The sequence below is a fragment of the Lactuca serriola genome, chromosome 1, assembly GCF_051521515.1.
Source record: "Lactuca serriola cultivar US96UC23 chromosome 1, Lser_US96UC23_V15, whole genome shotgun sequence".
In the NCBI taxonomy this organism is placed as follows: Eukaryota; Viridiplantae; Streptophyta; class Magnoliopsida; order Asterales; family Asteraceae; genus Lactuca; species Lactuca serriola.
The window spans coordinates 147,330,103-147,402,191 of NC_136408.1; the positions used below are offsets into that span (position 1 = coordinate 147,330,103).

At 38.2% G+C, this 72,089-nt stretch overlaps 1 protein-coding gene across 1 annotated transcript; it reads right to left on the reverse strand.

The window, feature by feature from the left end:
* Nucleotides 1-26,716: 26,716 nt before the first annotated feature.
* On the reverse strand, nucleotides 26,717-27,781 carry LOC145062687 (uncharacterized). Its single transcript, XM_079010279.1, has 2 exons — nucleotides 27,361-27,781; nucleotides 26,717-27,264 (listed from the first exon to the last, which is right to left on the reverse strand). The coding sequence occupies exons 1-2, from the start codon at nucleotides 27,779-27,781 to the stop codon at nucleotides 26,717-26,719; spliced, it is 969 nt and encodes a 322-aa protein (XP_078866405.1).
* Nucleotides 27,782-72,089: the final 44,308 nt, after the last annotated feature.

A 72,089-nucleotide genomic window follows, 5' to 3' on the forward strand; every position in this document is an offset into this window, starting at 1 on the left:
AGCTTGGGTTATCTGTTCAGTCGGCAGTTTCGAGGTGAGTTATCCTCACTATATCAACAGGGTCTAAGGCACCAAGGCCGGTCCTTTATCGGATTAAGATCCGGGTATTTGTTGCTATGTTATTGCTTTGATATGTTTGCATCTTGGTAGCTAGGATGGTATATGATATAGACCTGGTTGAGATCGGTATCCTGAGATGTAGGATGATGCTATGCTAGTGACCGGTTAGGTCGGTATCCTGGTTAGGATGATGATATGTTATGTGATCTGTTTGATCGGATTGTTGACTGTGAATTGTTATATGATTGTATGTTTATGTGCACATGGTTGTTTGGACTGGAGTTAGGTTGAGGCGGATCCTGCTTTGTGCTGTAGGCCAAGATACCCAGGACAGACCGGTTGTCCCGAAGGCCCAGCAAGCAGTCCAGATAGGCTGTAGGCCCCAAGAGGGCGGACCAGACGTGCCGAGGCTCGGAGAGTGGACCAGACCGACTGAAGGCCCGATGCGGGCGGACCAGTTATACTGGAGACTCAGAGAGTGGACCAGGTGGATTGAAGGCCCGGTACGGGCGGACTAATCACACTGCAGACTCGATGTATGTGGTTAGATTCAGAGAGTGGACCAGGTGGATTGAAGGCCCGGTGCGGGCGGACCAATCACACTGCAGACTCGAGGTATATGGCTAGACTCGGAGGGTGGACCAAGTGGACTGTTGGCCGGTGCGGCGGACCAGTCACATAGTAGACCCGAAGTGCATGGCTGTTCTGTGATCGGATATGTTATGGCATGTTATGCGTGTATGGTATATGTGGTTGGTATTTTGGGGATATCTCACTAAGCTTTCGGGCATACAGTTGTGGTTTTATGTTTTTCAGGTTCTTCAGGAGACCGTGGCAAGGCGAAGGCGTGATCATACCGCTCCTCGTGTTTATGTTGTGATGAGATTCTGGGAATACTTAAACTAAATTGTATTGAAAAACTTTTTGTAATAACTTTAATGGAATCGGGTTGTTTTCGAAAATTTTAAATTGGTTGAAATTTTTGGTCGTTACACAATCTCTAGCAAAAGGGAGCTGATTTACGAATTCAAAAAGGTGTCAAAAGCCACCCACCTAACTTCCACAAATAGAGTCAAGAAGTGAAACCCTGGGATCAACTCAGCACAATTCACACGGACCGCGTATGGGTCCACACGGACCGTGTGGGTCACGTTGAATGTGAGAGTTGGGCCATTCAACATGCAATCTAGCCTAATCTTCAATTCTTCAACTTCAGCCCACATGCATAACTCTTTAGAGCCCATTTTTGCCATTCCAAAGCCTTCTAATTATTGATCCAACACTTCTTCAATTTTCTTGTAGCTCGATTCCGTGTCGCCTCATCATCATCCTTGCTCACAAATTAAGTCCAAATTGATTTCTTTTTTATGCAAGCACCTAGCCCAATCACACCACTCTATATCCACAAGCAAACCGCAAGCCTCCATATGTCCCGCACCCTTCTAAGACACCAATCACAAAAAGTCTTCGATAAATCCTGCAAATAAGCTCAAATAACTGGAAAGCATACGGTGAAGGAGAAAAATAACAAAAAGAGAAAATATGCATGAATATTAACTAAAACGAGATGGTTTCAACTAAAAATAAACTACGGAAAGAAGTAATAAAATGAAGCTATCAAAAGACCCCAAGCTTGATCCTTTCTTGTCCTCAAGTAAGAAAAGAATAAAATGAACTTGGGACGAACTACCCTAAAAATAAAAAGAATGGATAGAACCATGAAACCTGTTCAACGTTAGTCAACATGGTAAGAATTGATCTCGCTGCTATCTCACAACTTTTTCATCCGATGACAACGGGACCATAAACCATAGCCAGGACAACTCCTCTAGGTGAGCAAGGAGGGATGGTCAGTCGTAGCCTCGATGGAACATGCATACAATGAAGAACATCTGTAGTAGGGAGAAAGCAGCTGGATGGGCTCAGGTGGAGCTCTTCTTTAAGTGTACACTCTGATCTCACGTCTTCTGGTTTCTCTCATGTGTAGTTAGGTTTAATCGCTCGGGCGCCATTGTAGGAATTGACTCACTTGGTGTTTGCCCAAAACTCCAGTAGTTCGGACTCGACAGTCTCCCTAACATCACCAATTTTGCGAAAAACAACTCGCTCTAAATACAATAAATCAAACCTATACAAACGAATATCAAATGTCGGGTGACCAAAATGTTGGAAAATTTTGTTCCATAATTGAACCGGTCACCCTTCTCAGATTTCTACAGTTGGGAATTTTCCTGCTCTTTTTTTTCACATTTTTTTAACTAGAAAACCCCTTTGACTCAAAATTTGGTTCCCGAAAGTATGTAAGTGGAACCGAATGGGTAGAAATAATAATCCGAATGATCAAAGTGTGAAAATGACCATGTGTGGAGCGTAAATATGCGAGCTCCTTTTAAAACTTTTGATTTTCCATAAATAAAGAAAATGTCCTAATGTGGGCTAAAAGACTCTAAAAACCTAAAAAAATCGCGAAAAAGATATGGTGATGTAAAGAGACCGGATATGGATTCTACTCGGGGACAAGCACCAGTGCTTCATCCTAATGGTTCAAACATGATCTAGTGTGATCCTCTCGGCAGTAGTGACCGCAAGGCTAAGACATCCATTGCTATAGTATATCCTACAGTCGTTAGTATTGTATGCATAATTCTTCATGAAAACTACCTGGCCATGATCACTTACCCCTTTAAGCTACTAGCATCTGATCCCAAGTATGAAATCCCAAACTGCAGCTAGTGGTCCCGGTTCGATGGGTGAGATAGTAACAAGATCCTGGACCAATAATGAGACACTAACTATGAACCTGTTCCATGGCATCCAAGATGTGACAACCCAAAAATTTCCATTCAGTGAAACCATCCACTTCAATAGAAGCCAATCCTGTTGCTGCTAACTTACAAAGTTTTGGGATAAGTTTGAGCAATTCAGGATTTACACTTAAGAAGATATCAGGAGAGAGGTTGCACTTGGGTTTTGTACAACTCTGTTATTCCAAAACTCTATGATATTAGAGTTCATTCCGGGAATAAAGTATTTTCTGCCAAAAATCCTAGGACTATATATAGGATTCTGAACCATATTATTCATTAGTTACATTTCCAACTAGAGAAAAGCCGAATTCTCTCTCAAGGATCTTCAGACTTTTGTTCCGGAAAGTGAGTACTTCTATCTAGTGTTGTTTTAAAGCTTCATATATGATTAATACACTAGAAATCATAGGAAAACATCAAGATCTGTGAGTTTACCGCCCAAGAACACCTTGGGGAGTAAACTCCATTTTAAGGGCCAAAGTGTGCCCAATGCCCCCCCCCCCCCCCCCAAACCTTGGAAACCAAACATGGGACAAACCTTGACATGTTTAGGCATCAAAATCATTAAAAATCAAGGACCAAAAGTGAGTTCACGGCCAAGGAAGTTCTTGGGCCGTGAACTCCATTTTAGGGTGCCAAAATGCCCTAAATGCCTTCCATAAGCCAAGAGACAAGCATAGCCCTTCACCATGATGTGTCTAGGACCCAAAACAATCAAAATATCATCACCCATAAGTGTTTACGGCCGCAAACACATGACCAAATGGTCCATGGGCCGTAAACTCAAGATAGAGGTGTTTTGATGCCACAAACACTTCCAAGGGCTTAGGCATGAAATTAGAATGCTTCTTTATGACCTTTAGGACCCTCATAAGTATATTTGGCCATGCGTTTACAGTAGTAAACTCATTTGGGTCGTGAACACCCAAAAAGTGCCAAAAGAAGTGGTCTTTCTCACCCTAGGCTAGAGCTAATATCCCTAAATAATTCCCTAGCTTTAATACTTGCACTAACCCACGAGTAACCATGAGTTTACGGCCGTAAACTCCCTTGGGCCGTGAACTCATGGTAGTAAACTCACATAAGTGCCTTTATACCTTCCTATGTTGAATCATATGTGATTCCAACACTTGGTTAAGGTGTTTCCTAGTCCCGGAAGGTGTTTCCTTTCATATAGTTGTTGTAAACACTGTATTTATGTCAAAATGTGTCCTTATATGACATTTAGGACTTATTGTGTCTCGGGACTTCATTCGTGGAACTTCTCATCCTTACACGCATACCCGTTTGAATCACCCACATCAGGTGAGTTCATACCCCGTAATGAATCTTTTAACTATTTTAATTGTTTTAAGGGGGGGAATACAAGTTGAACACAATGATAATTGTGTAAATGTTTGTTTTAAACATCTTTCAAAATGTTACTTATGTTAATTATAAGTTGTTAAAACATTTCAAAACACTTATAAAGGTTATGTTACTTTATAGTTATACAAAACTCCATTATTAAAGTATAAGCATAACTTTGTAGATAAATGAGTCTTTTCAGTAATAGTCCAGTTAGAGCATTAGTAAGCTATTATAGGTATAGTTTAAGAGAATGCTATTCATTATTTCTAGTACAATGAAGCACACACAGAACATAACATAATAGAACAGAACAGAACAGAACAAAACAAAACAAAACAAAACAAACAGTGAAGAAAATCAAACAATACCAGAACAGAACATAACAAACAAGTAAATTTGCTATAGCATGATAACACGTAGACAGGATCTAACTTTAATGTGAAATACACGGCTTGCATGCATTTGCTCGGGTCGCGTATGGTTCCCTCAATCTCCATACATAAGAGCGGTTAGTAGGGGTTCCAGCTTTTACATTATGACCTTAATAAAACACACATATGTTTTTAGGTTGATAGTACCTCCGTATATCATTATAAACGACATTAGGGTACTCATTTCTCCCATTACTTTCATAAAGTGTCGGTAACACTTGAAGGTTAATCTATTCTCTATTTGAGATAGGTTATAAACTAGGGAGAATGTACTTTACAGTTGACAAAGGAATAGTAGAGTCTTGGTAGAAGACTGCTTTCATAACAATAGAGTCTTGGTAGAAGACTGCTTTCATAACAGTAGAGTCTTGGTAGAAGACTGCTTTCAAAACATTAGGGTCTTGGTAGAAGACTGCTTTCAAAACAGTAGGGTCTTGGTAGAAGACTGCTTTCAAAACAACTGAGTCTTGGTAGATGTAGATTCCAACAACTAATAGGATGTGTGTTCTTCGTTGTACGTTCTGTTCCCGTTGGATGTGGGTTTACACCGAGGTCACCCAATCTATTATCTACCCGAATTGTAGGGTTTCAAAGCACTCCATGGATGATGGAAATGGGCCCCTTTGATGAATTATAGGTTAAAAGCCCAAGACTTGTCTTTTCCCTATAAATAGTCATGTATTATTCACAATTAGGGTTAAGAGTGAGGCAAAATGTAGCCGCCATGTTATGAGTTTTCTTGTAGAGTTAGATTCTTTTTCCTTAAGTGTAATTTGTTCCTCATAATTCAATAAATCGAGTGATCATTCGACCTAATCTTCATATTTGTGTTTGTTCTTATTTTCCGCATCTTGTTCATCAAATCTCAATTAGGGTTTTAATCCAAACAAGTGGTATCAGAGCGGGTCTTTGAAGATCTATTGATTTTTGAAGTATCGGTTCTTGATTTGATGATTTTCTACACAAGATTTTGAAGATTTTTGGTATTTTGGTGGTTTGCAATCAAGATTTTTGGTCGAATTATTGTTCATGGAGACTTATGTATTCATTTACTGTTCATCTGGGTAAATTTCTTTTAATCCGTTTTAATCTTGATTCGTTTTTATGTTCGTACTTTTTGGTTGGATCTGTTTGTTAAGTCAATCCAATATCAATTTCGATACCATTCTGTTGATCTAGCCCAAACTTGAGGTTGTTCACTGTTCATGAATCAATTATTTTGAACCCAATTTTGTGGGACTGTTCATGACCGATCAAAATTGATCGATAACATTTTTGTTGTTCAAATCCTCGTTATTATTTCAAATCATTTTCTAGATTGAAACTAATCTCCTTGGTTGTTTAGTTTGAAGAAACATAGCTCTTGATCTATTCCATCTACAGTTTGCGTTTCACTTTCACGCTCATCTTTGATAATGCCATCTTTAAATCATAGATTCTTATTCTTGGATTCATTCGTTTAATTTATGCTTGAAAATCGGTTATATGTTAAGATCCGGCTGTTTCCTTCAATCTTTGATTTGGTTCATGTTTGATGACGGGATCTGGGTTATTCAAATTTCTTATCGCGTCGTTTTTTTGTTTTTCTTTTGAGCCCTCAGATTCATCCTTTATTCAATTAATTTTGAGCTTAATTTATTAACCATTAGAAATTGATGATTATTTCGATTTTGTCACTGTGAGAGTGATGATTCCGGTTTGGTGTTCATAATTGAACTGATGAAGAATATGGTGATTGTTGATCTGAAATTTATTCTTTGTTTTGAGGTTCGTTCTTTGTTGTCTTCTGTACTGGTGATGGGCTTTGCAACTTGAATGGGAACTTAATGGAATGAAATCGTGTTTGGAATTTAACTAGATTGAATTAAGGATGTTCTTGGTGGTCAAACGAAAAGTCAAAATTGACTGTGAAACCGCGTGAACTATGGACGAACGACGAACTTGCAAACTCTTTGCTGCGAGCGAACTCACTGTAATCAAATGAAATCGGAGTCGGAACCAATGAAATCAGGATTTGGAATAAGGGTGTGTACCCGTACGCAATTGAATGTCGATGTTGAAAGTCAAAATTGAGACTTTGCAAATCGATTCACCTACGAAAGCTCTCAATGTCTTAAAAACCACACATGTTGACTCGATTCGCATCTCACAAACGATCTCTGTGTTCAGAACGAAAAGTGAACTTTCGGACTATGGATTTGAGTCACAGCGAACCTGAGATTAAATTCGGATTTACCTGTGGTTTGAAGCGAATCTGTGCTTGGATTCGTTGTTGCTGGTGATTCACATTGGGTCGGTGATTGATTGATTCGGAGCGAGAGGTCGATGATTCGGGGTTATCTTGATTCGCATTTTCTAATTTGGAGCGAACTTTCTCTCGATTGAAGTTGCAAAACTGATTCTTGGTTCACACTCACTTCCTATACAAATATCAAAATTGATTTGTGCTCGCGTTGGGATTGGACTCAGATTCACATTTTTTTTGCTTGGAACGAATGGTATAATCGGTGGAATCAGAGTTTTGGTCCCTGTTGTTTTCACAGCTTGGCTATTATGGACCAATTTCAGAAAATGTTGCAAATAAGGGGAATATGATGCAGAATTATTAATTTTGTACTCGAAATTTCAGCAAAGTGACAGTTTCAGCCCATTTTTTGAAAAGTTTGCAAATTTGAGGGCTGGTGAACAATTTTGAATTCTTTAATGCATACATTTTTTCGTGAACAAAAAACTATGGATTCCATCAAGTCTTGGCAGTTCAGAAGTTGTTTTTCGTGATAACGTCAAATTTTCATGACTTTTTTCGGATTTTATACTTTATTGTGTATATCATTTTGTCACGGGGGAGCATAGTAAATTTTTATCCATTCAAGATCATTCTCATGACCATTTGAAGGCTTTATAATCATGTTTTTATTATAAATCGGGGGAGAATTTGGTATGGCCATTCAAAATTGGATATGTAACTTTTCAAAGTTGAAGATTTATTAGCTTGTGGTAGAATTATGAAGGTAGCTTTTATAGTGGAAGTTCTTCATCGAGCTCTGCTAAAGCTTTTATAGAGAAGTATCCTTTATAGCGGAAGTTCTTTATCGAGCTCTGCTAAGGACTTGTTATATCTCCGACTTCTAGTACTTTCTCGATCAAGTGGCATTACGAATCTTAAAGTTTGGGTTGTTACATGATATTTTTTGATGGCTTATATCATTAGCTTATTTGAAGATCATTGTGACTTGGAGGGGGAGCTCTTCAAAGACAAAAAGTGATTCGGTTTCTTTGTTCTAAAATGGGTTTTTATGGCGGGTTTGGTTTTCATGAAGATTTTTGGGATTACATTCGAAAATGAAGTTTAAAGACATTACTTCAGTGCTTAGTTTATATATCCTAGAGCCCGTGTTTGAAGACTATTGAAGAATCAAGATTCGTGGATTGCTTCATATGTTCCTCCTTGCAGATCTTCTTATTTGCTAGATGCTTGTTTTGGAAGTTAAAGCATTGTCATCCATTCCATACTTTGAGGGGGAGATTGTAGGGTTTCAAAGCACTCCATGGATGATGGCAATGGGCCCCTTTGATGAATTCTAGGTTAAAATCCCAAGACTTGTCTTTTCCATATAAATAGTCATGTATTATTCACAATTAGGGTTAAGAGTGAGGCAAAATGTAGCCGCCACGTTATGAGGTTTCTTGTAGAGTTAGATTCTTATTCCTTAAGTGTAATTTGTTCCTCATAATTCATTAAATCGAGTGATCATTCGACCTAATCTTCATATTTGTGTTTGTTCTTATTTTCCGCATCTTGTTCATCAAATCTCAATTAGGGTTTTAATCCCAACACGAATGTATATATATTTATGCTTAGTATACATTAAGTCATCATAAGGGTACCAGGTATGGATCAGGTCATAGGACGCAGGGTCAATGCACAGTTTTTCTAGTACAAAACTTTCGTTTGAAAGTCAGTACTTTTGATATACAAAACTAGCAATTTCCCAGTTAAGGGCTTAATCCATTTTATTAAGCCAGTACATGTTTAAAGACTTTAAGTGAGTTAACTCTATAATACCTTAGTTTATACACCATGTTTATATATAAGACTAGTATCCGACAGCTAGTAGGATGTGTGCTCTTCGCTGTACGTCCTGTTCCCGTTGGATGTGGGCTTACACCATGGTCACCCAATCTAATATCTACCCGATATCAAATTATATATAGCAGTATAAACAAAGCTATTATAAAAGTAATCACCATAGTCAATATTTTATTATAAGAAATATAGGTTTTCTTAAAAGGAACTCTCCATTAGATTTAAAGGAACCATTACAAATAACTCCATGAGCAACAAGTGAATACACCAAGGTTATATATGACAACAAACTAATAACCAATGGAATGTGTGCTATCCGCCCTACTTACTGTTCCCCGTTGGGTTGTGAGTTAGGGCAGATGCGCACAATCGATTGTTTATTTACTCTGAGTATATATAACTTGTACCCACTTAGTACGCATAGAAAGGCTTGTAGTGTCATTTTACTTAACTTCCATTAAAGTAGGAAATATAGGACTTTCTAGAGGTACAGGCGACCTTTTCAAAACAGAACTTACAGCTTACAATACTTTTACATGTACATTTTCAAACAATGCTTTACAGCGTACTCACATCACTAAAATCTTATGAACTCACCAACTTAATTGCTGATCAACTCTTTCAAATAACTTGTATTCTCAGGAGACTATTAGACAGGTGCTCGTGCTCGGACTTCAGAAGATGGAACATTATAGCTTCAAGTCTTGTTTTGTTATTTGTTTATGACTTCTATGTTTTGTGAACACATACATTGTAAACACTTTCTTTCTAAATGAAGTGGTTGTTCATTACTTGCTTACCATATACATATCTCGTGATACTTGACATGACGTCCTCCACCCCCGAACATTTCCGCCGTTCCGGTTTTCGGGTATGACACAAGAGATGTGAGAATAAACAGAAAACAAAAATGCATGATTGCTAATGCCCTAAGCTAAATGCCATGCAAAAATAAAAGATGAAAAAGAAGAAAATAAAATCTTTTTGGGGTTTTATATATATAAAAAAATGAATGCAATTTATACTAAAATGCTATGCAACCAAATTAAAATGCATGATAAATTAAAAAGAAAAAGGAATACCCCATGCAATTTACACTAAAATGCTATGCAACCTAATTAAAATGCATGATAAATTAAAAAGAAAAAGGAATACCCCACCCCAAGCTTAGAAATAAGCATTGTCCTCAATGCTTGGGACGAGGCGAAAGTACCTAAACCGGGGATCGGGAGGAGGATACGGGTATTGGGGGTAGGGGTAAGGGTAAGGTGGAGGGGGATAACGATGGGTGGGTGGAGGGTATGGATAGGGAGGCGGAAGTGGCACATTCTCAAAATGGTTTTGGGATTGGTGCCACCCCAACATATGGTGCATTTGTGGCTGGGCATGTTGTGGACCATGGGTGGGCTCATCGTTGGGCTCATCATTCACATGCATCTCGTCATCATTGTGACATACCAATTTCACGGCCAGAAAAGACCGATTTGTTTATACTTTCTTTTATAAATCAGAGTAATCGTTTAAAGAAAACGGTTGTGGAAGTTGTTCCCAAAACAAGATATGATAATAACTTATCAAAACATTTCTCAAAGAGAATGTATTTTTTTATTTAATAATAAAACCTCGGGATGTCATGTTCCGATACAGAAAAAAGCATAAACAATATAAAATAGACCTTACAACAGTTATTCATAACTACTGATCTATAATCCAAAATCTCTAGTCAAGTCCACCAACTTATACCCTTGTGCCATTACCTGTAATGTAAAGAAAACTGAGTGGGTCAGGCTTGGGAGCCTGGTGAGCATATAGGGTTTTCAACCCATAACAATACATTTATTATATTCAATTATCAAAAAATCAACCCAAATACTCATCCCCATATCTACTTTATTTTCTCAAGGGTTTACCCTAAGAATCCACTATCCTTCATTCATTTATTCCTAACGATTTTGTAACAACCCGAAGTTGTTCATCGCCGAAAACCCGTTCTGCCCAAATAACTCGTCGGAAATCGAAATGTCCCGATGTCGTTTTCGGGTTTAGTTAACTAAAATTATATGTTTAATATCATTCAATGAGGGTCCAAATCATTTAGGAACTCATGAACTTAGCCCAAAACATTTATTTCATAAATTTTAGAAATATCCTCGTCGGCTGACGGAAACTCAATCGGGTGCGACCCAAAGCTTCGTTTAAGGCCGGTATCGGGTAAAATTCCACCGTGTCCAAGTTTTAGGAAATATATAAACATGTTTAAGCACTCATTTGAAGCTTTTTCCTTCTCTCTCTACTCTCTCTCTAACCTCTCTCCTAAATCCAAAGATTAAGTGTCCAAAACTCAATTTTAAGGCCTCAAATCCTTAAGGTACCTTCCTAGCCTTAATCTATAGCACGTTTAGCTTCCAAATTTGACATTTAATCATGAAATTGGACAATATATGTGAGTTTACGGCCCAGGAGGTTGCCTAGGCCGTAAACACCATTTTGAAGGGTTTTTAGCCCTTAAACTCCTTCCTAGACTCAATTGGACTTGAGATATGGCTAAGGGACTTCAAGATATGGACTTAGAACATTTGAAACTTTGATTTTGAGGACTTTGAAGGAGTTTACGGCCAAGGCATAAGCTTGGGCCGTAAACTCATGATAATGGGGTTTTTCATGCCTTTAAACCCTTCCAAATCACTTCTATGGCTTAGATATCAATTATAGGACCTTGGTTCTAGCATTTGGACACTTGAAACATGAATTTTGTGGGACTTAGATGAGTTTACGGCCAAGGAGAGTGCTTGGGCCATAAACTCCCCAAAACGTGACATAAATCCAATTCTAAGGTGTTAGAAAGCCATCCAACACCACCAAAACCCTTGGAATAAATCAAGGGACCAACCAAAAATACTTTAAAGGCCTAAAACACATCATTTGTGGGATTTCTAAGAGTTTACGGCCAAGGCTTGTTCTTGGGCCGTAAACCTCAAAATTTTTGGTGTTAGAATGCAAACTAAACACCCCTAAGGCCCTTAGATGAATTTTAGAAGTCCTTTCATGCAAGTTTTAGACCTTGAAACACCTTGGATCACCATATATTAGAGTTTACGGCCATGAAGGGGGTTTCATGGGCCGTAATCTCCATAAAACCCTCATATGTTCCATACAAACTCATTTCTAGGCTTGTGGGAATTTTTAGAATCACATGTGATTGATTTTAACACCCTAAAAACACTAAATCTTGGAGAATTGAGAGTTTACGGCCAAAGACCCCATGCCTAGGCCGTAAACTCCCTTATGTATTGTAAATGATGTTTTTAATTCAATCCAAGCCTTAAGAAAAATTAATCCAAGTATTTCCAAGTGTCCATATCCATTTATGACCCAAATTTGCACCATAAACCACCCTACCATGAGTTTACGGCCATAAACTCATGGGGAATGGGTGTTTTGGACCAAAAACTCTTGTATAAGTTTATTCATGGGGAGTAAACTCAAGTCCCAAGTCCCTAGTGTCAATTCACGTCCTTAAACGCCACCCGGGTCCTTCCAAACACTCGTATCAGAGTGTTTTCGCGACTAGAAGCAAGTGTCCCTAGCATATACATAAACTAAGTCCTAATTAGATACAAATGTGTATCTTTACATTATAATTAGGAACCTCGTGTATATACAAGCCCCGGATCAACTCTTAGCATCCAAACCGTCTCATATCTCGTCCGGTGAGTTCATACCCCTACGCCTTTTTCACTGTTTTTTAATTGTTTTTAGGGGGGGGGGGAATACAAGCAAACCAAAACTATTTTCAAATCATAACATTTATGTGTTTCAAATAATATCTGGCAAACTTATAAACTCATATATTCCTTATGTATTATGTTGAGCATAAGGAATGATTTATCAATTACAACTAAATGGATTTTAGTTAAGAAAATAATCAAGCTAATCAAATTATTATGGGAATAATTTGGGGTTCTATGTTTCTCATTATATCACTTACTGATATCTGTATTAAGTTATTAGATAAACTATGTCTGATTCAGTTTATCTCCGTATAATTCAAATGTTTTGCCAGATAGTTTCGTTGTATGTATCTATTTTCATTGTATCATGTCTTAAAATCTTTGTATGTTTGTTATCGTATGAGAATCCTGTGAATAGTTTAATACTAGCTTGTGAGATAGTCACTACCCTTTATGGATGATCAAGTAAATCCTCTCCGGAAGTGTAACCAGAGTCTCCTGGAGGGAGAGCGAGGAATTTGTGAATAGATCTATTCGGGACTAACAATCCCACACCTTAACTGCTAGCTACAGTTAGGCGGGCACGCCTGGGGTGACAAATTCTGTATATCATTCGACGTCTGACTAACGTCAAGGAGGTCTCGTTGTCGTATCAGCATGGTTACCCGACTCACAATACGTATTAATATAAACTTATTCACAGCTAAGATTTGTTTAGAATCTAAATCTTGTTCGGGATGATAATCCCATGGTTTTATATCTATATCTCGTTCGGGATGGTAATCCCATGGTTTTATGTCTATATCTCATTCGGGATCATAATCCCATGATCTTGTGTCTATATCTCGTTCGGGATGGTAATCCCATGGTTTTGAAACTAAATCTTATACGGGATGATAATCCCATGATTTTATCAATCTATCATATATCTAGTTTCGGGATAGTGATCCCATGGTTTATCAAGCTATCTTATATCTATTTTCGGGATAGTGATCCCACGGTCTTTATCGAATTATCTTATAACTGGTTTGGGATGTTAGTCCCAAGGTTTTCAAAATAATTTCTATCTAGAGTTCGTCAAAATTATAGTTTTGTATATTAAACTATACTATGTGTTATTATATCAATCTTGCATTTAGGAAAATATGGGATTTTCCTGGGGTTAACTTATATCTTGTAACAGAACTGTAACGAAAGATAACTTAACTACTTTACATAAGAAAATATCGGATTTTCTTGGATATCAAATCTTTTCAGAAAACTAAAGGAAACCGATACATTTTCACAAAACAAAACTGCTTATGAACTCACCAGCTTTATGCTGATTTTCAAACTGCTTGTATTCTCAGGTCCAAGTTAGACAGCTACCCGACGATATCTTTTGGTGAAGACGGACTGCTCTGAAGACTCGTCTCTTTTGTTCATATGATATATGTATAACTTTTGTACAATTTACTTTTGAACCAAATGTAAACTTTCATATATATGTAATGTAATGGTTGTTTACTGTGATTACTATGTACATTGGATTTGATACTCAACGTGGAGTCAACCCCGGGAACGTTTCCGCCTTTGGTTTTCGGGGTGTGACAGATTTACCTAAGGAATTGGCACGAAGTGCATTGGTGTCAAAGCTTATCTATCAGATACTAAATGCATAGCTATCAGGCGCTAACTACATAGTCACCAAGGTTTATACAGTAGGCACGAAGTCACATCGTCACCAAGGTTTATCAATATGCACTAAGTCACATAGTCGCCAGGGTTTACTCAATAGGAACGAAGTCACATCGTCACCAAGGTTTATCAAATAGGCACGAAGTCGCATCGTCACCAAAGCTTACTCAATAGGCACGAAGTCGCATCGTCACCAAGGCTTTAATCAATAGGCACTACGTCTCATAGTCGTCGCTATTTCATCTACCCATGTTCTACCTGACACATTTGTAGATATAAAATACATATACAGTTTAAATCATTTAACACCCGTATAAAAACATCAATTCCAAGCCCATCTCAAATAGACAAATAATACATAACACATAGCACGTATTTCATATCTAATACTTTATATTTATGTATTAGAAGAAAGTAACCACACACTCACACCAAACATATAATTCATACATACAAACAATACTTGTATTAATATCGTGTTTATGAAAGGGACCATACACTCACCTGATTAGACGATGCTCAGACAACACTACGGCTTGTAAAAGTAGTATTGTTTGGTAGATCTGGAAGATCTTCACAAAAACCGGGCTCCTCGCGAGTTGAGCTTCGGCTCGGGATGTTATCGGGGCTTCGGGGGGTTAAAATCAGGCTTAGAGGGTGTATCGGGAGTGGGAGAGAAGGGATGGGGCAACCATAATCGGCTGGCCCTTCAAATCTATTTATAGGGCAAATTTTGCTCTTACCACGTCGTGGCACCTTTTTCCACGTCGTAGGCTTGGTCATCAACGCATGCGTCATCGTCCACTTGCTCTGTGAGGCTCCAGAATGCGACATAAGTCATGCCACATCGTGGTCTCTGAGACAACTTAGGGTTCGCGCCCCAAATTTCAAAAATTCGTAACTTTCGCATACAAACTCCGTTTTCGACGTTCTTTATATCGACGCGTAGGTGAGATTATGATCTACAACTATCGTTTAGACTCTGTTGGATAATTTTAAATTTATTTTTAATATATTATAATTATATTACCTATATATTATTTTTAGTAGGCCGGGAGAGGAAATGTCCGTTATAAATTCATAACATCTTCATCCGAGGTCCGTTTTCGCCTATCTTTTTATCGTTGGACTACTATCAACGAGATCTTCGACTCTCGTTTAGATTGTTTCGGCTAAAAATCACTCGATCTTATATTTGAGTATTCGGGCTGCATACCGCTAAGTCGAAACTTCGGAAAATCATAACTTCCATATACGAAGTCAGATTTGGGCGTTCTTTTTATGCACGCTCTCGGTTTAACTAACTCTTCAACTTTTGATTAGATTACTAAGGCTAGATGTTGTTCTATCTTAAATTTGTATTTTACGTCATTCGGCGTCGTGCTGGTTCTGTCGCGAAACTTCAACAAGTCATAAGTTCTTCGTTGTAACTCGGATTTCGGCATTCTTTATATATACGAAATCCTTGTAACATATACTAACACTTAGTTAAGATTACTCCTTCTAAATAATATTTCATCAAAAAGTCATTTTTGACGCTTATCGTCTCTAAATTGACTAGCCCGGATCTACGGGCGTTACAATTATCTTCCCCTTAGGATGATTACGTCCTGGAATCATCAACGAAATAGGACTTTTATAATGATTTCATATGTTATCCCTTCATCCTAGGTAATAACTGTAAGTTCTATGTTTCCTCAAAAGAGTATCTAACTCTTGGACTTCTCGATAGCAGGTAGTGCTCAATCCTGCATCTGCTTTTGATACTATGTTGTACTTTTCTATTGTAACCTTCGAGTTACAAAATAAATCCTTACTGAGGACTCCTTCTTTTTCTTAGAATAAATACTTTACTTTATCTAGTGTAACAAACCGATGGGTCGGGTTCTAATGAACTCTCATCGTATGATGCAACGCTTAGACTTAAGTCTCTTAGAGTTAAATTCCAGAATGCAATACACCTTCCTTCATATTCTAATGTGATATAATCACATTTTTACATGTAGAATTTCTAGCTACAAGCTTCCTTAAGTACGAGCGTGATGCCATTGATCGCATTGATTTCAATCTTCTGACTCAAGTCAAATGCTGTATCGAAATCGGTTCTCTGAACCACGTAACAAACTCATTGTAGTCGGACTGAATTTTGATATGACCACTAGGGTGGGAATAACAATCATCTCATCACTCATTACCGAAACAATGGAAACGACATACTTGAATAAAATAAGACCAATCACTAGCTTCTTGGTAACCTTGTGACTTTCCCTGATCCAAGCGTGAGTCATGTGCTTCCAGTAGTATAGATCTCTACTACTATTCACACATACTCATACTCGTCCCAAGTACTGTCTCACAGTCCCCAAGTCCTAAAATCACAAAACAATTTAACAGATACGAATGTGTCCAATTAATCATATAAATTTTCCTAGACTCTACTAGGACTTCTTCCATGCGTATCTTTAATCATCAATCATGCTTCAACTCGATTGGTGATGGAAATTCCTGCTAATCGAAGGTGTACTTTAGACGTACCGTACTCCTCTAAACATTTCGTTATTTTATCAAACATATTCTAATGGCAAGATACCACTCTTACAATATCTTCTGATAGGTTTCATTCACTATCATAAGCCTTTCATTTCCTCCATTTACTCAATTCTCTACGAGTCTTCACCATAAAGTTCTATACACCAAAGCAAATGTTCGGTGTATCGAGACGAGAATATAGATAGAGGAAGGTTTAGACGTGTAATCCTCCTTATTACTCCAAAAAATTACATGTCAGTTCTAATATCGTAATTAAACGTTTAGAACCCTGAGAACATAAAATTTCTAGATCCGGTCGGCAACAGACCGTAGATCCAAACAAATAATAGCATATAAGGCAAACATATAGCATTTAGCACATAAAAGCATTTTAGGCACCTTTCCTAAAATATACTAGTGCTCGTGCCTAAAATATGGTAGACACTCATCTCACAATTATCGCATAGCATTCTAAGTTTAAGTCTACAAATCCTACAAATTCCTAGTCCGCTTAAACTAATGCTCTGATACCAATTGTGACATCCCCAATTTCACGGCCATAAAATACCGATTTGTTTATGCTTTGTTTTATAAATCAGAGTAATCGTTTAAAGAAAACGGTTGCAGAAGTTGTTCCCAAAACAAGATATGATAATAACTTATCAAAACATTTCTCAAAGAGAATTTATTTTTTTTATTTAATAATAAAACCTCGGGATGTCATGTTCCAATACAGACCAAATGCATAAACAATATAAAAAAGACCTTACAACAGTTATTTATAACTATTGATCTATAATCCAAAATCTCTCGTCACATAGCCGCCAGGGTTTGCTCAATAGGCACGAAGTCACATCGTCACCAAGGTTTATCAAATAGGCAGGAAGTCGCATCGTCACCAAAGCTTACTGAATAGGCATGACTTCGCATTGTTATCAAGGCTTTACTCAATAGGCACTACGTCTCATAGTCGCCGCTATTTCATCTACCCATGTTCTACCTGAGACATTTGTAGATAAAGAATACATATACAGTTTAAATCATTTAACACCCATATAAAAACATCATTTCCAAGCCCATCGCAAATAGACAAATAATACATAACACATAGCACGTATTTCATAGCTAATACTTTATATTTATGTGTTAGAAGAAAGTAACTGCACACTCACACCAAACATATACTTAATACATTCAAACAATACTTGTATTAATATCTTGTTTATGAAAGGGACTATACACTCACCTGATTAGATGATGCTCGGACAACACTACGGCTTGTAGAAGTAGTATTCTTCGGTAGATCTGGAAGATCTTCACAAAACCAGGCTCCTCGCGGGAAGAGCTTCGGCTCGGGATGTTATCGGGGCTTCAGGGGGTTAAAACAGGGCTTAAAGGGTGTATCGGGAGTGGAAGAGAAGGGATGGAGCAACCATAATCGCCTGGCCCTTCAAATCTATTTATAGGGCATATTTTGCCCTTGCCATGTCATGGCACCTTTTTCCATGTCATGGGCTTGGTCGTCACTGCATGCGTCATCGTTCACTTGCTCTGTCAGGCTTCGAGTATTCGGGCTGCGTACCGTTAAGTCGAAACTTCGGAAAATCATAACTTCCTCAAACAAAGTCAGATTTGGGCGTTCTTTTATGCATGCTCTCGGTTTAACAAACTCTTCAACCTTCGTGTAGATTATTAAGGCTAGATATCGTTCTATCTTAAATTCGTATTTTATGTCATTCGGCGTCGTGTCGGTTCTGTCGCGAAACTTCGACAGGTCATAACTTCTTCGTTATAACTCGGATTTCAGAGTTCTTTATATATACAGAATCCTTGTAACATATACTACAACTTAGTTAATATTACTCCTTCTAAATAATCTTTCATCAAAAAGTCATTTTGATACTTACCGTCTCTAAATTGATTAGCCCGGATCTGCAGGCGTTACAATCATCTTGTTCCTGGAGCACATCCTCATTGACTGACTGAGTGATGGTCCTCGCGAGTCTCCGCTGAGTGCGATCATGGAAGGTGAAGTTGTTGACCCAAGGGTCGGGAAGAATGAGATATTTGACCCTTTAAGGACAATACCATGTGAAACTGCTCCTGTTCCTGTGACGGATGTGGTGCATATTTATGAGAGCGTGCTCATCCAAAAGATTTTTGCTATCAACAGGCTGGTATTCATCTGGGAGCTTGATGTCAAGACCGGGAGCCAAACGTGTGACAAATCCCCCAATGCACATATCACTATAAGTTTTGGATCTCATGTGTGCGTATTTGTGGAAAAATGTAACAACCCGAAATTTCATGTCACTTCTTGTACCATAACTTGTAATCCGATCCGATCAACCAAACGTTATTTTCAATTTCGTTTCCAATTTCACCATTTTATTAAGTCATTAGTTTATATTGACCTAAAATGACTTAATGGGTGTCTTAATACATTTAGAAATCATTTTAAACACCCAACTTTAGCGATCGGAATATTTCTAAAAATTACCGTATCGGGTTACGGTAACTCAATCGGGTACGTCCAAAAACCCCACTTAACGTCGGTATCGGGTAGAATTCGATCGTGTCCAATTCCCGAACACTATATAAACATGATTTAGACTCCATTTGAAGCCTTTGGCCAAATTCACACTAAACTCTTACAACCTCTCTCCTCCAAGCTAGAATTAAGGTCCAAATCACAAGTTTAAGGCTTCAAATCTTTAAGGTAACCTCTCTAGCATGTTATTCAACATCTTTAGCCTTCAAATTGATGACTTAATTGAGTTTTGGGGTCAAGAACATGAGTTTACGGCCAAGGAGCAAGCTTGGGCCGTAAACTCCATTTTATGGGGTTTTAAGCTCTTAAACTCCTTCCAAAACTCAATTGGACTTTAGATATGACTAAGAGACTTCAAGTTATGGACTTAGAACATGTAAATCTTTAATTTTGAGGACTTTGAAGGAGTTTACGGCCAAGGCATAAGCTTAGGCCGTAAACTCATGTTAATGGGGTTTTTCATGCCCTTAAACCCTTCCAAATCACCTCTATGGCTTAGATATGAATTATAGGACCTTGGTATTAGCATTTGGACAATTGAAACATGATTTTTAGGGGACCTAGATGAGTTTACGGCCAAGGATAGTGCTTGGGCCGTAAACTCCCCAAAACTTGACATAAAACCAATTCTAAGGTGTTAGAAAGCCATCCAACACCACCAAAAGCTTTGGAATAAGTCAAGGGACCAACCAAAAATACTTTGAAGGCCTTAAACACATCTTTTATGGGGTTTCTAAAAGTTTACGGCCAAGACCTATTCTTGGGCCGTAAACTCCAAAATCTTTGGTGTTAGAATGCAAACTAAACACCCCTACAGCCTTTAGATGAATTTTAGAAGCCATTATATGCTAGTTTCAGGCCTTGAAACACATTGTAGCTTGTTATATTAGAGTTTACGGCCATGAAGGGGGTTTCATGGGCCGTAAACTCCATAAATCCCTTATATATCACTTGCAAACTCATTTCTAGGCTACTGGGAATTTTTAGAATCACATGTGATTGGTTTTAACAACATTTAACATCATTTTCATAAGGATAAAGGAGTTTACGGCCAGGAGCCTATGCTAGGCCGTAAACTCCCATAAATTAATCATTTTGGTGATTTTAATCCATTCCATGCATTTAGATCAAAGCCTAGAATCATTTCCCATGTCCAAGTAAGCCATTTAAGCAATTTAAACACCCAAAACCACACCCACATGAGTTTACGGCCGTAAACTCATGTATGTGTGTGTTTTGTGGTTGTAAACTCATTTAAATGTTTACTTATGGAGAGTAAACTCATGTCCCAAGTCCCTAGTGCCTTTACAAGTCCTTAACCGCCACCCGGGTCACTCCAAACGCTCATTTTAAGGTGTTTAATCACATTGGAGTGCAATGTTCCATATGATTAGTGAATGTATCCCTAATTGTATATATATGGACATTATTTCATTTTACATAGGGTCATCACGAGTAATCAAACCCCGAACCAACGACTAGCATTCAAAACCGACACGTTTCCGAGTCCGGTGAGTTCATACCCCTCCCTTTTTCACTGTTTTTCACTGTTTTCAGGGGGGAACACAAGCAAAGTACAAGGGTTTTCTTATACTCAAAACTTATTTTTCGTGTGTGTGTTTCACATTTCTTATGCTTTTAATACGGATATACGTAACTGATAACCAGTAGATCATACAATTCACTTAAAACATTTATTTGTGAAATGGATTTTATAAACGGTTATGTTTTATATATATTTCACAAATGGTTTCCACATTTTATCAGTTAAAAGCATGACATTGTAACACATAAACAATATAATTCGTACACTGTCTTGGCCTCAGTAACATTCCACAGAGATACGCGAATGGAGGATTATACTATTATTACTAGTAAATTTGTTATTCCGTATGATTGGAGACACGTCCTCGGCGAACACTCCACAGAGATACGCGAGTGGAGGACTACACCCGTAACCAGAATCTCTGGGATTTAGAGAGCGTGACTTGAGTGTATAGATCTATACGGGGCTGACTACCCCACACCTGGCTGCTAGCTACAGCCGAACCAAAATGGTTCAAGGGTGACGAAAGTCAAAAGAATTGTGGACCACTTATTGCCACAAGGCTGTGGACTACTTATTGCCACAGGTTCAGTCTTTAGTATGGTTATGGAACTCGCAACTAGGATAACAGAGATTTACTAATAGTAATAATGAATCACATACTACATTTTACAGATAACCAAGATTCATTTTACATCTTTTACATCTTTTACATCTTTTACATCTTTTACATATGATAACCAACCTTCAGGAAGGTATGGGACCTTCCTGGGAAATCTTGTACACAACCAGGTCTAACAGAATACATCTTTTACATTGAAAACAAATATACAGGAAAGCATGGGGCATTCCTGGGTAACCTACACATAATCAGACAAGAGTAACCAACTGAATAACATTACATCTTTTACAATAACTACAATTCAGGAAAGTATGGGACTTTCCTGGGAATACACTGATACATTAAAGACATAAAACAATGTACCGGATAACTAAACCATACATTACTCTTATGAAACAACAACCAACTTTTAAGAAAATATGGGATTTTCTTGGTGTGTGTTACATTTTCAGAAACAGAAAGGAAACATAAATATTTTCACAAAATAAAACTGCTTATGAACTCACCAGCGTTATGCTGATTTTCAAATTGCTTGTGTTCTCAGGTCAACGATAGTACAGGTACCCGAAGACTTACTTGGTTAAGGATCGTGTGCGTGCAAGGCTCGTTCATTTTGTTTATATCTATATTATGTATCACAACTGTATAAACTGTGTCTTTTGAAACAAATTGTAAAAATTTTAATATGTAATGTAATGTTTGTTTTACTTTACTTACTATCTACATTGGATTTGATACTCAACGTGGAGTCAACCCCGAAAATGTTTCCGCCTTCGGTTTTCGGGGTGTGACAAAAAAGAACGAAGCAAAGTCCGAGATTGGTAGGTTTGCATGCAGCGTCATACACCAAAGGAAGAAGAGCTCATTTTTTGTGACCTAACCTGCTTCTTTGCGGGCAAAAAGTGTACACACCAAGATGCGATGGGCAATACGGAGGCACCGGTGAATGATAGAGGTTGCTTTTACCCGACCGGCGCATGAAAAGATACCCTCGGTGATTTCTGTCCAAAAGGTCTCATGATTGAACTCAGTAGGTAGGATGTCGAAAACTGTGGATGTGTTTGAAGATGGCAAGCCCAAGATGTCATTTATCGTTGCAAAATCGATGTACCTTCGGTCCCATAGAATTTGGAAGGCGGCTTTTCTTTTTTTGCTATCGTACGCGCTATCGGCAAGAAACTCTCAAGTGGGGAGCTTATAAGTGTGCGCCATGAGGTTTGAGAAGGTTTTCCCAACCAATGATACGGAATAATTGGGTGACCCCTTCAAGAACCCCTAATGATATAAGTGTGGGCTTGCACACGAATTTGGTGGATGCAACTTTTCTAGGCAAGCTCTTCTTGTAGTTTTCGGCTGCATTGGCATCCCGAAATCTTGGAATATCGGGAGCATCGTTTTGATTTCAAGTCGGGGCTTTGCCTCGGGCAGCAGTCGGCACATCCTAGATGTGGACATAGACTACCTGCACTAAAAATAACAACTACACGAACCACTATCTCAACAAACGATATGTCAATCCAAATCACCAACTAACTCCCTATGGACTTCTAAAGCAGTCCAACAATCAAAGCAAGAAATAATTCCTAAACTCATTTGATGCAATAACATATGAATGGTTGTTCAGAAAGATGCATCTTGATCAATTAAAATAAAGGAAAGAAAGTACCCGTTTTTGTTAAAAGTTCAAAATTTGCGCACGAGAATTCAGGATTTGAAAATATTGCAACTCTCCACCCCAAGCTTTAAGCTTTGTTCAATATACCGTGAGAAGCAATTTACTGCGAATACCCGAGAAATCCGGCAATTGCTTGAAATTCCGGCGAAATTTTCCGACGAGCTTTGAGAGATATTTTTGGTGGGGTTTGTTGTGCTGTCCAAGAGGAGCACAATGGTGGTGTCGGAATCGTGATAGGTGGCCGGAGTTGGCCGGAAAACAACCGGAAAGTGGTGGTTGAGTGATGGTGGTGCCCCGAGCTACAACAATAGATCGGACCATTTTTAGTGGGGTTTGTAGAGCTCGGAATTTGGTGAAGAATAGCGGTGGTCTCGCGAAATTCCGACCGGCGGTTTGACGGGAAACTTAGCTTTAGTGGTGGAGATGGAGGTTCTCTAATGGAGGTTAGGGGAAAGGAAGAAGAAGAAGTGGGAATGAGAAGGGCTGGCTGGGGGTTAGGGGTTTTAATTTGCAGTCAAACCTGGTCAAAACGAGGATAACGTCGGTCAACAACTCACGCGGACGCGACTGCGAGTACACGCAGTCCGCGTGAGTAAGGGACTATGCATTCTAATTTCCGTTCACGACACGTGATCGAATCTAGGCACTACACACGATCCGTTTTAATAAACACGCGGACAAGCCTTGAAGACACACGGACCGTATGAATACAATTGGAACTTTTTGTTTTCTGGTGATGGACGCGGACATTTTGAGGGACAACACACGGTCTATTTTAATAAACACACGGACAAAACTCCGATGACATGCGGACCGCGTGAATTTTCTTGAAGTTGTTCTGTTAGCGGACATCGGACGCGGACACCTATAGAGACCACATGCGAGCCATTTGTTTATTAATACGGACGGGCCTTGGAGTACACGCGGTCCGCATGAATTGACTTACCATTTTTTCCAAAAAAAAATTCTTTGACCAATAGAACACCCTGTCCTCAGATCCAACATTCTTTTACCGCAAGAAGGAAGAAGAATAGATGTTAAATGCAAAAATGAATCATCTACGACATTTATTCGGAAATAGAAAAGACGAACACTTTTAGTTTTCCAAAAATGCCCCTCCTTAGCATCTTTGACGAGACGTGATACCCTCTTGATTTCAGTACACCGGGGCATCCAATTGGATGACATCTACGACATTTGCGTTAAAACCTTTATAGAAAGGTTTCAATCGATGCCCATTGACTTTAAAGATTTGCCTCGTTTTTTCACTTTGAATTTCAACCGCCCCATAGTCAATCCATCTTGACCTTAGCTTGCCTGGAAATAACTTCAATCGCGAATGATATAGTAAGACCCTATGCCCCGGTTCAAAATGCTTTCGGGTGATGGACTTGTCGTGGAAGAGCTTTGTTTTCTCCTTATAAATCCTTGTGCTTTGATAGGACTCATTTCTCAATTCTTCTAGCTCTTGGAGTTGAAGACTCCTATGCCTTCCCACCTCATCAATGTTGCAGTTGCATTGCTTGACCGCCCAAAATGCGCGATGCTCTAATTCGACGGGAAGATGACATGGTTTTCCAAAAACCAATCTGAAGGGCGACATTCCTATCGGGGTTTTATAAGCGGTCTGATAGGCCCATAAGGCATCATCAAGCCTCAAACTCCAATCTTTCCTTGTCGGATTCACTATTTTCTCTAGAATAGACCTCACTTCACGATTCGAAACCTCCGCTTGACCATTCGTTTGAGGGTGGTAGGTGGTAGAGACACGATGGGTCACGTTGTACTTTTTTAGGAAGGCCTCCATCATCTTGTTACAAAAATGCGTCCCTCGATCACTAATCAACACCCTAGGCACACCAAACCTTACAAAAACATTAGATTTTAGAAAGTCGATGACTATTTTGGCATCGTCCGATCTTGTGGCTTCGGCTTCAACCCACTTAGAAACATAGTCAACCGCGAGCAAGATGTAAACCTTGCCAAACGAAATGGGGAATGGGCCGTTGAAATCAATCCCCCATACGTCAAAAATTTCACAAACGAGGATTGGATTTTGTGGCATTTGATTTTTTGTGAAATGTTCCATGTCCTTTGGCATCGTTCACAGCTTTTGCAAAACAAGTAAAAATCACGTGACATGGTTGGCCAAAATAATCCACACTCAAGGACCTTTCTCAAATTTCGGCTAGGTTCAAAGTGTCCCCCACAAGAAAATTCATGACAAAATTGCAAAATGGATTGGTGCTCTTATTGGGGTATACATCGCCTAATGATTTGATCGGGACAATGTTTCCACAAATAAGGTTCATCCCACACATAGTATTTTGCATCACTTTTGAGCTTGAATTTTTGAGCACGTGTGAATGTGTCGGGATACCTCTTTGTGACCAAAAAGTTAACGATATCAGCATACCAAGGAGTATATTGAGTGAGGGAAAACAGATGCTCATCCGGAAACTCATCCCACAAAGGGAGATGGGTTTCATTTGAAGTGATCTTGCTTAGTGGTCGGCAACAAGGTTCTCACATCCACTCTTGTCCCGGATTTCCAAATCAAATTCTTGAAACAATAAAATCCACCGAATGAGTCTAGGCTTTGCATCTTTCTTCGTCATCAAGTACTTAAGAGCTGCGTGATCCGAATACACACTGACCTTGGTACCAAGTAGGTATTGTCTAAATTTCTCCAATGCGAAAACTATGGCCAATAGCTGCCTCTCTGTAGTAGAGTAGTTGCTTTGAGCATTGTCTAGTGTTCTCGATGCATAGTAGATCACATGGGAGGCTCATCCATTCTTTTGACCTAAAACGGAGCCTATTGCATAGTTGCTTGTATCACACATAATCTCAAATGGGAGTTCCCAATTTGGTGCATGCATGATAGGGGCGTATGTGAGCAACTCTTTAATCTTGTCAAAAGCTTCTTTGCATGCCTCATTAAACTCGAAATCAACATCCTTTTGCAAGAGTTGGCACATTGGTCTTATTATCTTCTAAAAGTCCTTGATGAATCATAGGTAGAAACCTGCATGGCCCATAAAAGAACGAACTTCCCGAACACAAGTCGGGTAAGGTAACCTTGAATAACATCTATCTTTGCCTTATCTACCTCAATTCCTTTCTTTGACACAATATTACCCAGAATAAGACCTTGACTGGCCATAAAACGATTATTTTCAAAGTTTAAAACCAAATTTGTTTCAATACATCTTTTCAAAATTTTGGTGAGATTGCTCAAACACTCTTGAAAGGAGTTTCCATATACCGTAAAATCATCCATGAAAACTTCAATTATATTTTCAACATATTCCGTAAAGATACTAACCATACAACGTTGGAAAGTGGCCGGGGCATTACACAATCCAAATGGCATTCTACGGTATGCGAAAGTACCAAATGGACATGTAAAAGTTGTCTTTTCTTTGTCTTCCGGTGCCACTGGAATTTGGTGAAAACCGGAATACCCGTCGAGACAACAATAGTGGGATTTTCCTGCGAACCTTTCTAACATTTGTTCAATGAAAGGTAATGGAAAATGATCTTTTCATGTGCATGCATTGACTTTGCAGTAGTCATTACATACTCTCGACCACCGTGATTCCAGTCTTCTTCGGCACGACTTGAACCGGGCTCACCCATTTGCTATCCTAGATTGGGTAGAGAATTCCCGCATCTAGGAGCTTCAAAATCTCCTTCATCACAACGTCCATCATAGGCAGGTTCAATCTTCTTTTCGCATCCCGACTCAGCTTGGATTCATCCTCCATCAAGATCTTGTTCATACAAGTGGAGGGACTCAAACCTTTGATATCCGCAATCATCCAACCCATTCCCTCTCTATGTTGCTTCAACACCTCGAGGAGTTCTTCTTTTTCACACTTTGTTAGGTAAGTCGAAATGATGACCGAAAGAGTCTCGTTGTCTCCCAAGTACGCATACTTAAAATGTTGAGGGAGGATCTTCAATTCTAATTTCGGCGGTTGGACAAGGGAGGACAGCAATCTTGTGCGAGTTTGAGGTAATTCGATTCGCTTCACACTAAATTGGCTGGTCTTCTTTATCTCCAAATTGTTGACTAATCTTTCAACTTCGAGGTCCAGTGAGTAGAGCTTCAACTTATTGGCTAATTTTTCACAATCAAACCCTTTGCCCAAAACCATCTCCAAAATGTCACCATTAGACAACTCGATAAACTCTTAGGTTAATGGTTCAACAACATCAACAAAGCACAAGGATGAAACTTCACTAGGATACCTCATAGCATCCTAAATGTTAAAACTTATTATTTCACCATCAAATTCCATTGTTAAGCTTCCCGCATACACATCAATCTTTGTTCTAGCCATCTTCAAGAATGGTCTCCCAAGTAAGATTATACCCGATTTTGAGGATACTTGTTCATCCAGGTCAATCACATACAAATCCTCCGGGAAGACCAATTGGTTTACTTGCATTAGGACGTCTTCCAAAACACCTCTAGGAAAGACACCTGATTTATCCGCAAGAGAGATTACGACACCGGTTTCACTTAAGGGTCTGACATTCAATGATTCATACACCAAATAGGGCATGACATTGATAGAGGCACCAAGATCAACCAGAACACTACTAAAAGTGAAATATCCAATCTTGCAAGGAACCGTGGACATTCCGGGGTCTTTGCACTTGGGTGGAAGCTTCCTTTGTAAAATTGCGGATGCATTTTCGTTCATCGAGATTTTCTCATTTCTTTTACACTTTCTCTTGTTGGTGCAAAGCTCCTTCAACTATTTTTCATATCTCGGAATTTGTTTGATTGCATCAAGTAAAGGAATGTTTACTTCCACCTTTCGGAAGGTGTCCAAAATCTCTTTCTCCTCCATTTTCCTCTTCGAAGTTTCAAGTTGGGAGGGGAATGGTAGCTGAGTGGCTATGGGTGTTACGAGGGGAATAGTATTCTTCGGAACTCCAGCTTGTGCATCGTTCTTGACCATAGGTTCTTCAATGGGAAAGAACTTATATTTCTTCCTCTTCATCCATTTGCTTCTTCTTTGAACTAATTTCTCCGGCTTGTTTGCCACTTCTCAAGGTCACCACATTGACATTAGGATTCTTTTCAGTTTGAGAAGGCAATTTCCCACAGGACTCCAACTTGCTTATGGATGTAACTATGTCTCTCATTTGCGCTTCAAAGTTAGAGATACTAGTTCTTGTCTCTTTTTGGAATTGTTGGGTGCTAGTGGTTAGGGATTTGACAATGTCTTCGAGAGACATTCTGGAACTACTTGGTTGGGATTGTGGAGGTTGTTGGTGGTGTCGACGGTGTGGTTTGGATTGATAGTGTGGTTGTGGATGTTGGTAATGAGGTTGTGGTGGCGGATAGGATGGTCTAACTAATGCATTTTGAGGCAATGATCTTGGGTTGTAGCTCATGTTGGGATTTGGCTTCCAACTTGAATCGTAAGCATTTTGGTAACAGGATGGTTTGTTGTGGTAGTTTTGGAACTCTCCCGTGGCATTCACTTGTTCCGCATCTTCTTGGAGAATAGGACACATATTCGTAAGGTGTCCCATTGTTGCACATATCCCACAAACCATCACTTGTGGAGTTTTTCCCAAGGCTAGGTTTTGAAAAAGGGAGGTTAAGTATTTGATTTGAGACTCTAGATTCGATGATCCCACTTCCTTGACTTTGTGTTGTGTGTCTCTTTCATGTCTTGGCGCGGGCCAAAGTGTTGGGAACTCACGACTATGGTGTTGAAAAGTTGTCTTGTTTGTTATGGAATTTCTAAGACTTGAGACTCTTGAAGCGGGATACAACTTATCAAGAAAAGCTCTTGCCATGTCAGTCCATGAATTGATCGACCCCAGAGGAAGATAAAATAAACAATCCTTTGCTTTATCGGCCAACGAAAAGGGGAGTGCCCTTAGCTTGATTTTTTCATCGGTTGACCCTTGTAGCTTCATTCTAGTGCAAATAACGTGGAACATCTTCACGTGCTTATGTAGGTCTTCGTTCTCCAATCCATGAAAAGTTGGGAGGTGATGGACTAAACTTGACTTCAATTCCGAACCTCCTTCCAAAATCGGGTAATTGATACCGGTTGGAGTTTGTGTAACATCGGTCTCCATCATTTGTCTCAAAGTTCTTTCAGGAACCTCTCCTCCATCCACCATTGCAATTGGTTCAATAATGGGGGGGTTGTGTTGTAGAGGTGGTGTTTTGGGAATTTCTTGACAGGAGTCGGGACTAGAATCGGGTTTCGTATCACTTGATGAAGATGATCATCCACAAGTTGATCAATGTGAAAGAATCTTCCCTTCTTCAAATGGTGGAACTGGAAATCATATTTCTCCAGCACTTCCTCCACCACCTCCAGTGATCTCTGCAACCCACATTTTTGTCAAATTGAAAAGTTCAAGATTACTCAAACCCTATTGGCATGTAAACACTTAGATGGAAATTCTATGTGTGCACATGTTCTTAAAATGAAGTCACACCTTGATAGATTGGGAATGTTGGGTGTCTGTTTTCCAAAGGAGTTGGCTGTTGACTTGTTTCTTCACTCACTTCCTGAGTCATATAGTCAATTTATTAAAGACTACTATATGATTGACAATGACGTGACCCTTATTCATATGACATATTTGCTAAATGTTGCTGAAGAAGAAATGCTAAAGTGCAATGGTCAAGCAAATGTGTTTGAAGGATCAATCTCCTAAATTTCCATGGACCTTAATAATGGAAACATTGGTAGTCCAAAAAATATTTCTTTTCCCAATGGAAAAGGATCGGCCAAGGTCAGACTATTTGACCATATGGTAAAGAGAAAGACTAATTCTGAGATAGTCCCATGTGCCATTCACGAAGAGTCAATATATTTCTATTAACAATTGAAGGGATATTGGATGCGAAGCTTCCCTTTCTACTTGAAGGATCGGAGAGATAATAAAGTCATGATGTATGACTCTACTTGAGGTACATCCATTATCTAACTCCATTAAATTCCTATTCATAGATTCTAAATACATGATGTGGTAGTCACATTTTGATGTTTTTGCAGTATCTAAGAGAAAGAATGAAGCTTAAGATAAGTATGCTAAGTCTGATTGTGAAAGATGGATTTCGGTCACATAGTTCGATGATCAGATTTTGGAGTTGTTGATTGGGAGTCATGCTAGTTTAATAGATTTCTTAGGAAATGTTTCTAGATACATAGTTTTCATATATATATTTGCATTGCAAGGTCAAAAATTTTCGGCTCATTATCAATAAATTGAATTTTGTTTTATTTCCTTGTAATGGTATTTATGAAAATTGGTGATGATATTTCTATGATTAGCAATGTTAATTATGGATTGATTCTTGATTATATCATTTGTGGTAATGTCATAATCAATCAAGTGAAAAAGGAATTCTCATCAACCAAGTTTCAGTTGGATAGAAACTTGGAGTTATACAATTCGAATTGTGTGATATATGAGAATCTTGATCCTTTAAAGATTAAGACGAATTTTTTGATCACATGTTTATGTGATTCAAAGTGAAGGACAAATGGATCTAGTACATTCTAATATGCACTAGTCAGATCCACAACAAAGGATGATAAGTCTATTTGTCATGATTTACTGATGGTTCAGTAAATATGGTTCTACTTATAAGATTAAGTGCAATTCTAACACTTTGAAAAGTTTAAAAGAGAAGAAGAACAAATCAGAAGAATCTGTTAGGCAGAAAGATAAAAGTTTATCCAATCTGAAAAGAAAGGAGATTACCTTACTATCATGATTTATAATCATCTTAATGATTATGGAACTATGTCACAATTAATCCTCTAACTACATCATAGTGAAATTATTTTTGGCTAAGAAGAAGATTTGATAATTGTTGGAATAGTTGTATTAAGCGATGATTCATACTTCGTTTTCCAAATCAAGTTTAATAGCCACACTCTAGTAACTTCGAATCCCATCTCAAAGGTTTATAACACCTCATGAAATGTGGAGTTGAAATGTTTCTCACTCTATCATATTTGAAATTGGTAGTTGTGATGTTTTGGTTAAGACAAAGATAAACTAGTACTAATTAAATGAAGTTTTTTCTTGATAAGAACCCATACTACCCTTTGATTGTTTGGTTTTGCTTATCAAGGAATGTTCCTTAACAGAAAATATTATATGTCAAGAAGTCAGTGGGAGTCCTAATAGTCTTGAATGGCTTCAGGAATCAATCATGAATAAACATGTTAGTTAACACTAGTGCATGACCTGAGGTTGATAACCTATCGTGTTAAGTTGACACCTTCTTGTTTCTCCTTACAGTAATGTTGACTATGCATGTGAGTTCTATAATAGGCAGAGAACTTTGGTCGGCTAGAGAACATTGGTCAATGGAAGTGAGATGCTTGACAACTTGGAATCATTGGTAGGCCCCTGTACTACCAGAAGGCAAGAAATTAAGAACTAGTAAGTTGAGTCCATGAAAGGGAAACCAAATTTGATTTTGGTTTTGTCCTCAACCTTATCTTATGATTTTTGGTTAGGAATGAAAAATTCACATGGATAGGAACACATACACCATAATATCTAAGTGGAAAAAGGTTTCACTCTAATACATGAAAATGATTATGAGGAAACAATTTCGCTTGTAGATTTTAAATCTAAATTGATATCATTATGGTTAGCAGTTGCGATAATTGCGTTCTCAAATTTGTATATGATTACGACATCCCTATGGTAAAGGATTATTTGAACGTTCAAGACTTATTGTCATAAGTTCTAAAAAGGTTTAAACACAAATGTATGATATCTAATGAAAGGTGTATGAGCTTTAGAAGTCTAGATCAAGACTTATCAAGCACCACGTATTACAAATCTGAACTTTAGTAAGAAAGTCAAAAGCATTGATTTTTTGAGAGTCCAATTGATTTTAGAATACATGTCAAAGCTAGTGGGAGCATAAGTGTTGTGCTAGTGGGAGCATAATTGTTATGCTAGCAAGAGCATAATCAATGTGATGGTGGGAGCATAATAGATATGGTAAGTATTGTAAGTTGGCAATACTATTTATGGGAAACAAAGTTTTCAAATTTGCAAGTTGTTGTGTTTGAGATTTGTTTTGCTATAAAAAAGGATTTTGGCGAAAAGTGCCTATATTTCATTCCAAATGTAGAAGTTTAGATTTAATGGAACTTAGTCATAGACATATATGAATATCATATTAAAGTGGCTCAACATATGAAATTCTATATACGGAAATATTATAGCAACAGACTGATCAAGTATCATGTATTTATGTAAGACATTATGTATCGAATCCCATATGCTTCATATATAGGATTGATCACATACGCTATAGTATTCGCTTGTTCTAATTTTTCTGAATGGCTAGGGCATTAAGAAGGGAAAAAGGACTAGAAATGGATATGACTAAAGTTGCTGAACAACTATTAATGGACAATATGAGGTTCACTGAAGATTGGTTGCTTATGGACAGTTGGAAGTATATCATTTGAAAGAACCATACTGACATGTTTTCAAATTGGGATAATTCTTGATCAGAATTGATTTTCATATGGAAATATGGAAATGTTTCCATAATGGGAGTTGATGATTGGAATCTAAATGTGAATTAGAAACCTTAATGCAAAAAAGGTGTTCAAGGAGTTACCTTGAATTTGATATTCATTACCATGAAATTGTTTTATGTAACAAAGTTTCAATGGAGTATTTTGTGACATCGTTGGCAAAGTCTTTGTGACTTCTAGGACTCATCATCACAAAAGGATCATTGCATGAAAGGTTAGATTCTATTAGTGATGACAAGACTTTTGGAAATTCTTACACTTGTAGTATGAGTATCATTGGAATTGTCTCCAATTGATTTTTTCACAAAGGAAGAACCGTAAAGAGACAGAGTATGCGTGTTTATAACATGGCATGAATAATGTTTAATTCAAGTGATTAGTTGATTACTTAAAACATTATACAATAAATAAAGTCTAATTAATATGGTGATTAAATAAAAGGTGTTTTATTTATATCCAATAGTTTTGATACCATAATTAATTAGGTTATTATTGTGTTTCACTTCGCATGTTTTAATTCCTGAATAATTGAATTATTAGAAACATCCACAATCGATCATACTTTGGAAATAAGTAGTGAATTAAGACTATCATGAATTGGATTGTAGATTGTCTAAGGGTTTAGACATAGCAATGGTTTGCTGCAACATTCATGAGTACTTCTGAAATAGAGATTTGAGTATTGGATTAACTCACACTCATAGAATTACTTCATGGATTTTATCACAAGTAATTTCGAGATGATAATATCTTATATGCTTGAAACGGAGACATATGAGTTGTTATTTGCGAGTCAGTTGTGTATTGATAATACATAAACACATTAGTAACTTGATGTTATAAAACGTATAGTTCTGTGTGATTTTATGAGCAAATAGTACAAGCATATGATTCGAAGTTTATCCGTTTCTTTTTCCTTAACGGGAAAAGAGATATATGTGGGCCCCTAGATCATTTAATGATCACATCTAAAGATCTTGGCCAACCCTGGATTGAATTGATGTGTTCAATTAGTAGTCTGTTATCAGTCGTCATATATCATAAATCAAGAAACAAACTTTGGACAGAGAGATTGATTATAATCCATGTCTCATGTCCATACAATATCTTGTAGAATGGAGGAATATTTGATCCTTCATCTAAGGACACGTAACTGACTAGGTCAGAGTTCGACAATGACCTTTGAAAGGTACGATTTCTGGTCAAATTTTGATGTCATACTTGCAATCATAGTTATTAGATTTATCCAAGTGGGAGCTTGTTGGATTACATGTCAAAGCCCATAAATATAATTGGTGTGTACTTGATTTGATAGTAGCATAGTCCTTTTAGGTTGTCTTCACTCTAGCAACTTGACATGATGACTTTTGGAGACAGAGGTTGAAATTATTATTTAGAATAATAAATTGATTTATTAATATATTATGAAAATAATAAATTAATTAGAAATCTTGTTATTTAATTAGTATTTAATCAAAAATTAATTTAGAATTAATTTTGGGATTAAATGAACTAATTAACGGAACTTGGGTTGCTCTACAAATCATTAATAATTGTAAAATTGGGCTATTGGACTCTTTAGATAGGAGTGGAAGAAGATTATACGTAGGCCCTATAGGTTTCGTCCAAGGCCTCTAGATGAGGAGTCCATGGGTTACTTAAGCCTTAAGCAAGAAATTAGGGTTTCCTCCAGAAAACTCTAGCAACCCACAACTATATAAAGACCCCACCACCTTTGGATTTTCGGTCAATGCTACATTTGTAAACCCTAGCCGAACTTCTGAAGTATTCTCTCCTCTCTCTCTCTCTCTCTCTCTCTCTCTCGCTCCTCTCATCCTCTAGCCAATCGTGTTTGTAACGTAGTAGAGGTGCAACATTTCAGGTACTAAGCTTTCAAGAGTCAACGATCTGCAAGGTTCTTGTTATCGCAACATAACAAGTAACGTAAACATGACAACCGTTTATTATCTAATTCAATTTATATATCCTTGATCTAGGGGCTTGCTTTGGTGTTCAATTTGCGTATTCAACTAGCAAAAAACTTAGATCCAAAGAAATTAGGGTTGCATGATCACATTGGTTGTAGTTATGCTCAAAACCCATCACTTCATACTCTACCTCCTCCTCTTCTTCCTGTTCTTGTTATGCATCATGAAAAATACCCGCTAACCACTCTTCTTCCTCCAACTCTTCACGACATTCAATGGCCTCCCTTAAAGTCACAACCCTTTTGTTTGGACAAGCATTTTGGTAATGACCAAAACCTTGACACTTAAAACATGTAACTTGCAGCAAACTAGTTTCTTTGGTACCACTAGTAACTTTAGGAGCAACGGGAACACTACTAGAACCAGACGGAGTAGAAACATAATTTTGTCTGTTACTAGACTCGGGTTTAGACCATGACTTGGATTTAGAATTTTCAAGACTAGAACTTCCACCATAACATGCTTTGGCTTGTCCCTCCAACTTCAAACATAAGCCACATAGAGGTTCAAAATCAACATAAGGATACAACTCCACACCGTTGGCAATATTGTAGTTTAACCCTTTGAGAAAACGAGTCATTTTTTGTTCTTTAATTTCAAATTCATCAATGTATTCTCTTACACTCATTTTTTTGTGCCTCAAATCAACAATCTTCTTGTAAGTCGGAATTCTATGAATAGAAGGAACATATCTTTTTCTTAATTTTCGTTTTAGAGAAAACAAGAATTTTTTTTCTTTGGCTTCATGCTTTCTCTTGGCCTTAAGCCCTTAAAACTATAATGAAGCACCACCACTTAATTTGAGAATGGCATATGTGCATATTTTTTCATCATCCACTTACTTGAATTTGAACATTCTTTCAATCTTCCGTTCCTACTCCAGGTAGCGTTCAGGATCAGTTCCACCAACAAATTCACGTAATTCAGACACCTTGAATTCTTCCACAATCCTATGTTCACCACGTCGGGGGTTGCCTTTGATTTCCACCTTCTTGGATGTTTCTTAAGCCTTCACGAAGAAGTTGTAGGAACTCTAGATCATCAAAATCCATTATGGTCTCTGATACCACTTATGATACGTGTATGGGCTTGATTTAGTGAGTAGGGTTGTGTTTAGGTAAACTAAGAAAGAATACCAACCACAAATGAAACGTCTATGGAAATAAATGGATAGATTATTAACAACTCAAGACCTATTAAGTTGAATACCAGTGAAAACGATTCAAGACCTATTAGATTGAATTCGTATCAAGTCAACAACACGTCCCAACAATGATAAGTAGTGAATTATTATAATAATTCAAAGTGAACAAATGTTCTTTTGATTAAAATTTGTGTATTACTTTTTTCCATGCAAAAACTTGGCTTATGTGAAGCCTTTATTAAAAAGTTGGTGGTTACAAGCCAACCAACCAACTAATCATCAAAACTAGTAAATGTAAATTAAAGAAACTCATGAAAAAATACAAAAAACGTCTAACACAATTAAGAATGAAAAAAATGTCTATGCTCCATTAAGGAGCCATAAGAAGCATTAAAGTGTAACCCTAATCCACCAAATAGTATAAAATAGAGCTAGGAGACTTTATGAAACAAAAAGTAACGGTTTTGAGCACTTAATAAGCCTTCAAAATGTTTCGCTAGCCTTCATGCAACCATAATTCAATTTTTGGGTTACTATGCACAACCCAACCATTGAGCCCAAACCACCTTCTAGCCCACTAGTAATCACTAATCCATCACCTTTTGGGCTTTCATGATCAATGCATGGATAGTTAGATAATGTGTGATTTAAATTTTGTAATTAAGACAAAAATAATATGTTTATAAACTTTGGTTATCGGTCCTTTTTGAAACTGGTATGAAGTCGGTCTCGGCGCGGTTTTGTGTCTGTTTTGGAACGATCCAATTTTTTTTTCAATCCAATTTTTTTCAATACGGTTTTTTAGTATAGATTTTTTCGGTCCTGTCTTATGTTAGACCGGTTTGTTGTCGGACCAAAACCTGTCTTTTGTGCATGTTTAGTTGCTCCCACTGTCATAGCTATTAATGAGAGACAATTTACCACCTACACAGTTCCCACTCATGTTTTGGATGTCTTGTATACTTGTACCGTATCAACATTGCCTCTTTCATCGAATATTTCTTTGCATTTGTTTCAACGACACCACAGTCATGTGAGAGAGATGATGGGGGAGAAACGATTACTTTTCCTCCTCGCTTTGATCTACAGTGTGATGGACTTTTAAATTTTGCACCTCCCCCATTTAAATTTGTTTTTTCTCCACAGGTCCACTTCTACTTAACGTCAACTTCTTCTACCGAATTTTCTACTAAAGCCGCATGATTATGACGGTGAACAAAATTCAAGGAACAAATTCGATCTATTTTCATTTATTCCAAGCTAGGGTTACATCCAAGGTAAAGGGAAGTGTATTTTCATATATATCATGAACAAGAAAGTACAAGTGTAACGATCGTTTCCGAGGTATAAATTTATTAAATTCTTCAGTTTATTTATTGGGCTATAATTGAATTGTTATTGTGAGTGGACCACTTTTTGGGTCGAAGTGTAAGTAGCCCATAAGCCGTACGCGGGGGGTAACCCCCTTGTACGCTAGGCGTACTGATTAAATGTAGAGTGGCGAGGCTGAGCGTACGTGCAACGTACCTTATGGTACGCCCAACGTATGCGACCAGGTGGCAAACCCTAATTTTAGGGGTTGAGGCGTATTTAAACCCCATTATAGCCTCCCATTTGGCCTCCTCACTTATCATTCGCCCCAGAGAAACCCTAGTTCATCCCCTTTGCTCCTTGCTTGTGTGTGTTTGATCTTTCAGCTTATTTTTGTGAAGGAGAAGAAGAGAAATGGAAGAAGAAGAACTTGAGCATCTTGAGCTCATAGATCTGGGATCATCCTTTCTTTTGGCATTCAAAAGAGGTAAAAAGCTTCCAACTTTCCTCTTGTAAGTTTAGATCTAGGAGTTTTTGGAAGTTTGGACCTTTTAGGTCCAAAGGAAGGACCTTTATGTTGCAACTTCGTTTTTGGAGCTTGGGATTGCTATCCTTGAAGCTCAAGTGTCCCCATAGCAGTAAAGTTTCAATCTTTGTGGCTTATATGGAACCATGCATGAGATCTAGTTAGTACTATGGAAGTAGAATGTTATTTGTGGAAGTTTGAGCCTTTATGAGACTTGTAAGCCATCAAGTGAGCAACTTTATGGCTTAAGTCATGGAATAAGCTTAGGATCTGGATTTGTAGCTTCTAGATCGGATTATTATGTACTTAATGAGATGCTGGCTTAACGAAGTTGTACGTTGGGCGTACAAGGAGGTACGCGCCGCGTACAAGCCAGCAGCCAGTACGCTCAGCGTACCTTGGTGTACGCCCTGCGTACACTGCCAGTTTGCGCTTTGAGTGTTGGGCCTCGATGTGGGCTGGGTTTCAAGCTTAGGGTCCTTGGGCCTTCATGGCCCATCATAATTCTGTTGCTAAGGACCAAGGCTTTTGTATTGGGCTTGAGTAAGGCCCAATAAAAGGGTTCTAGGCCCAATATATCAAATTGGGCCATTAGTGGGCCTTTAGTGGGGCCATAGATGGACTTAGAAGGAATTAAGGATTTGGGCCATGTAGTGTCCCACACCATAGTAGGGGTAAAATGGTCATTTTACCCATAGAGGGATCCCTTTTCTGATTTAGTATTTTATTTCCCATGATAGCTGGGAAGCAGCCGGTGCAGCAGTCAGGGATTTCTCATTCAGGAGATCAGCAGTCAACATTACGAGGTGAGTTTCCCTCCAGTAGCAATGGATCTAAGGCCACAATGTCGGCCCATTTAATTAGTAGTAGTTTCCGGACCTCGGTCTGATGCTGTAGTTAGAATGTTTGATGCCTTCGTGACTCAGACAGTGTTTCGGTGTTATGTGTTCCGGGCTATGACCCAATGTAGTATGCAGTTTATGTGTTCATGCTAGTTGATATGTTCATGCTATGGTATGATATGCTCAGTTAGTTTCCGGACTTCGTGTGACAACCCAAAGTTTGTACCATTGTCGTAACCCGTTCCATCCGCAAAATCCGTCTTTAGCAATTCGTTCCGATTTCGTTTTTGGGCTAAGCTATTTAAATTTATATGTTTATTATAATCTCATGTGTGCCCAAACCCCTTAAGAACTCGTGAAAGTGGCCCAATTCATTAATTTGAAATTTTTAGATTCGATCCCGCTGGGTTACGACAATTTAATCGGGTGCGACCAAAAGCCCCGTTTAACATCGGTATCGGGTAGAATTCCACCGTGTCCCAAACCCAAACCATATATAAAGTGAAATGAGCCTCATTTGAAGTCTTTTTCACTCTCTCTCTAACCTCTCTCCTCAAATCCAACTTTTTGATCCAAAATCACTCATTTCAAGCTTCAAATCATCAAGGTAACTACCCTAACTCATAGATTAGCAGCCTTAGCCTTTAATCTCTTGTTCAAATCATGGAATAGGACCATAAACATGTGTTTACGGCCCTGGAACAGCCTTAGGCCGTGAACACATGCAAATGGGGTTTTTGAGACTTAAAACCCTTCCAAACCACCATTAGAGCTTAGATATGGCTCAAGGACTTCTTGGATTGGACTTAGTGATGGGTTTTGGTCATAAGAACATCCTATGTGCTCATATAAACCCTAATGCTTGGATCTGGGTTTCTCTATTGTACATGAAAGTTATCCAAGACTATAAACCCTAGATCTAGAATATGATAATCAATATGACATATAATTAGGGTTTAGATCATACCTTGATTGTTATATAGCAATAAGAATCCCAAATCCTCCTTCTATTGACTTTAGAAAGCTTAGAGTCACAAATGTCACTCCTCTAATTGTTCACAAACACCAAGAGCAATAGGATGAGGAGGAGAGAGGATGGAGGCTGCCCTAAAACGTGTGAAACCCTAGAAGGATGCTTAGCCACGTTTTTAGGTCATAAGGGATCTATATATATATAGGAGGCTATTAGGGTTATCTAATAAAGAAACCCTAATTTGGATGCTTATGCCCTAAGCAACCCATGGATCCCTTTCCTTAAGGCCTTGGACGATTTCCCCATGGGTTTCCCATAGAATTCGTCCACTCTTTAATATAAGGCAATCCATGGCCCAAATTGCAATTATCTTATAATTACAATTCTAGTCCCTTAACTTTAATTAATCTCTTTTAGTCACAAAACTAATTACCAATTAATTCTTGACTAATATTAATTAAACAATATGATTTCTCCTTTAATATATTATTCTCATAATATATTAATAAATCATATTTAATCCTTTCTCTCCATAATTCATCCTATCAAGTTGCTTTGGTGAAGGCAACCCAAAAGGACGATGCACCATCAGGTCAAGTACATACCAAAATAGTTATGGACTTAGAAACTAATCCAACAGTCTCCTACTTGGATAAGTCTAATAACTATTATGCGTATGACTTCTGATCCTGATCTGCAATCGTAGCTTTCCAAAGCCACTGTCAACTATGATCCTATCAGATACGCATGTCCTTTAGATAAGGGATCATATATTCCTCCATTCTAGATATCGTAAGGCATGATTTCTAATCATTCTCTTTGTACTATTTCTCAACTTCCGATTTATGACAACTGACTAATTGAAAAAATCAAATTAGCCCTAGCCCGGCCGAGCATTTACGTTTGTCATCACTAAATCATCGAGGGGCCCAAAGATATCGCCTTTATCCTTCTTTGGATAAAAGGAACGGATAAAATTTGACTCAATGCTCGCTTGCACTTACTCACCGAATCACACACAACAATATGTTTTATGACACCAAGTTACTAGTGCGTTTACATATTATCAATGTGCAACCGATTCGCAAGATACAACTCACACATCTCGGTTTCAAAAATATAAGATGTTATCGTCTCACCAATCACTCATGATCCAATTCATGGAGTGATCCAAGTGAGCATGGGTTTAATCCAATGTTCAAATCGTATTCATAAGCACTCATGAATGTTGTAGCAAACATTTGCTTATGTCTAATACCTTTTAGAAAATCCACACACCAATTCATGACAGTCTTCATTCATACCTACTTACAACATACGAACGACTGTGGCCCGTTCGAATAATTTGACTGTTCTTAACCAATTAAATTATTCAGGAAGTCAAAACATTCAAAGTGAAACACAAGAATAATACTAATCCCATATGGCCTCAACCCTTTGAGCATAAATAAAACACCTTTTATTTATCACCATATCGATTACTCATTATTTGTCGTTTCGGTTAATCAACTTCTTACTTGAATTACAACACTTGTCCCATGCTCCTAGCATGCACACAATGTTTACCTATGGTTCTTACTTTGTGAAATATATCACATTGAACACATTTCCAATCATACTCATTTCATAACTCCAAATCCTTTTTCATAAGTGAAAGGATATCAAATTCTTGCCACTTAAAGAATATGCTAGATTCTAACATTTTATGCAATGATCCTTTCGTAATATCACTGCACCAAAGTCACAAAGACTATTGCCAATTATATTACAAATTCCTCTATCGGATATTGTTACAATACAATTCCTTAGATATGATGTCTCTCACTCAAAATACTTTCCTTTGAACATCCTTTTGCATAAAAGTTTCTAATCTAGTCATAGGTTTTCAATATTTAATTCCCAATATGGACACGTTTCCATATTTTCCATATGACAACTCATTGTTAATAGAATCTTATCTATAATAATGTCGATATGGTCCATCCAATATGGAAACATTTCCATATTTTCCAATACTATACTTCCAACTACTCATAAGCGACCAATCCTCGGCGAATTTTGGATTGTCCTTTGATAGTTGTTTATTTTAGCCAAAACCGATTCTTGTCCCTTTTCCCTCTAAATGCGCTAGAAATTTGGAAAATTTTAGAATGGTCAAATATTATAGCATTTGCAATTGATCCTATACCCGAAGCGTATGGGACACGATGCATAATGTCTTACATAAAGATTTGATACTTTATCAATCTTTTGCCATAATGTTTTATTTGCTATGTTATCAAAATTCGAATTATGAAGAGGAATGTCGTAATCATAATCGAAATTTTAAGAACACACTATGTTCCTTTGACTAAATTTATTAACATTTCTCAACCTAAGCCTTTAGATTTGAAATGAAGCATAATATTCTCTCCCTTAATTATAGCAAAACAACTTTACAACCCTTACGACTTTGCAAGGTATAAGTCTTGTTTTCTATAATTAATATTGCCAACTTGCAATACGTTCCTTAATAATCATATAATCATAACATTTATGCTCCCACTATGTCACACCCCGAAAACCAAAGGCGGAAACGTTCCCAGGGTTGACTCCACGTTGAGTATCAAATCCAATGTACATAGTAATCACAGTAAACAACCATTACATTACGTATATATGAAAGTTTACATTTGGTTCAAAAGTAAATTGTACAAAAGTTATACATATATCATATGAACAAAAAAGACGAGTCTTCAGAGCACTCCGTCTTCACCAAAAGATATCGCCGAGTACCTGTCTAACTTGGACCTGAGAATACAAGCAGTTTGAAAATCAACATAAAGCTGGTGAGTTGATAAGCGGTTTTGTTTTATGAAAATGTATCGGTTTCCTTTAGTTTTCCAAAAAGATTCGTTTTCCAAGAAAATCCCATATTTTCTTATATTAGATAGTTAGTTTGGTTATCTTTCCTTACAGTTCAATTATGCGACATACATTACCCCAGGAAAATCCCATATTTTCCTAATTTCAAGACCGATTTAATAATACAGAGTATAGTTTAATATCCAAAACTATATATTGAAGATCATGGGATTACTATCCCGAAATAAATATGAAATACTTGAATATTCACATGTTGTAGATAGAAAATAGTTTGAAAACCTTGGGACTAACATCCCGAACCAGTTACAAGATAGTTTGATATACTAGAAAAATATAGATTAAAAACCATGGGACTACTAACCCGAATAAGATTGTTTGATAAAACCATGGGATCACTATCCCGAATTTGATATAAGATAGATTGATAAAATCATGGGACTATCATCCCATACAAGATATAGATTCAAAACCATGGGATTATTATCCCGAACAAGATATAGATACAAAACCATGGGATTATTATCCCGAACAAGATATAGATACAAAACCATGGGATTATTATCCCGAACAAGATATAGATTCTAAACAAAATCCTAGCTGTGAATAATTTATATTAATACATATTGTGAGTCGGGTAACCATGTTGATACGACAACGAGACCTCCTTGACGTTAGTCAGACGTCGGACGATATACAAAATTTGTCACCCCAGGCGTGCCCGCCTAACTGTAGCTAGCAGTTAAGCTGTGGGATTGTCAGTCCCGAATAGATCTATTCACAAACTCCTCGCTCTCCCTCCAGGAGACTCTGGTTACACTTCCGGAGAGGATTTACTTATCATCCATAAAGGGTAGTGACTATCTCACAAGCTAGTATTAAACTATTCACAGAATTCTCATACAATACTAAACATACAAAGATTATAAAACATGATATAGTGAAAATAGATACATACAATGAGATTATCTGACAATATATTCAAATAATACAGAGATAAACTGAATCAGACATAGTTTATCTAATAACTTTATATAGATATAAAACAAGCGTTATAGAACCCCAAATTATTCCCATAATAATTTGATTAGTTTGGTTATTTTCTTAACTAAAATCCATTTAGCTGTAATTGATAAATCATTCCTTATACTCTTCATAATACATAAGGAGTAAAAGTATTGATAAATTTGCCAGATATTATTTGAAACATATTAGTGTTATGATTTGAAAATAGTTATGGTTTGCTTGTATTCCCCCCTGAAAACAGTTAAAAACAGTGAAAAAGGCATAGGGGTATGAACTCACCGGATGAGAAATGTGACGATTTGGATGCTAAGAGTTGATCCGGGGCTTGTAAATACACGAGGTTCCTAATTATAATGTAAAGATACACATTTGTATCTAATTAGGACTTAGTTTATTTATATGATAGGGACACTTGCTTCAAGTCGCGAAAACACTCCGATACGAGTGTTTGGGGGGACCCGGGTGGCGTTTAAGGACGTGAAATGACACTAGGGACTTGGGACTTGAGTTTACTCCCCATGAGTAAACTAATATAAGAGTTTTGGTCTAAAACACCCATTCCCCATGAGTTTACGGCCGTAAACTCATGGTGGGTGTGGTTAAAGGTGCTAAATGACTTCATACACTTAGGGAATAATTTCTAGACTTGGTTTAAGGACTTGAAAGGATTTTAAAACATAAAATAGACCCTATTATGGGAGTTTACGGCCTAGCATGGCTTCCTGGCCGTAAACTCCTATTTTTCCAAGAAAATGGTGTTAAATGGAGCTAGAACAAATCACATGTGATTAATAGAATTATTTCAAGGCCTAACATGAGTTTGTATGTGACAATTGAGGGGTTTATGGAGTTTACGGCCCATGAGACCCCCTCATGGCCGTAAACTCTTCTATAGAGTGATACAAAGTGTTTTAAGGCCTAAAACTTGCATTGAAGGACTTCTAAAATTCATCTAAGGGCCTTAGGGGTGTTTAGTTTGCATTCTAACACCAAAAATCAAGGAGTTTACGGCCTATGAACAAGTCTTGGCCGTAAACTCATAGAAATCCCTCAATTAATGTGTTTAAGGCCCTCAAACTATTTTTGGTTGGTCCTATGATTTATTCCAAGGCTTTTGGTGGTGTTGGATGGCTTTCTAACACCTTAGAATTGAATTTATGCTAAGTTTTGAGGAGTTTACGGCCCAAGCACATGCCTTGGCCGTAAACTCACATAAGTCCCCCAAAAATCATGTTTCAAATGTCCAAATGCTAAAACCAAGGTTCTATAATTCATATCTAAGCCATACTAGTGATTTGGAAGGGTTTAACGACATGAAAAACCCCATAAATATGAGTTTACGGCCCAAGCTTGTGCCTTGGCCGTAAACTCCTTCAAAGTCCTCAAAATTCATGTTTTAAATGTTCTAAGTCCATATCTTGAAGTCCCTTAGCCATATCTAAAGTCCAAATGAGTTTAGGAAGGAGTTTAAGGGCTAAAAACCCTTCAAAATGGTGTTTACGGCCTAGGCAGCTTCCTGGGCCATAAACTCACATATATTGTCCAATTTCATGATTAAATGTCAAATTTGGAAGCTAAACATGCTATAGATTAAGGCTAGGAAGGTACCTTAAGGATTTGAAGCCTTAAAATTGAGTTTTGGACACTTAATCTTTGGATTTAGGAGAGAGGTTAGAGAGAGAGTAGAGAGAGAAGGAAAAAGCTTCAAAGGATAGGTTAAACACGTTTATATAGTTCCTAAAACTTGGACACGGTGGAATTCTACCCGATACCGGCCTTAAACGATGCTTTAGGTCGTACCCGATTGAGTTTCCGTCACCCGACGAGGATATTTCTAAAACTTATGAAATAAATGTTTTGGGCTAAATTCATGAGTTCCTAAATGATTTGGATCCTCATTGAATGATAACAAACATATAATTTTAGTTAACTAATCCCAAAAACGATATCAGGACATTTCGATCTCCGACGAGTTATACGGGTAGAATGGGTTTTCGGCGATGAACAACTTCGGGTTGTTACACACTATCATGATGATTATTATAAAACATAACACTTATGCTCCCACTAGCTTCGAGATGTATTCATAAACATCTTAACTTTCAGAAAAACAATACATATTGAATTTCTTAAGTCCATGTTTCTTATACTTAATGCTTTGATAATCTTTTATCAAGGCCTGTTAAACTTATACAACTTTGCCTTAGATAGCTTATATGTGTGTCTAAACAATTAAGTCTAATTGCCAAATCTCACAATTCAAATCATGGAAAGGGATACCGTACCCATAATCGAATTCGAGAATGCAATTTTACAACCACTATCTTCTAAAAATCTTTCTTAGTGAAAGCATTTCCTCACAATCATTTTCATGAAGGAGGAAATCTTATGACACTTAGATTTAAACGGTGTACGTGTTCCTATCCATGTGAATTTGTCAAAACCAAAGTTCACGACGAATTCAAACTCATATGGACCGAACTTTCTTAGTCTTGATTTCTTGCCTTATGGTAGCATAGCTGCCCACCATGTCTTCCAAGTAGTTAAGCAGTTCACCTTTTCCCATCAATGTACTTTTCATTGATCAAGGTACTTGCCTTTTATGCATTCAAATGAGAACTCATAGGGCTCACATGCATAATTAACTCAATTGGAACAACACAAAAACAAAATAATGTCAACACGATAGGTTGTAAACCTCAACTCGTGTGCTAGTGATGATCGATAAGGTCTATTTTGATTTGTTCTTGAAACTTTTCAAGACCATTAAGACTCCCACTGACTCCTTGACGTATAAGATTCTCTTGTCAATAAACATTTCTTGACAAACAAATATTCAAGAGTTAGTGTAGCTTTTATCAAAACACTTCATAAATTGGTCCTAGTTGGTCTTTGTCTTATCCAAGACATCACAGCTTACCAATTTCAAATGTGCGAGAACAAGAAAACCTTTTTCCATATTCTACATTTGATGAATGTTGTAAACCTTCTTAATACTTGTCACTCATTGTCACAATCTTAACTTTAAGACTTGTTATTGGAACGAAGTATGATTGACTTCTTGATTTAACCATTTCTTCAATCCTTGATTCCTCTTCTTAAACATACAATTGTACTAAGACTCACTTAGAGGATGAATTGAGATATGGTTCTTAATCATAATGACCTATCATAAAGCATAAAAGCTACTCTCCCTTCTTCGTAGAATGGAGAAACTTTTATCTTTCTGCCTACATGATTCTTCTTATTCGTTTTGCAATTGATTTAAACCCTTTTAATCAATTCAGAATTATACTTAATCTTATAAGTATAATCATATTTACTAAACTTTTAGTAAATCATGACTAATATCTTGTTACTATTATGGTGGGCTTTGACCAACACACAACTTTGTATACTCGATCTCCTAGTCCTTCACTTGACACTTTGTCAACGAATTAGTCTAATTTTCAAATATGAAATTTCTCATTCATAATGCAACCAAGTTGCGTGATTCCAAATTTCTGTCCAATTGAGACTTGGGTGATGAGAAATTCTCCCTATTTGGTAAATTCTCGACCTTTCCATAAACACCATAAATATGAATCATATCCATTTGTTGTAGAAATATTCAAGCATCAATTTTCATAATGATTTCATTGCAAGGAAGTAAACAAATAAATAAATAAGTCAAACCAAAATTTATTTTATTTATAAAAGCAGCGGAAAATATTTGTCCTTACAATGCAAAATCCATTGAAAACTATGTAGTCAAATATTCCTAACAATATCCTATCATAACTATCTAAGCTCAAAATCTAATCTTCAAGTCCATGCGATCGAGATCCATTCCTTGTGATTAGATTCATCTTGCTCTTTCACCAAGCTTCCTTTCTTTTCACCGATCCTGCAAAACATTCAAATGCAATCTTATCACATCATTTATTAAGAATCAATGAATAGGAACTTAACGGAGTTAGATAGTGGATTTTACCTGAAGTGCAGCCATACTCTTTGACTCTCCCATCTTCTGGACTCTTCAGGCTCTTTGGGCAGACTTGTATCCAACGCCCTTTCTTTTGGCAGCAAACGCAGGTCGGTTCTCCTAGAACGTCCTAGGAAGCATGGTCGGTTGACTTTCCCAACAAATACGCTCCATTGCTTCGCCAAATCATTTCTGATTCAGCAGCAATGAGCATGTAAGTTAGATCAATGAGGTTGTCGTCATGATCCATCATATAATGCTTTCTTTTGAACTCATTATATGATTCAGGAAGTGACTGCAAAACCCAATTCACAGCCATCTCATCCGGGAATGACACACCCGACATTATCAACCTATCAATGTGTGATTTCATTCCTAGAACGTGGGCACACACAGGTTTACCATCTTCATGTTTCATTTCCAATAGGGCTTTAGTGATATTGTACCTTTCAATTATTCGATCTTGTGGGTTAGGGAGAACAATTGGAGGAGGTGGAGGAAGTGAAGCATGATTTCTTGTTCCTCGATCGAATCGTGGAATACCATCTTCATGTGGAATGCTTGTTCCACGGGATTTGGGAAGACCATAGTTGTCGAACTTAGACATCTACAAAACGGGAGAAACAAATTCAAGTTAGTTGATAGATTGAGTCCTTAGTAAATCACCCAAATGACATATTAAGGCTAGGACCCAACACAATATGCTACAACTTGGGAGAGGGATGCCGTAACCCAAATTGCAAAACATTTGAAGGTAAGTGAATGACGATTCACTAATTTCCAGCATGAAAAACGAAAAAGAAATTTAAGTTTTAAATCTATGAAAACTCCTAAATCCTATGAGATTCATTGAACATTTCAATGGCATGTTTAAATCTCGATTTGCCCCTCTTGTTTGTGACTGGGATGCCGAGGATCACAAAGCGGGTGTGAATAACCATGCAAACTACATGGTTTCCCCACATGTTACAATCACCTATTCGATGTGCCAGTAAACCACACACACTCCACCGAACTATGACAAACATAGAGTCACCCTTTGCTACCTTTGCTTAGAACCATTTAGTGTGCCGGTAAACCACACATGCTCCACTAATGTCTTCGCAAGGGTACAAAGTGTAATTTCATATAATTGCATCAATTCACTTTGCCTAAGTAAATAAGATTGGGAATTTGAAAAACATTTAGTTACTTTAGTAATTCATTATACTTATAATGGAAGGTTTCGTTCTATCCTACCTGTCACACCCCCATACCTGAACGGCAGAAACGTTCGGGGGCGGATGACTTCATGTGGTAACGTAACAAATGAATACATAGTAAAGAAAGAAATACAACCATAATATATATAATTGAAAGTTTATATTTGTCAAAAGTTACATATTCAAAACCAATTACAATATGATGTCAAAATATGAGATTAAACTGGCGCCGCAGCATCCCTTCTAAAAAAGCATATTGATACCTGAAATTACTGAATCCCTGGGACGTACAAGTAATTTTGAAAGAGTAGATCAACATTTAAGCTGGTGAGTTTCATAAGTATTAAATGACAAAGGTTTGTTATGAAATGAAATGTTTTATCCTTGTTTGTTTGTTTCTAGAAAATCCAATATTTTCTACTGGTATAAAAGTAGCCTTCTCTCAAGACCAATGTTTGTTTCTAAAATGTATGTAAGTGTAAAATAACCAATATGTTTGAAAACCTCGTAAATCAATTCATTTTTAGTACCCCATGTCAGTTTTATAACCATAGTATTGACTCGGAATGCCTATACACAACGTTCTTCAGGCGTTGGAATGTTCTGACGTTTGTCACCCCAAATGGTGGATTGTAGCTAACAGTCAAGGTGCGGGTTGTCAAGCCCGTATAGATCTATACACGAACACCATGCTCCCCCTCCAAGGGATTCTGGTATATAATACAGGACTTGAAATGTGTACTCGAACATACGTGAAGCAAATGTCTCACAAACCGTGGTATGAAAACAAATTTATGGGTTAAAATGTTCGTTTGTTCTTGTATATGAAAATGACTTCTTGAAAATCATGTTTCTAGTATGTAAAAATTAGCAATATTCTCATAAAACTATACCTGTTATAGTTTTCTAAAAGTGTGTCTCGTTTGTTTAGAAATACCTAGAAAAGGAATCACTTGTTATGAAAGTGTAGATTTTTGTAGAGCCTAAGATAGACAAGTATACATATAATCTAAGAAATGTTTAGTTTATACCTGCATTACAACAATTTATGTTTCAAAAGATAGAATGCTATTGTAACTAATTTTATATACGAAAGTGTGACAACCCGAAATTTCCATTATGTACAATCTATATCACTTCAATAGAAGTTATAGTGTCACTGTTAATTTTCATACTTTTTCACATAAGTTTGAGTAATTCAAGGTTTACACTTCAGGAAATATCAGGAGAGTGGGTGCACTAGGGTTTTGTGCAACACTGTTATTCCAACACTCTATTATATTAGAGATCATTTATGGAATAAAAATATTTACTGCCAAAATATCTCAGGACTATAAATAGTTTTCTGAACCAAATTTATTCATTATTCACATTTCCAACTAGAGAAAAGCCATTTTCTCTCTGACGGATCTTTGGGTTTTTATACCAAAATGTGAGTAACTCTTTCTAGTAGTGTTAGACTACTTATTAGATGCTTATAACATGATTTAGATGGCTAAATCATTATATCTAAGAGTTTACTCCCCAAGGTGTTCTTGGGCGGTAAACTCCCGAAACGAAGCCAAAACCAACATTTGTGTTATGATAAAGCCTAGGATTCTTATGAACGCATGTTAGGGACAAGAAAACAACCACAAATCACCCAAGTTTGGGGAGTTCATGGCCCAAGAGTTGCTTAGGCCGTAAACTCCCTTTCCAAGCTCAAAATGGTGATTTAAGGACTCTAAGACTTTAAGGCTTGTATCTAGACTATTTTCCCATGTAGTGTAAGGCCTTAAACACATCAAAAGATACAAACAAATGTGAGTTTACTGCCCAAGTGTATCTTAGGCCGTAAACTCCATATAAATGGACATAAGGGGTGTTTTCATGACACCTAAAGCCCTAGACCTTTACAAGAAATTGTTTCCACTTAAATGAAGGACCAAAAATCACCAAAATCACTTATCAAAGTGAGTTTACGGCCAATAGAATGCTCTTGGGCCGTAAACTCAAAAGAATGGCACCAAAGTGTGCCTAGGGTCCTCATTTGCCATAAACAATTGTCTAGAACATGTCCTTCAAAAGCAAGAGGCTTGAAAACAACAAAACCACCCAATACTTAGAGTTTACGGCCGTAAACTCTAAGGGGATTGGCCTAAGGGCCGTAAACTCCTATTTGGAGTACTTCTAGACCTTAAACTCCTTCAAGAATGGAACCACCAAGTTAGAATAATTCTAGAAAGCATTTGGGACTTCAAAACACACCAAACACACATGTTTGGGAGTTTACGGCCATAAACTCAAGAGTTTACAACCGTAAACTCCATGTGTGATGGTTTATAGGGAGTAAACTCACTTATAGGGTCCTTTGGAAACCCTAAACACAAATACCCTGTCCCACAATGGCTTAGATGCAATCCTTAGGGCTTAAAACAGTTTTATAAGTGTTTATTATGTCTAGGATGTCTTAACTCTATCAATTAGTCATTTAAGACTAATTGAATGCATATATATGTGTGATTATATGTTCATTAGGATCGTAGTGCGTGTACAAGTCCTCGCTTGACACCTAGCCATCCTATACCGTTCAGTTCATCCCAATCACCAACTACAGGTGAGTTCATACCCCTAAATCAATATTTTAAATGATTTTAAATGCTTTAATGGGGGGGGGATACAAGTAGAAACAAACATGTTATTAAATCATTGATATGTATTTTATAACTGTGTTTTTCATTTAAAAAGTTTCACATGCTACAAAATGTGATGCATGAAATGGTTTTACATCTTAAAAGCACATTGTTACCAAAAGTTTTACATTTGAAATGTTTATTAAAATGACATCAAGTCATTGTTAATTATTGTTGAAAACCCATAAGATGTCTTACAAAAACCATTTTTCATTCTTGAACTAAACTATGCATATACACTTATATTCTTATATATGTATTGATGTTATAGTTTACATTTTTCATTTAGTTTCCCACACCCTTGAGTAGTAAGTGTGTACAAACCTACATGATCAACCAGTTATATTACAGTAAATTATCATAGGGATAATTTGAAGATATCAAACATTACTTCTGTTTCAAGGAATCACACAAGAGTCAGTTCATTCATGAGCCTATACTAGTACATTACCTGATACATGAATACCTACAGAGGTTTACCTGATACATGAATATGTTTACATATACTTACTTAATACATGAACACTTTTACATAGGTGCATTATCCTGTATTCACTTACCTGGATACTTGTACTTAGGACGACGAGGATGATTTGTTAGTACTTACTGTGTAAATTGTCTTTCCCTATCCCCGTTCAATGGGATAGCTAGATGGGACTTACCATTCCGAACCCCACTGATTAGCACCAGTGGTCGATGACCATCTACGGAGGTCTAAGGTTACTACTTATATTAGGAAGATCGATTTGGGACTAACCCTTCCACCCACCTGCTGCTACTACAGAGGACAATTGGACAATCTTCGGATGTTCATTAGGTTATACATTTCGCTTAATGCGATGTTGTGTTGGTCCTAGTACCCAGTGACAACACTTACAGTAGTACATTTTCCTGTTTACTTTATTTTGTGATGCATTCACATAAACGATGAGTTAGACTAAGCACTTTTAGTACTAGTCAATACAAAGGGAAAACTATCATTTTACAAACAGAACATTCGGGTCTTGGTAGAAGACTACACTTCATACTTACGAAACATTCGGGTCTTGGTAGAAGACTACACTTCATACGTACAGAACATTCCGGTCTTGGTAGAAGACTACATTTCATACTTATAGAAAATAAGGGTTTTTCTAGGGATTTCATACTTACCTCAACATTTTCATTTAAAGGTTTACATGGCCTTCATAATAGATTTTCACAAACAAGGCAATGACACTTATATACTTATGAATTCACCAGCTTTAAAGCTGATACTCGCTTTCAAAATAACTTGTATTCTCAGGTCATCAGTAGACAGGTACGGAGGCCAGGTTTTGAGAAGACGTAGCAGACAAGTCTCGTCTTTTATTTTGATTGTATATTTTTGGTGTCTTATTACAATGAAAGAACACACATGTATTAAACTTTACTTATAATGCAATGGATGATGTTGTTGCTTGTTTATTATATTACACTGCTGTGATACTGTACATGACGTCCTCCACCCCTAAACGTTTCCACCGTTCGTGGTTTTGGGGTGTGACAGATTGGTATCAGAGCATTGTTTATAGTGAATAAAGTATATCAACCCATAAAAGATATACTAACTATAAATACATCGGGATTAAAACACTCTGTCTAAGAGTTATACTTTTAAATAATAAAATATTTAACAAAGTATACGTGCCTGCATTCATACTTAAATCAGTGTCACAACGACAAGAACAAACGTATTACAGTTGTTGAATATCACAAGTAAGCCTGGGGATATATGGTCAGTCTTAGGAATGGAATTGCCTGATCAACTATGCTGGTCCAAGGAGTGATTAGAATATGCCCAAGAATGGTTGTGATATGGCAACAAGTCTAAAAACTTACCAACACAACCATAAAGAAATACCATATGGGTATTTGGTCTTAATGTAACTACCTTAGTCAGTCGTCTATTTTAGCTATTCCTTCTGTTGTTGGACTATGGGGATTAGTCCATGAGACACATTCATTAATCATTTATTCTTATCCATGTCATCATCTTTTAAACGTATAGCTAAAGATGCCGCCACGCAGGAGTACAAGACGTAACCCAAACAATGAAGCACCGATACCACCACCTCCACCACCACCTGTACCCCTTCAACCACCAAATCCTTTCGATGCCACTATGTTCCGGGCAGCTTTCACAGCAACAGTTGCAGCTGCTGTGTCAGCAATCAACGCTCCTGCCCCTAGTGGATCAGGAACAGGTGCACCACGAGGGTGTCCACGGCGAAAGCCATGGACACCCTCGGGACTGCACCTACAAGGACTTCACTAACGCCAAACCCCGCAGCTTCAATGGAACCAGGGGTGTTATGGTGTTGAGACAATGGATTGAGAAGATGGAATCTGTCTTCGAGATCTGCGGATGCCAAGAAGGCAACAAGGTCAAGTTCGTAGCTTGTACCTTCTCTGACCGAGCACTAACATGGTGGAACAGCCATGTTAACTATCTAACTTTGGTGGTGGCGTATTCCATCGGCTGGGAAAAGTTGAAAGACATGCTGATGAAAGAATACTATCCTCGAGGTGAAATACAAAAACTCGAACAAGAATTATGGGGTCTACAAATGGTTGGATCCGACATCACTACCTACACAAATAGGTTCTGTGATTTTGCAAACTTATGCCCTGATATGGTTGCTCTCCAGACCAAAAAGATCGAGAGATATATATGGGGACTGTCGCCCCAGATCTAGTCAAGTGTGATCGCTTTCAGGCCTATTACCTTTAATAGTGCCAAGGAACTGGCACAATCTCTTATCGATCACCGGAAACCTCAGAACACTACAATCCCTACACATGTACCACAAAAATCCAACCCCGACTACCACAAGAAGGGGTTGAATAAGAGGAAAAGAGGGGCTCCGCAAGGATCCTCCAATACGCAACAACTTGTGGCGATCAATGCTGCCACAGTGACTCCTGTTGCCCCTGCGAACCTCTTCCCAACAAAAACATATGCTGGGACTCTCCCGAAGCGCACCAAGTGCAACTTCCACCACCACGGACCTTGTAGGGTGATGCAGTGCTCTAACTGCAACAACAAGGGACACACCGTCCGTTTCTGCAAAACCCCAACAGCTTAAGCTGCCCAGGTTCCTAACGCCGGTATGGGCCAAGCTTGCTACGGATGTGGCGAAGTGGGCCACTACAAGAGGAACTGCCCTAAGGCAGGGACGGCTGGAAGAGTGGGAAGAGTTATGGCCCTGGGCCACGAGGAAGCAGTAGCTGATCCTATGATAGTTACTGGTACGTTCCTCCTCGACAACTCATATGCTTGCATACTTTTCGATAGTGGAGCCGAGAAAAGTTTTGTAAGTCACAAATTTGCACACCTGCTTAAACAAAAACCATGTGCATTAGATAGTTAATTCACGGTAGAAATGGCTTACGGGAAAACAGAGAGTACAAACTGCATATTCGTAGGTTGTACCTTAACTTTAGATGGCCATACTTTCAAGATAGATCTCATGCCAGTCACCATTAAATGTTTCGACGTTATCATCGGTATGGATTTGTTGAGTCTTCTTCGTGCCGACATTATGTGCTTCGAAAAAGCAGTTCGTCTTAACCTTCCTAACAACGAAACTTTAATTACCTATGGCGACAAACCTAGTACGAGCCTTTGCATCATTTCGTGCATTCAAGCCCAGAAGTGCTTGCGGAAGGAGTACCATGCATTTCTCGCAACGTCGTCGATACCAGTCAAGAACTGAAAGACATCCAGAAAATCCCAGAAGTGCGTGACTTTCCCGACATATTCCCAGAAGAACTTCCCGGTTTACCACCACAACGCCAAGTCGAGTTCATAATCGACTTAGTGCCAGGCGCTACCCCCATAGCCAAATCCCCGTATCGTCTGGCACCGGCTGAAATGCAGGAACTTTCCAGTCAACTTAACGAACTTTTCAAGAAGGGATTCATTCGACCAAGCTTCTCACCATGGGGAGCACCGATCTTGTTCGTCAAGAAGAAAGATGGATGGTTTCGCATGTGCATCGACTATAGAGAACTCAACAAACTTACCATTAAAAATCGTTATCCCTTGCCCCGCATTAACGATTTGTTTGATCAACTTCAAAGAGCCAACTACTTCTCAAAGATAGATCTGCGATCCGGATATCACCAACTACGAGTGTTAGAGGAGGATGTTCCCAAGACAGCCTTCCGAACTCGTTATGGGCACTATGAGTTGTAGTGATGACATTCGGATTAACTAACGCGCCCGCAGTATTCATGGATCTGATGAATAGGGTGTGTCGTCCTTACTTGGATCAGTTCGTCATCGTCTTCATTGATGACATACTCATCTACTCTCGAAGTAAGGAAGAACATAGTCAACATCTCCGTAAAATCTTAGAAACATTGCGAGCGGAGAAGCTCTACACGAAGTTCTCCAAGTGCGAATTTTGGATTCGGCGAGTCGAATTTTTGGGCCATGTGGTTAGCGAAGAAGGTATACACGTGGACCCTTCCAAAATTAAGGCCATCGAGAACTGGTCAACACCAAAGACACCTACCGAAATTCGTCAATTTCTAGGTCTCACTGGCTACTATCGCAGGTTCATCCAGAACTTCTGGAGCATAGCAAAACCTCTTACAACCCTGACCCAGAAAGGCGTGGCCTTCGACTAGGAAGAGAATCAGGAAAGGGCGTTCCAAACGCTCAAATGAGCCTTGTGCACCGCCCCGATACTATCCCTTCCCGAAGGAATAGAAGACTTCATTGTCTATTGCGATTCATCCAATCAAGGACTCGGATGTGTTCTGATGCAACGAGGTAAAGTCATAGCCTATGCCTCGAGACAGCTGAAGACACATGAGGTTAACTACACAACCCATGATATCGAACTAGGAGCAGTTGTGTTTGCTCTGAAGATCTGGCGACATTACCTATACGGTACAAAAAGAACGATCTTTACAGACCATAAGAGTCTACAACACATTTTCGACCAGAAAGAGCTCAAATGAGACAACGACGGTGGGTCGAGCTACTTAGTGATTACGAATGCGAAATTCGTTATCATCCGGGTAAAGCCAATGTAGTAGCCGACGCCCTAAGTCGGAAAGAATATACTGGTCGTAGAGTCAAATCTTTGACTCTAACTATCCATTCACACTTGTCCACGCAAATAAAAGAGGCTCAACTCGAACCTTTGAAACCTGAAAACGTGGTGGGTGAATCCCTTAGAGGGATGGATAAGAACTTGGAAGTCAAGGGTGGTGGAGCCTTATACCTCATGGATCGGATCTGGACACCGAAACACGGTGGCTTCAGAGACTTGGTCATGACCGAAGCTCACAACACTCGTTATTCCGTCCACCCGGGTTCAGATAAGATGTATATAGATCTTAAAAAGCTATACTGGTGGCCTAACATGAAAGCAGATATTGCTACCTTCGTGGGTAAATGCCTTACTTGAGCAAAGGTCAAGATCGAATACCAGAAACCCTCTGGTCTTCTACAACAACCGGAGATACCAGAATGGAAGTGGGAGCAGATCACTATGGACTTCATAACCAAGTTGCTCAAGACAACGGGTGGACTTGATTCCATATGGGTTATCGTCGATAGACTGACCAAGTCTGCACACTTCCTACCGATCAAGGAAACAGACAACATGGAGAAACTTACTAGAACTTACATTAGGGAGATTGTAAGACTGCACGGTGTTCCTTTATCTATCATCTCAGACCGAGATAGTAGATTCACTTCGAGGTTCTGGCAGTCATTACAAAGTTCCCTAGGAACTAGGCTGGACATGAGTACAACCTACCATCCACAAACCGACGGGCAAAGTGAGAGAATTATCCAAACCTTAGAAGATATGTTGTGTGCCTGTGTGATTGACTTTGGAAAAGCTTGGGATACTCATTTACCCCTTGTTGAATTTTCTTACAACAACAGTTATCATACGAGCATAAAGACAGCTCCATTCGAGGCCCTCTATGGCTAAAAGTGCAAATCCCCTTTGTGCTGGGCTGAAGTGGGTGATACCCAGTTAGCTAAGGGACGAGTTCCCGAAAGCACTCTCACGGGTCCGGAGATCATTCGGGAAATGACAGAGAAGATCGTTCAAATTCGTGAACGATTAAAAGCCTCTAGAGACCGACAGAAAAGCTACGCCGACAAGCATAGGAAACCATTGGAGTTCCAGGTGGGCGACCGAGTCCTACTGAAGGTCTCACCCTGGAAGGGCTTGATACGCTTTGGAAAGCGTGGGAAGCTCAATCCAAGATACATAGGGCCTTTCGAGATTCTCGCGAGAATCGGCCCTGTGCCTTACAAGCTCAATCTACCACAAGAACTCAGTAACGTACATCCTACCTTCCACGTGTCAAACTTGAAAAAGTGTCTATCCGACAAGACTCTTGTTGTTCCACTCGACGAGATCGAGATCAACGAGAGCCTAAACTTCGTGGAGGAACTAGTAGAGATCATGGACCGAGAGGTCAAGCAAACCAAGCAGAGCCGCATCCCGATAGTGAAGGTGCGCTGGAACGCAAAGCGTGGACCGGAATTCACTTGGGAACGTGAGGATTAGATGAAACCGAAATACTCACTTTTTTCTTAGTTATTTTGTAATTTCTTACTTGCTTAAATTCTAATTTCGGGACAAAATTCCTTCTAACGGGGGGATGATGTGACAACCCGAAATTTCCATTATGTACAATCTATATCACTTCAATAGAAGTTATATTGTCACTGTTAATTTTCAGACTTTTTCACATAAGTTTGAGTAATTCAAGGTTTACACTTCAGGAAATATCAGGAGAGTGGGTGCACTAGGGTTTTGTGCAACACTGTTATTCCAACACTCTATTATATTAGAGATCATTTCTGGAATAAAAATATTTTCTGCCAAAATATCTCAGGACTATAAATAGTTTTCTGAACCAAATTTATTGATTATTCACATTTCCAACTAGAGAAAAGCCATTTTCTCTCTGACGGATCTTCGGGTTTTTATACCAAAATGTGAGTAACTCTTTTTGGTAGTGTTAGACTACTTATTAGATGCTTATAACATGATTTAGATGGCTAAATCATTAGATCTAGGAGTTTACTCCCCAAGGTGTTCTTGGGCGGTAAACTCCCGAAACGAAGCCAAAACCAACACTTGAGTTATGATAAAGCCTAGGACTCTTATGAATGCATGTTAAGGACAAGAAAACAACCACAAATCACCCAAGTTTGGGGAGTTCACGACCCAAGAGGTGCTTAGGCCGTAAACTCCCTTTCCAAGCTCAAAATGGTGATTTAAGGACTCTAAGACTTTAAGGCTTGTATCTAGACTATTTTCCCATGTAGTGTAAGGCCTTAAACACATCAAAACACACAAACAAATGTGAGTTTACGGCCCAAGTGTATCTTAGGCCATAAACTCCATATAAATGGACATAAGGGGTGTTTTCATGACACCTAAAGCCCTAGACCTTTACAAGAAATTGTTTCCACGTAAATGAAGGACCAAAACTCACCAAAATCACTTATAAAAGTGAGTTTATGGCCAAGAGAATGCTCTTGGGCCGTAAACTCAAAAGAATGGCACCAAAGTGTGCCTAGGGTCCTCATTTGCAATAAGCAATTTTCTAGAACATGTCCTTCAAAAGCAAGAGGCTTGAAAACAAAAAAAACACCCAATACTTAGAGTTTACGGCCGTAAACTCTAAGGGGATTGGCCTAAGGGCCGTAAACTCCTATTTGGAGAATTTCTAGACCTTAAACCCCTTCAAGAATGGAACCACCAAGTTAGAATAATTCTAGAAAGCATTTGGGACTTCAAAACACACCAAACACACATGTTTGAGAGTTTACGGTCGTAAACTCAAGAGTTTACAACCGTAAACTCCATGTGTGATGGTTTATAGGGAGTAAACTCACTTATAGGGTCCTTTGGAAACCCTAAACACAAATACCCTGTCCCACAATGGCTTAGATGCAATCCTTAGGGTTTAAAACACTTATATAAAGTGTTTATTATGTCTAGGATGTCTTAACTTTATCAATTAGTGATTTAAGACTAATTGAATGCATATATATGTGTGATTATATGTTCATTAGGATCGTAGTGCGTGTACAAGTCCTCGCTTGACACCTAGCCATCCTATACCGTTCAGTTCATCCCAATCACCAACTACAGGTGAGTTCATACCCCTAAATCAATATTTTAAATGATTTTAAATGCTTTAAAGGGGGGGGGGGAGTACAAGTAGAAACAAACATGTTATTAAATCATTGATATGTATTTTATAACTGTGTTTGTCATTTAACAGATTACACATGCTACAAAATGTGATGCATGAAATGGTTTTACATCTTAAAAGCACATTGTTACCAAATGTTTTACCTTTGAAATGTTTATTAAAATGACATCAAGTCATTGTTAATTATTGTTCAAAACCCATAAGATGTCTTACAAAAACCATTTTTCATTCTTGAACTAAACTATGCATATACACTTATATTCTTATTTATGTATTGATGTTATAGTTTACATTTTTCATTTAGTTTCCCACACCCTTGAGTAGTAAGGGTGTACAAACCTACATGATCAACCAGTTATATTAAAGTAAATTATCATAGGGATAATTTGAAGATATCAAACATTACTTCTATTTCAAGGAATCACACAAGAGTCAGTTCATTCATGAGTCTATACTAGTACAATACCTGATACATGAATACCTATAGAGGTTTACCTGATACATGAATATGTTTACATATACTTACTTAATACATGAACACTTTTACATAGGTGCATTATCCTGTATTCACTTACCTGGATACTTGTACTTAGGACTACGAGGATGATTTGTTAGTACTTACTGTGTAAATTGTCTTTCCCTATCCCCGTTCAATGGGATAGCTAGACGGGACTTACCATTCCGAACCCCACTGATTAGCACCAGTGGTCGATGACCATCTACGGAGATCTAAGGTTACTACTTATATTAGGAAGATCGATTTGGGACTAACCCTTCCACCCACTTGCTGTTGCTACAGAGGATAATTGGACAATCTTCGGATGTTCATTAGGTTATACATTTCGCTTAATGCGATGTTGTGTTGGTCCTAGTACCCAGTGACAACACTTACAGTAGTACATTTTCCTGTTTACTTTATTTTGTGATGCATTCACATAAACAATGAGTTAGACTAAGCACTTTTAGTACTAGTCAATACAAAGGGAAAACTATCATTTTACAAACAGAACATTCGGGTCTTGGTAGAAGACTACACTTCATACTTACAAAACATTCGGGTCTTGGTAGAAGACTACACTTCATACGTACAGAACATTCGGGTCTTGGTAGAAGACTACATTTCATACTTATAGAAAATAAGGGTTTTTCTAGGGATTTCATACTTACCTCAACATTTTCATTTAAAGGTTTACATGGCCTTCATAACAGATTTTCACAAACAAGGCAATGACACTTATATACTTATGAATTCACCAGCTTTAAAGCTGATACTCGCTTTCAAAATAACTTGTATTCTCAGGTCATCAGTAGACAGTTCCCTATAAAGTGTATAAATCACATATGATTTGGTTATATAGAAGCATATAAAAATTCTTTATATAACACACGATGATACTCGTGTGTTTTACTTGTATTCCCCCCCCCCTTGAAAGCATATAAAAGCATTTATAGAACATTTAAAAAGGTTAATTAAGGGGTGTGAACTCACTTGAAAGTTTGAAAAAAGCGAGATGGAAACCGGGCTGAGTTACGTCTCGGGAAACGGATTTTTCTCGTGCTTCTCGGGAATCTCGGGAATCTCGGAAATCTCGGGAGTAGAAACGATCTTCTGGACTTGAGCAAAATGACCAGGGCTTCGGGTTAGAACGGGCACGGAAAACGAGGCAAGAACACAAAGGAAATGAGAGAAATGGAGCCCTTTCTTCGGAACCCTCGCATCCCTTTTATAGGGGTTGGGAACCGCCTCGGTACGCAGGGCGTACGAGGGTACGCGGGGCGTACGCGTATGTCATGCATGATCGAGTCCTCGACTGCCTCGGACTTCAGATGGGACTTGCTAGCTTCGCATAGACCGGGACGTGGACGATCCGAGCCCTAGGCCTTGAGTACGCGGGGAGTACGAGGGTACGCAGGGCGTACTTCGGCCCTATCTGCTGACTCCCTTCGGATAATACCAAGAGTTTATAATTAAATTTATATTTAATTTAATTAATAAACTTCTAAAATTCATATCTTCTTCATACGAATTCCGTTTTCGATGGTCTTTATATCCTCACGTAGGTGAGACTACGCTCTACAACTTTCGTTTAGACTCCGTCGGCAAATTTTGAAATTAATTTTATTATTTATTTTTAAAAGGGTCATGTTTAAGGAATTGCTTTAAAAATTCATAACTTCTTTATCTGATGTTGGTTTTTGTCACACCCCGAAAACCAAAGGCGGAAACGTTCCCGGGGTTGACTCCATGTTGTGTATCCAATCCAATGTACATAGTAATCACAGTAAACAACCATTACATTACATATATATGGAAGTTTACATTTGGTTCAAAAGTAAATTGTACAAAGTTATACATATATCATATGAACAAAAGAGACGAGTTTTCGGAGCACTCCATCTTCATCAAAAGATATCGCCGGGTACCTGTCTAACTTGGACCTGAGAATACAAGCAGTTTGAAAATCAGCATAAAGCTGGTGAGTTCATAAGCGGTTTTGTTTTGTGAAAATGTATCAGTTTCCTTTAGTTTTCTGAAAAGATTTGATATCCAAGAAAATCCCATATTTTCTTATGTAAAGTAGTTAAGTTATCTTTCGTTACAGTTCTGTTACTAGTTATAAGTTAACCCCAGGAAAATCCCATATTTTCCTAATTTCAAGATTTATTTAAATAACACATAGTATAGTTTAATACACAAAACTATAATTTAGACGAACTGTAAATAGAAAGTATTTTGAAAACCTTGGGACTACATCCCAAAGCAGTTATAAGGTAATTCGATAAAAACCATGGGATCACTATCCCGAAAGTAGATATAGATAGCTCGATAAACCATGGGATCACTATCCCGAAACTAGATATATGATAGATTGATAAAATCATGGGATTATCATCCCGTATAAGATTTAGTTTCAATACCATGGGATTGCCATCCCGAACGAAATATGGACACAAGATCATGGGATTATCATCCCGAACGAGATATAGACATAAAACCATGGGATTACCATCCCGAACGAGATATAGATTACAAAACCATGGGATTACCATCCCGAACAAGATATAGATTCTAAACGAAATCATAGCTGTGAATAAGTTTATATTAATACGTATTGTGAGTCGGGTAACCATACTGATATGACCACGAGACCTCCTTGACGTTAGTCAGACGTCGAATGATATACAAAATTTGTCACCCCAGGCGTGCCCGCCTAACTGTAGCTAGCAGTTAAGGTGTGGGATTGTCAGTCCTGAATAGATCTATTCGCAAATTCCTCGCTCTCCCTCCAGGAGACTCTGGTTACACTTCCGGAGAGGATTTACTTGATCATCCATAAAGGGTAGTGACTATCTCACAAGCTAGTATTAAACTATTCACAGGATTTTCATACGATAACAAACATACAAAGATTTTAAGACATGATACAATGAAAATAGATACATACAACGAAACTATCTGGTAAAAACATTTGAATTATACGAAGATAAACTGAATCGGACATAGTTTATCTAGTAACTTAATACAAATATCAGTAAGTGATATAATGAGAAACATAGAACCCCAAATTATTCCCATAATAATTTGATTAGTTTGATTATTTTCTTAACTAAAATCCATTTAGTTGTAATTGGTAAATCATTCCTTATGCTCTACATAATACATAAGGAGTATAAGAATTTATAAGTTTGCCAGATATTATTTGAAACACATAAATGTTATGATTTGAAAACAGTTTTGGTTTGCTTGTATTCCCCCCTGAAAACAGTTAAAAACAGTGAAAAAGGCGTAGGGGTATGAACTCACCGGACGAGATATGAGACGGTTTGGATGCTAAGAGTTGATCCGAGGCTTGTAAACACACGAGGTTCCTAATTATAATGTAAAGATACACATTTGTATCTAATTAGGACTTAGATTGTATGTTGGATAGGGACCATTGCTTCTAGTCGCGAAAACACTCCGATACGAGTGTTTGGAGGGACCCGGGTGGCGTTTAAGGATGTGAAATGACACTAGGGACTTGGAACTTGAGTTTACTCCCCATGAGTAAACTTTTAAATGAGTTTACAACCACAAAACACACACATACATGAGTTTACGGCCGTAAACTCATGTGGGTGTGGTTTTGGGTGTTTAAATGGCTTAAATGGCTTACATGGACATGGGAATTGTTTCTAGGTTTTGTTCTAAATGCATGGAATGGATTAAAATCACCAAAAATGATTAATTTATGGGAGTTTACGGCCTAGTATAGGCTCCTGGCCGTAAACTCCTTAATCCTCATGAAAATGGTGCTAAATGTTGTTAAAACCAATCACATGTGATTCTAAAAATTTCCACAAGCCTAGAAATGAGTTTATATGGGACATATGAGGGATTTATGGAGTTTACGGCCCATGAAACCCCCTTCATGGCCGTAAACTCTAATATGACAAGCTACAATGTGTTTCAAGACCTGAAACTAGCATAGAATGGCTTCTAAGATTCATCTAAAGGCTGTAGGGGTGTTTAGTTTGCATTCTAACACCAAAGATTTTGGAGTTTACGGCCCAAGAACAGGTCTTGGCCGTAAACTCTTAGAAACCCCATAAAATATGTGTTTAAGGCCTTCAAAGTATTTTTGGTTGGTCCCTTGATTTATTCCAAGGCTTTTGGTGGTGTTGGATGGCTTTCTAACACCTTAGAATTGGATTTATGTCAAGTTTTGGGGAGTTTACGGCCCAAGCACTATCCTTGGCCGTAAACTCATCTAAATCCCCCAAAATTCATGTTTCAAGTGTCCAAATGCTAATACCAAGGTCCTATAATTCATATCTAAGCCATAGAGGTGATTTGGAAGGGTTTAAAGGCATGAAAAACCCCATTAACATGAGTTTACGGCCTAATCTTATGCCTTGGCCGTAAACTCCTTCAAAGTCCTCAAAATGAAAGTTTTAAATGTTCAAAGTCCATATCTTGAAGTCCCTTAGCCATATCTAAGGTCCAATTCAGTTAAGGAAGGAGTTTAAGGGCTAAAAACCCTTCAAAATGGTGTTTACGGCCTAGGCAGCTTCCTGGGCCGTAAACTCACATATGATGGCCAATTTCATGATTAAGTGTCTAATTTGGAAGCTAAACATGCTATAGATTAAGGCTAGGAAGGTACCTTAAGGATTTGAGGCCTTAAATTTGGGTTTTGGACACTTAATCTTTGGATTTGGGAGAGAGGTTAGAGAGAGAGTAGAGAGAGAAGGAAAAAGCTTCAAATGAGTGCTTAAACATGTTTATATAGTCCCTAAAACTTGGACACGGTGGAATTTTACCCGATACCGGCCTTAAACGATGCTTTGGGTCGCACCCGATTGAGTTTTCGTCACCCGACGAGGATATTTCTAAAACTTATGAAATAAATGTTTTGGACTAAATTCATGAGTTCCTAAATGATTTGGACCCTCATTGAATGAAAATAAACATATAATTTTAGTTAACTAGACCCAAAAACGATAACAGGACATTTCGATTTCTGACGCGTTATTCGGGTAGAACGGGTTTTCGGCGATGAACAACTTCGGGTTGTTACATTATCCCCCCGTTAGAGGGAATTTCATCCCGAAATTCAAAGAATAAGATATAGGTCATGGATTGGAATGAGATACGGATGGATTTGTTGCTTCGGATCTTCACTTTCTCTCAATCTACGATATCAATCTGCTTTCTCGTGGAAGTTCCAATCTTGAACGACTTCGGTTTCTTCAAGGAATCATTAGGGTTTCGTTGGGCAGACGCTTCTAAGGATTCGAGACATGATGGTCTAGATAGATATTACCAAGCTCTAAGGGCATCCGAAACTTGAAGGTTACATAATTGATCTCTACGAAGATCTCGAAAGGTTTGATGTGAGACTAAACTGGATGCTCGAAAGAAACTCCCGGGAATCCTTCGGGATAGACATTTAGATGGAAAGGCTGCTAACTTCCCGTTTCTCAATAATCACAGAAACGAGGGATGCGTGATAATTTACATTGGGAAAACTTGTGAGTTCTAAAGCATAAAATGATACGGAAGTTTGATGCCGAAGATCACGAGAACCGGGTCGAGAAAGAAATCTAGACGAGCGATCCTTTCGAAAGTAAGGATAACAATATGAATGAGACTCGGTCATTCCTGGTTAAACATGGCATCGAAGTATTTTCATGGAAAGTTTCCCCCTTTATAAATCGAATGGAATAGAATGGTCCTCCGGACCGAGGATTCAATCTATAGGTACGAAGTTAGTGTTCTCTATCTCACTAGTTAGTCGTCTCGACGGTATATATTTCGATTACATGCGAAGGATTGAGTTCAGAATACGTTCGAATAGATAGATAACTGGTTTCCCTTTTGCACCCAAAATCGAAAAGAGTTGCAAGTATAAGAATTATCAAAGAGAGATATACCTGCGGCAGCAGAGGGATTTGTGGTTGTAGCTGTCTTGGGACAATTCCTTTTGAAGTGCCCAGCTTCACCACAATTGTAGCAGGCCGGACTGATTCCCGCTCCGGATGATTGGTTTGTTGGCTTGGCTGGTTTTCTACAGGTTCGCGCAAGATGGCCCTTAATGCCACAATTGTCGCAGATCCTTTCGCGACAGGGACCAGGAATGCGCTGGTGGTAGTTACACTTACCACACCAAGGAAGGGTACCAGTGTATCCACTGGCGGGAGTTTGGGCTGTGGAACCTACAGCTGAAACAGCAACAGGGGCAGTAGCAGCATGGATTGCTACTGTTTGCTGTTTCTTAGAAGACCCTTGCGTACTCTGGGCCTTCCGCTTGTTCCAGGATTTCTTTTTACTTCCGCCTCCACTAGCGACTGGCTCGGGAGTAGTAGCTTCTTCATCAGAGTTGTCTTCGTGATCTATCAGGATTTTTGCAAGGCACTTAGCACTGTCATATGTGTCTGGCTTCGCAGCCAAGACATTCCCTTTTGTTGGCTGGGTCAACCCCCGGATGAATCTCTCTATCTTTTTACCTTCCGGGGTAACCATTCCCGGACAAAGTAATGCCAAATCATCGAATCTTGAGGTATAAGCAGCTATGTCGGAACCCTTCATCTTAAGGTTCCAAAGTTCATGTTCTAGTTTCTGAAGTTCGCCCCGAGGGCAATACTCAGCGAGAAGAAGCTCCTTCATAGCTTCCCAACCCATATCATTAGCTACAGGTAAAGTTAAGGATTTGACTCGGCCATTCCACCAAGTCAGGGCTTTGTCTAGGAAAGTGCAGGCAGCAAACTTGACTCTATCAAACTCCGAACAGCTGCATATTTCAAAGATTGATTCGATTCTCTCGAACCATCGGGTTAGGGCAATGACACCCCCTGTGCCATCGAAGAATGTCGGTTTTGCGTTCATGAAGTCTTTATAGGAACCCCCTTTTTGGTGTCCCTGACTATCTTCTGGGTTTTGGGGTTGGGGACCACCTCTTGAATTACTAGAGTTCATTTGCGACATGGCTGCTACCATTGCAGCCGTCAAAACTGTCTGAAGCGATGCAAGATCAAGTTGAGGAAGAGGTGGTGGCGGAAGAGGATTGTTGTTGTTCCTTGAGCTGGGTCTCTTTCTTGGAGGCATCTTGATCTAAAAAGATCAGGAAAGAGAGGATCATAAGTCCTCTGAATTGAATCAAGAGATATGGGACAGGAGATATCTCATCAAGGCAAATATAGCATCATACAAAGCGATAAAGCAGAAAGGAGTTATCAAGATAGAACATTTTCATCACTAGAGAAATGATCAAGGAATAACGCGTATACAAGAATTTCTACAAAGGATCGGCTCGAGAAATACTCCCATAGTATTTCATGGTTCGCTGCAGCGTCGATTTGTTGTTTGGGATATTGGGTAAGTTTTAGGTATGCCGCATGCCACAGTCACTCCCAAGCACATATTGGCCGTGTCTCGAATGAATATAGTTGGCCAGGCTATATTGACCCTAGACACGACTACATAACTGCCCAGGTTTAACCGCAGTGTACAACACCCATTTACTTATGTTTTGTTCTACTTGTAGTTACGGATTTCGACGGCTCGGCATACTTAAATACTTTTGAAAATACTTATATCTTGTAGGATACTTTTAGTTCAGAGCACTTAGGCCCCTTAATGTTTATAGTTTTATACCATGTAAGGTTAGGTATACTCTGTTCACTATAAACAAGGGCTCTGATACCAATCTGTCACACCCCGAAAACCAAAGGCAGAAACGTTCCCGGGGTTGACTCCATGTTGTGTATCAAATCCAATGTACATAGTAATCATAGTAAACAACCATTACATTACATATATATGAAAGTTTACATTTGGTTCAAAAGTAAATTGTACAAAGTTATACATATATCATATGAACAAAAGAGACGAGTCTTCGGAGCACTCCATCTTCATCAAAAGATATCGCCGGGTACCTGTCTAACTTGGACCTGAGAATACAAGCAGTTTGAAAATCAGCATAAAGCTGGTGAGTTCATAAGCGGTTTTGTTTTGTGAAAATGTGTCGGTTTCCTTTAGTTTTCTGAAAAGATTTGATATCCAAGAAAATCCCATATTTTCTTATGTAAAGTAGTTAAGTTATCTTTCGTTACAGTTCTGTTACTAGTTATAAGTTAACCCCAGGAAAATCCCATATTTTCCTAATTTCAAGATTTATTTAAATAACACATAATATAGTTTAATACACAAAACTATAATTTAGACGAACTGTAAATAGAAAGTATTTTGAAAACCATGGGACTACATCCCAAACCAGTTATAAGGTAATTCGATAAAAACCATGGGATCACTATCCCGAAAGTAGATATAGATAGCTCGATAAACCATGGGATCACTATCCCGAAACTAGATATATGATAGATTGATAAAATCATGGGATTATCATCCCGTATAAGATTTAGTTTCAATACCATGGGATTGCCATCCCGAACGAAATATGGACACAAGATCATGGGATTATCATCCCGAACGAGATATAGACATAAAACCATGGGATTAGCATCCCGAACGAGATATAGATTACAAAACCATGGGATTACCATCCCGAACAAGATATAGATTCTAAACAAAATCATAGCTGTGAATAAGTTTATATTAATACGTATTGTGAGTCGGGTAACCATACTGATATGACCACGAGACCTCCTTGACGTTAGTCAGACGTCGAATGATATACAAAATTTGTCACCCCAGGCGTGCCCGCCTAACTGTAGCTAGCAGTTAAGGTGTGGGATTGTCAGTCCTGAATAGATCTATTCGCAAATTCCTCGCTCTCCCTCCAGGAGACTCTGGTTACACTTCCGGAGAGGATTTACTTGATCATCCATAAAGGGTAGTGACTATCTCACAAGCTAGTATTAAACTATTCACAGGATTTTCATACGATAACAAACATACAAAGATTTTAAGACATGATACAATGAAAATAGATACATACAACGAAACTATCTGGTAAAAACATTTGAATTATACGAAGATAAACTGAATCGGACATAGTTTATCTAGTAACTTAATACAAATATCAGTAAGTGATATAATGAGAAACATAGAACCCCAAATTATTCCCATAATAATTTGATTAGTTTGATTATTTTCTTAACTAAAATCCATTTAGTTGTAATTGGTAAATCATTCCTTATGCTCAACATAATACATAAGGAGTATAAGAATTTATAAGTTTGCCAAATATTATTTGAAACACATAAATGTTATGATTTGAAAACAGTTTTGGTTTGCTTGTATTCCCCCCCCTGAAAACAGTTAAAAACAGTGAAAAAGGCGTAGGGGTATGAACTCACCGGACGAGATATGAGACGGTTTGGATGCTAAGAGTTGATCCGAGGCTTGTAAACACACGAGGTTCCTAATTATAATGTAAAGATACACATTTGTATCTAATTAGGACTTAGATTGTATGTTGGATAGGGACCATTGCTTCTAGTCGCGAAAACACTCCGATACGAGTGTTTGGAGGGACCCGGGTGGCGTTTAAGGATGTGAAATGACACTAGGGACTTGGAACTTGAGTTTACTCCCCATGAGTAAACTTTTAAATGAGTTTACAACCACAAAACACACACATACATGAGTTTACGGCCGTAAACTCATGTGGGTGTGGTTTTGGGTGTTTAAATGGCTTAAATGGCTTACATGGACATGGGAATTGTTTCTAGGTTTTGTTCTAAATGCATGGAATGGATTAAAATCACCAAAAATGATTAATTTATGGGAGTTTACGGCCTAGTATAGGCTCCTGGCCGTAAACTCCTTAATCCTCATGAAAATGGTGCTAAATGTTGTTAAAACCAATCACATGTGATTCTAAAAATTTCCACAAGCCTAGAAATGAGTTTATATGGGACATATGAGGGATTTATGGAGTTTACGGCCCATGAAACCCCCTTCATGGTCGTAAACTCTAATATGACAAGCTACAATGTGTTTCAAGACCTGAAACTAGCATAGAATGGCTTCTAAAATTCATCTAAAGGTTGTAGGGGTGTTTAGTTTGCATTCTAACACCAAAGATTTTGGAGTTTACGGCCCAAGAACAGGTCTTGGCCGTAAACTCTTAGAAACCCCATAAAATATGTGTTTAAGGCCTTCAAAGTATTTTTGGTTGGTCCCTTGATTTATTCCAAGGCTTTTGGTGGTGTTGGATGGCTTTCTTACACCTTAGAATTGGATTTATGTCAAGTTTTGGGGAGTTTACGGCCCAAGCACTATCCTTGGCCGTAAACTCATCTAAATCCCCCAAAATTCATGTTTCAAGTGTCCAAATGCTAATACCAAGGTCCTATAATTCATATCTAAGCCATAGAGGTGATTTGGAAGGGTTTAAAGGCATGAAAAACCCAATTAACATGAGTTTACGGCCTAATCTTATGCCTTCGCCGTAAACTCCTTCAAAGTCCTCAAAATCAAAGTTTTAAATGTTCAAAGTCCATATCTTGAAGTCCCTTAGCCATATCTAAGGTCCAATTCAGTTAAGGAAGGAGTTTAAGGGCTAAAAACCCTTCAAAATGGTGTTTACGGCCTAGGTAGCTTCCTGGGCTGTAAACTCACATATGATGGCCAATTTCATGATTAAGTGTCTAATTTGGAAGCTAAACATGCTATAGATTAAGGCTAGGAAGGTACCTTAAGGATTTGAGGCCTTAAATTTAGGTTTTGGACACTTAATCTTTGGATTTGGGAGAGAGGTTAGAGAGAGAGTAGAGAGAGAAGGAAAAAGCTTCAAATGAGTGCTTAAACATGTTTATATAGTCCCTAAAACTTGGACACGGTGGAATTTTACCCGATACCGGCCTTAAACGATGCTTTGGGTCGCACCCGATTGAGTTTTCGTCACCCGACGAGGATATTTCTAAAACTTATGAAATAAATGTTTTGGACTAAATTCATGAGTTCCTAAATGATTTGGACCCTCATTGAATGAAAATAAACATATAATTTTAGTTAACTAGACCCAAAAACGATAACAGGACATTTCGATTTCTGACGCGTTATTCGGGTAGAACGGGTTTTCGGCGATGAACAACTTCGGGTTGTTACATTATCCCCCCGTTAGAGGGAATTTCGTCCCGAAATTCAAAGAATAAGATATAGGTCATGGATTGGAATGAGATACGGATGGATTTGTTGCTTCGGATCTTCACTTTCTCTCAATCTACGATATCAATCTGCTTTCTCGTGGAAGTTCCAATCTTGAACGACTTCGGTTTCTTCAAGGAATCATTAGGGTTTCGTTGGACAGACGCTTCTAAGGATTCGAGACATGATGGTCTAGATAGATATTACCAAGCTCTAAGGGCATCCGAAACTTGAAGGTTACATAATTGATCTCTACGAAGATCTCGAAAGGTTTGATGTGAGACTAAACTGGATGCTCGAAAGAAACTCCCGGGAATCCTTCGGGATAGACATTTAGATGGAAAGGCTGCTAACTTCCCGTTTCTCAATAATCACAGAAACGAGGGATGCGTGATAATTTACATTGGGAAAACTTGTGAGTTCTAAAGCATAAAATGATACGGAAGTTTGATGCCGAAGATCACGAGAACCGGGTCGAGAAAGAAATCTAGACGAGCGATCCTTTCGAAAGTAAGGATAACAATATGAATGAGACTCGGTCATTCCTGGTTAAACATGGCATCGAAGTATTTTCATGGAAAGTTTCCCCCTTTATAAATCGAATGGAATAGAATGGTCCTCCGGACCGAGGATTCAATCTATAGGTACGAAGTTAGTGTTCTCTATCTCACTAGTTAGTCGTCTCGACGGTATATATTTCGATTACATGCGAAGGATTGAGTTTAGAATACGTTCGAATAGATAGATAACTGGTTTCCCTTTTACACCCAAAATCGAAAAGAGTTGCAAGTATAAGAATTATCAAAGAGAGATATACCTGCGGCAGCAGAGGGATTTGTGGTTGTAGCTGTCTTGGGACAATTCCTTTTGAAGTGCCCAGCTTCACCACAATTGTAGCAGGCCGGACTGATTCCCGCTCCGGATGATTGGTTTGTTGGCTTGGCTGGTTTTCTACAGGTTCGCGCAAGATGGCCCTTAATGCCACAATTGTCGCAGATCCTTTCGCGACAGGGACCAGGAATGCGCTGGTGGTAGTTACACTTACCACACCAAGGAAGGGTACCAGTGTATCCACTGGCGGGAGTTTGGGCTGTGGAACCTACAGCTGAAACAGCAACA

Bases quoted from the DNA above. Each gene is read 5' to 3' on its own strand.
- LOC145062687 (XM_079010279.1), bottom strand. From the start codon at position 27,781: ATGAACGAAAATGCATCCGCAATTTTACAAAGGAAGCTTCCACCCAAG. The intron at 27,265-27,360 runs GTGAAATAATAA...CATTAACCTAAG, and splicing joins CTTAACAATGGAATTTGATG to AGTTTATCGAGTTGTCTAAT.